Consider the following 72,089-nt stretch of genomic DNA (forward strand, 5'->3'; position numbering starts at 1 on the left):
TCAGACTGTACCATTTTAATTCTCTCAGCAGTGGACAAGGGTTCCAGTTTGTACATGTCTCACTAGACTAGTTATTCTCTAACTTTTTGATTTTAGCCATCCTAGGGTCTGTGATATCATACCTTATTATGGTTTTAATTTGCATTTCCTTGAACATGAAAGACTTCCTAACTTTTTAATTCATTTTTTTCCTCATTCTTTATCCAATGTGTCCTTTCTTTAGCTTTTAACACAATTCTTGACACAACTCAGTTCTCTCCCCTTATATGGTACCTGAGATCTGCTGCTCACCCCAGGTTCTGTTCCTGAATCTCTGGCCTCTTTTTCTCAGTCTCCTTCACTGTCTCTTACACCCACCCCATAAACTCTGCTGCCCCCCAGGACTCCATCCTCACCCATGCCCATGTCCCTCCATTGTCCGTCCACTGACCCTGTCCCTGCCTGTGCCTCCAACCATCACCCAGATGGAACTTTGGAATGTATATACTTCCCAGGTCTTAATACCAAATTTACTTTTAAAGTAGTTTTAATAAGAAACCCAATTAAAAGTTCAATCAAATATTAATAAAACGTTCATGGCTAAGATGCACAGAAAATATTATAAACTATAATTAGTGATATGATCCCTTCATCAAGCTATCAGTTGAAAATAGGTACATAGATAACATTATATATTAAAAGAAATCCCCAGATAAAAGAACATTAAGTTGTATCGTACTGTTTTCTCAGTGTCTTTGTGGTCCAAGAAGGCAATTCATGCTCTAGCCCAGGAGTCAGTAAACTTTGCTTAAAGAGCCAGATATTCGATATTTTAGGCTTTGCTGGCTATATGGTCTCTGTCATAACTTATCACTCCATCTTTGTAATACAAAAGCAGTTATACACAATATGTAAATAAATAAGCAAGGCTGATTTCCAATAAAACCTTGTTTCTAGAACAGCCAGCCAGCCCACGGGTTGTGGATTCCTGCTCTAGCAGATGTGATGACATCTGCATCACAGCCAGCAGGAGGAGGAAGGAGAATAGAAATGTATACCTTCAACATTTAGGAACATTTCTACTTACTTATCATTGCCTGAAATTTGTTCACAAGGCCTTACCAATCTGCAACAGAGTTGGCAAAATAGAGTCTTTCGTCTGACTATCAGCTGCTAAATATTGGGGAGGAGAACTATTACTGAGGAAGTAGGAAAGAGTAGATTTAGGGACTATTAGCATTCCCTGCATCAGTAAGCTATTTTTATGGGAGAAAGACACGTACTATATGATCTCACATGTAGAATGTTTAAAAAAAAACAACAGAGTTCATCGATACAGAGAACAGATTGGAGGTTGCCAGAGGTGAAGGTGGGGTGAGAGGTGTGGAGGGGGAAACACAGTGTGGGGGGAAGGCCAACATAGGTGAAGAAGTCAAAAGGCACAAACTTCCAATTATAAAATAGATAGGTCATGGAGATGTAACATACAGCATGGTGACTCTAGTTATTAATACTGTATTGCATATTTGAAAGTTGCTAAGAAAATAGATCTTAAAAGTTTTATGACACAAACACAAATGTGTAACAACATATGGTGATGGATGTTAACTAGACTTCTTGTGATCATTTTGCAATATATACAAATATCAAATCATTACATTGTGCACCTGAAACTAATATAATATTATATGTCAATTATACCTCAATAACTTAAAAAATGAATATCAGGTAAAAGGGAAAATGAACCCCTACCATCAGAACATTCCACTATAGCTCCTGAAAATTAATATAATATTACTATTCCTAGGTTCATTTTACATTGGAATAAAATGAGAACATGTATCTTTAATAAAAAAAATCATTATTCTTATGTTGATCTAATTTTTCTGAAAAGTCTCTCTGGTAAACTTTCCCCAGCTTGGGATTGGCTTAAGAAAACAGAAGTTATGGAAACATATGGTCACTGAAGACAACTAATCCCAATCTACATGGCACATGAAGACATGAACAAAAGAATCAGCATTAACAGAATTCTTGGCCAAAAGCAGCCACATTTCTTATTTAAGAAAAATAATATGAAAGTGACATAATGCAACTTCACATTAAGGATGTTAACCAAGAATGGGACCCATCCCTTCACTAGATGCAGATATGGCTCCTAATATTCTAGTTGGGAAGCCTACACCTCATTCTTGCGGTTATATTTTGCAGTTCTGTCATCTATTTTTCTCCACAAAATACTCTCTACCCTATAAGAAAGAGAACAAAAATAAGGAAAAGTGAGCTGTTGGCTCAAAAAGGTAGCTTCAACCTGATTGAGACCAAGAAGACCTAAAGTTGTCACCAGCCAGCTCAAAAGCTTCTCTCAGGAGCTTCCATTCACTGAATTCCTTAACTCCCCGTCTGAAATATCCTATCCCTAAATCTCTCAGAATGCCACCGCTTCCATAGGTACCTAAGAGCCTGAGTTCCCTGTGATTCAGCTCAAAATATGACACTACCCTCACCCTCCTTCTCAGCTGTTTAAAAAGGCAATACTTATAACAAAGCTGGGAAGGGGGAAGAGGAGCAGGGAGAAAAAAAGAATATAGATCTACCACAGCAAAAAGGATGCAAAAAAAGGCCAGTTTTCCCATCACCCTTGTAAAATATCTTCATGCATTACCATGACATATCCCTCCCCCTTCATTAAACACACACACACACACACACACACACACACACACACACACACGGAGGAGGGGGCTGTAGCGACCACCTCTTTATCGTTCCCCAAAGAATCCACCCCTGTATTAGACACATAACCAGAATTGTGTGTTAGTGAATATGTTCATGCACAAACCTATTCAATCTTCTCATGTCTAGGTAAAGATCTCCAGTGACCCATCTGCTCTTTTACATGCCTACACTCCCATGTTAAAAAGGTATTATGCCCCCAAATGGTAAACACATATCACCTTTCCCTTGAACAAGTCACCTCTGGTAACTCTCCCCAGTGTTGCCCTATTCCCAAGGTCATGTCTCAGATACAGAAAAGAACTTTTCAGATCACTTTTGATGGCCCTCAGACAGCTATCTTGTGGTGCTCCTTGGACTGATGAATTAGCCTGCAGCAATGTGAAAGGGGGTAAGACAGTGAGACAAGATTTATGAGTTCCAGGTTTCTCTAGTATGACTCAAGTAATTCCCAAGACCAAATTATAGGCTATTGTGTGATGTCTCCACCATGAAGGGCATTTGTAAATATTTAGGCTGGTTTTATACAACAAAGAATTATTAACATGAAAGCATAATAATGGCATGTAATATATACATTCTCAGATTATGTAGATAACGGAAAGGTTTTTTTCAGTTTAAATTGTGAGATATAATGCATGCACAGAAAAGAACATATTGAAAAGTAGAAGCAAGGTTTTTGAAATATTTGGGGTTTTTAAGTTGTAACAGATATGTTCATTTTAAAGCAAGGTATATTTTTTTGCCTATTGACTTGGAAAACATAAAAAATATCATCTTGTGATATAAAGTTTTTGGGGTATGTATCAGAAAGTCTTAAAAAATGTGTACACACTTCTACTGGAATTCCACTTCCAGGAAGTTATCCCAAGGAAATAATCTGACCAATGTATAATTATTTAGTTACAGGGATTATTGCTATGTTTTTAAAAAATCATATGCCCAAATTGGAAAAAAATGTATCACAGAATCAATGAAATAAGTATAAAAGCAAATGTAAGATCTGGGAATAAAAAAAAAAGAAATGTATAAGCAGGGTTGACAAACTTTTTCAGTATAGGGCTAGATAGTAACTATTTTAGTCTTTGTGGATCATTCAGCCTGTCACAGCTTTTCAACTCTGCAGTTATAGTGCAAAAGCCACTCTAGAAAATATGTAAGTGAACAAGCATGGCACTGTTCCAATAATACTTTATTTACAAAAAACAGGCTGGATTTGGCCACGCTGGCCATAGTTTGCCCATACCCAGGGTAAAGAAAACTCACAAGGCAAATACATAAGCAATCACTAAGTTCAGAGAGAGTGCATAGCCAACATTCACAAGACTTAATTATAAGAGTAGTAGAAATTCAGAGGTTGACTTCTCAACCCCAGTAAGTCTTCTATGCCGTGGTCAGGACCCTATGTGGGAAGGGGTAGGACCTGACACTTGGAATAAGGCTATCTGAGTTGATGCACTCAAGTATCTTGAATTCTTAGAATGCTCTGAGCCTTCTGGGCATGCAGAAGTAGCCTACTCTTCCCTGTAAAAGGCCAGTGCTGCCCCCCATGCTTGAAGATACTGAGACTTCTGCTTCACAAGTCAGCATGCGCCTTACTCAGGGTCCTCCCACACCTCCCCTCAGGTGACCAACAACTAACCTGGCCAGGGAAGTCCTAGGCCTGTTAAGTGAAGAAAGGGACTCTGGGAAAAATAAGCTCCAGGGCCTTGCCAACAAATACTGGTGAGAGCTGAAAGAGTATATATGGACCTGGATCCTCCAGGTACTAGATAAAGAGGCCAGGGTGAGCAGGTCGGTGAAACAGAAGCTTGGAAGAGGGAGAGTTTATCAATATGGCAGAACTCACCTGTGACACAGGATTTTAATATCCTGGCAAGGACCCTGAGAGACAAATCTAGTATGCTTCTAGAATTGCTCTTAGAAGCTTAGAAAAAGTGCCATTCACACTATGTAAAGTACAAATGCTGGAAATGCTGTGGAAAATGGTAGAGGAAGGAATCAAAAGACCCAGAAGTGGGCATGCTAGAGGGAACATATTCTATAAGACCAGAAAACTCATCAGCTGACTACGTGTTGTAGGAGGGCCTGGAGGATGCTGCATTTCCTAAAGTGATAAAAGAAGTGCTATTGAGAGGGTCACCAGCATCACCAAGAAGCTCAGTGGTGAATATCCTCCAGTGACAGCACTGCCATAGAAGAAGTTATTCAGAAATGGAGCTCAGAGCAGGAAATGGCTATGTAGTAGGTCTAGGCTTCGGTGTACACAGCCCTGCCACTTGGGCTATACAAGCTGGCTGACCTATTGGTATTAGAGGTATCTGTGGTGGGGAAAAATATGCTGAGGGGAATTTGTACTCTATTTCCCCACAACTCTATGCTCCATTGTTCCAGAGGTCTTCATTCTCAGAGGGAGAGTGCTCCCACATGGACACAGAAAGAATCCCATAAAACTTTAAGCTACGACTGCTGCCCATTCCCTTTGTGCTGCTTGTGCCAAGAGGGAAAGGAGTGAGTCAGAATACTGACCCCGACCATTAGGAGGAGGCAGGACTGCTGTTACACGATGGAGACAGGAAGAACATGTTAGACACTGAGATGATCCACTTGGTGCTCCTGGGACTCTATTTTCCAGTCTTGACAGTAAATGGACAAGTATAGCAGCAATGACCTGAGAAGGACACAGTGACTAGGGGCTCAGACCACACAGGGTTGAAGGTCTGACTTACTTCACCAGGTGAGTCACCAAGATCAGTAAAGGAGCTAGCCAAAGACGAAGAGAATCTTTCTTTTCCCCTTGGTGAAATCTCTATTTTCCTACCTGGTATGTGAACAATGTGAACATGAATCATAAAAGTCAGCTGCACTGAAACACTTCAGCCAGTTGTGGAAGAAGGAGAACATGGTTACCAGCTGTGACTTGGGAACCAGCTGTAGTGGAAGGTGCTATATATACTTCATCCCACTAGCCTACCTCTATTCCTCAGGAGAAGAGAACAACCAGAATCCTGGAAGAGTTGTTCTGGATGGAGTGGATTTATATGAAGGAGGTGGATCTGAGTAGTAGAAGAGGATAGAGTGCTACCCAGATCCCACTTCAGGACCAAGGCACTCGTTCCTCCAGCTGCTAGAAAGTCTGGGCTTTGCTGGCTTATAACTCATTCACTCTCCAGAAAATGCCTTCAGCCAAAAGAAGCTTCTTATCTGAAGTAACATGCTTTCCCTGGTGTCAGCCTACTTCTAATGGCTAGTCAATGTGTGAACATAAATATCTGGACTCAACTGGGACAACTGTGAAAGGTGACTTCAGAACTAGATTTCCTAAGAGGATCAGCTGGAGATCACCTCCACCCAACCCTGCTTCTCTTACATTTTTAGAGGTGTTATGCCCCAAAACATTCCTTAATAAACTTCTTGCCACAAATCTCAGAGTCTCAGGGTCTGTTTCCTGGGGGACCCAACGTATAGATTTCTGTTTCTGGGCTCTCTATTCTGTTCCATTGGTTTACCTACCTTTGTGCCAATACCATACTCTGTTAATGACTATAGACTTACTATAATATTAGAACATGTCCCCTACCTTATTCTTCTTCAAGTCACTTGGCTATTTGGGCCCTTTGTAGTTTCATAGATCTTTTAGAATCAGCTTGTCAGTGTACCAAAAAAGTCTCATTCTGATTTTGCTTGTGACTGCTTTGAACCTAATGGGTCAATGTTTAAAGAACTGGCAGTTTTTAAAAAAAATATTGAGTCCTTCACCCAGTGAATTTGGTATATCTTTATTTAGGTCTTTCAAAGGTATCTTAGTAAAGTTTTTATCATTTTTGCCATAGAGGTTTTATGCATATTGTGTTAAGTTTACTCTCAGCTATCTGACTTTTTAAAAATATTTACTTATTTTATTTATTTAGGCTGCGCCGGGTCTTGGTTGCGGCATGCAGGATCTTTAGTTGTGGCATTCAGACTTCTTAGTTGTGGCAGCATGCGACTCGTAGTTGCAGCATGCGGACTCAGTTGCGGCAGGCATGTGTAATCTAGTTCCCCAACCAGGGATCAAACCCGGGCCCCCTGCATTGGGAGCACGGGGTCTTACCCACTGGACCAACAGGAAGTCCCTCAGCTACCTGATTTTTTATGTTAATGAAAATGGCATCCTTCAAATTTAACTTTCCAACAATTTGTTACTTGCATATAGAAATATTTGATTTTTTTACATGATTTTACATCCATCAGACTTGTTCATAATTTATAGGTTATATTGCATTTTCTACCTATATACACTAACATCCACAATTATGATAGTTTGTTTCTTCCTTTGAAATTCATTTATTTCTTTTTCTTGCTTTGATGTGCTAGGATCTCCAGAAAAATACTGAGTAGTGTTGAAAAAAGCTTAAGGCAATGGAGAATAGCATAAGATGCAGCCAGATTTTGTAAAGCCTTATAGGTCCTAGTAATGAATTTGGATTTGTTTTTAATTAAAATTTAAAATTATTGATAGCCTTATATAGAGTAATCAGTTTAATATTTTTCAAAGATTACTAGAACTTCTGTGTGGATAATGAATTAAAGGAGAGTAGAGAGAGACCCAATTTATTTCATGGACACAGATACAAAAATCCTTTTAAAAAAAGTTTGCAAACAACAACAATGACCAAAATGTATAGATATGAGAGTTTTATCAGAAATGCAAAGGTAGCTTAAGTTAGAGAATATCTAAATATAATTTTTATATTACTATAAAAAGCATATGACCATGTCAAAAGAAGCATAAAGAGCAAATTAAATGCCTACCAAGAATGTGTGTGTGTGTTTGTAAATTAAGCAAATTAGAAATAGAAGGCAACCACCTTAATCTAGTGAAAAGTTGCTACCAAAAACCTGTTATACATATCTATCTTAATGGCAAAATCTTAGAAATACTTCCTGTAAAATCAGACAGGACAGTGTTGCCCACTATTACTGCTTCTATTTATAACTGTCTTAGACATCACAGGAACAGAAGAAAAATAAGTGGTGTAGTGGTTGGAACAGGTGAAACAAGTCCATTATTATTTGCAGATGATATGGTCTTATATATAGAAACTCTAAAAGAATCCAAAGACAGAAAATTAGACATAACAAGAGAGTTTAACAAAGTGACCAGACATAAGATTGATATTAAAAATCAATTGCTTTTCTCTACTCTAACAAATGTTAGAGCTGCATGCTCAGTATAGTAGCCCCTAGCCAATATGCTATTAGACACTTAAATTGTGACTAATCCAAATTAAGATGAGCTGTAAGGGTAAAATATATATCAGATTGCAAAGACAGTATTTTAAAAAATGTAATGTATTTTATTAATAATATTTATATAACCAAGTCAACATACAAAAACCAGTTGCATTTCTATACACTAGCAATAAACTAGCTAAAAATAATCAAATAAAACACTCCCATTTACAATAGCATCAAAAACAATAAAATATTGGGAATTCCCTGGTGGTCCAGTGGTTAGCACTCTGTGCTTTCACTGCCGAGGGTTCGAGTTCAATCCCTGGTTTGGGAGCTAAGATCCCACAAGCCACGAGGCACAGCCAAAATAAATAAATAAATAAATAAGTAAATACTTAGAAATAAATTTAACCAAGGAGGTGAAAGATCTCTACACTGAAAACTATAAGACAGTGATGAAAGAAATTGAAGAGAACACAAATAAATGTAAGAATATCCCATGTTCATGGATCAGAAGAATTAATATTGTTAAAATGTCCATACTACCTAAAGCCATATAGATTTGATGCAATTTCTATCAAAATTTCAATAGCATTTTTTCACAGAAATAGATAAAAACAATCCTAAAATTCATAGGGAACCACAAAAGACCCCAAATAGCGAAAGCAATCCTGAGAAAGAAGAACAAAGCTGGAGACATCACACTTCCTGATTTCAAACTATACTAATAAAGCTATAGTAATTATGACAGTATGGTACTGGCACAAAAACAGACACAGAGACTCATGGGAACAGAATCAAGAGCCCAGAAATAAACCCACATGTATATGATCAACTAATATTAGACAAGAGAGCCAAGAACACTCATGGGGAAAGGATAGTCTCCTCAATATAGGGTGTTGTGAAAACTGGATATTCACGTGCAAAATAATAAAATCGGACCCCCCTCTTACACTTCTCACAAAACTTAACACAGAATGAATTAGAGACTTAAGTGTAAGATCTGAAATCATAGGACTTCTAAACGAAATTACAGGAAAAATCTTCCTGGCATGGCTTGGCAATGAGTTTTTGTATTGGATACCAAAGCACCAAGCAACAGAAGCAAAAGTAAACCCATAAGACTATATCAAGCTAAAAAGCTTCTGCACCAGACACACAAAATTTAACAAAATAAAAAGGCAACCTACTGAATGGTAGAAAATGTTTGAAGCCATATATCTGATGAGGGGTTAATGTCCAAAATGCATAAGAAGTCATACAATGCAATAGCAAAAAAAACAAAAACAAATAATCCACTTTAAAAATTGGAAAAGGGCCTGAATAGACATTTTTTTTTTCCAAAGAAGATATACATGGTCAACAGGTACACGAAAAGGTACTCAACATCACTAATCATGGAAGTGCAAATCAAAACTACAATGAGATATCACCTTACACTTGTTAGAATGGTTGTTATCAAAAAAAGAGAGAGTGAGAGAGATAAGTGTTGGCAAGGATATAGAGAAAAGGGAATCCTTGTGCCCTGTTGGTGGGAATGTAAGTTGGTGCAGCCACTATGGAAAACACTATGGATGTTCCTCAAAAAATTAAACACAGAATTACCATATAATCCAGAAATCCAACTTCTGTGTATACATCTGGAGAAAATGAATTCACTGTCTCAAAGAGATATCTGCACCTCCATGTTCATTGCAGCATTATTCAAAATAGCCAAGACATAGAAACAACCTAAGTGTCCTTCAAAATTTAAATGAATAAGGAAAATTTGATATATGTACAGTGGAATATTATTTGGCTGTAATAAAGGAGAAAACCCTGCCATTTGCAACATGGATGAATCTTGAGGGCATTAACTAAGTAAAATAAGTCAGACAGAGAAAAACAAACACTATATGATCTCACTTATATGGACTGTACAAAAGCCAAATTCACAGAAAAAAAAAAGGTAGCTTGGTGGTTGCCAGGGGCTGGGAAGTAGGGGAAATGGGGAGATGTTTGTCAAATGGTACAAGCTTCTACTTATAAGGTACATAAGTTCTCTGGACCTAATGTACAGCATGGTGACTGTAGTTAACAATACCATATTGTATACATGAAAGTTGCTAAGAGAGTAGATCTTAGATGTCCTCACTGCACAAAAAATAATGGTAACTATATGAGGTGATGAAAGTGTTAACTAACCTTATTGTGGCAATCATTTCACAATATATACTTGTAGCAATCATCACACTGTACAACGTAAACTTACATGATGTTATATGTCAATTATATCTCAATAAAGCTGGAAAAACTATATAAGTTACATGTTTAAATGATAATTTGATATATTGGATTAAATAAAACAATTTAATATTAATTTTACCTGTTCTTTTTATGTTTTAACCATAAATATTAGAAAAATTTTAATTATACTCATGAAGAGTTTCCAGAAGAACAGATAGAAGACCTTGACACATCTTTTCTCCAAAAGAAGCAACTAAAAAACTGATGAATTACTAGAAACAACCATTTCAGAACTCTGGAAATTAACTAAAGGTATACAAGTTGAGAAACATTTATTCAAGAAAAACTACTGAGCCTCGGTAAGAACAATAGGGTCTGTGACATTTTAACTTGGAACTTGTTCCATCCTCACTTTCCCCGACTCAGCAACATGGTATTATAGACCTTGCTGGTGCCAGAAGGGATTGATATGATTTGGAGTTCCAAGGAAAAGCCCCATGTCCACAGCTCTGTTAAAAACAATAGTGCTTGGTAGCAAACAGTCAAAGGCCAACACGGAAGCTGCCTAAGGCTGTAATAACAATAGGGGCAAGCAAGAGACCAGCCAAAAGTTTAAAATGAAGGGAATAAGACAGTTCAAATAAGGATATGAAAACTCTGACTTTTTCCTGCTGATTTGGAACGCTGTGCACACGGGTAGGCCTACATTCACACACAGGAAACACCAGAGAGGACCCCAGTCTACTGTTCATATCTGACTGACATTTAGACCCTGTGCAAGCAAGAAGTGAAAGCCCAGGCAGACTTGTTAACTCCCTGAATTTTGAATGCATTCCCTAACGCATACATAGATCACCTTTGCACTGAATGGAAGCCTAACCAACTCAAAGTGATAGAGTAGGGTAATTAAATGGTTAATTTGAATATCCCACTGGAGGATTGAAGACAGAGAGAGAATTTTAAGGGAGTCTGCAAGACTGTTGTAAGCTAATGACCATGCAAGAAAAGAATCCAGTAACCTAGCAACAATCTACACTACTTGAAGGAAGACCAGGCACATTCAAGCACCAGGCACACTCAAGCCACAAGTCCTGATAATTAAAATGCAAGACAGTAGATATGGGTTCTGAATCTTGTTACATGAATTCAGGGAGTTAATGGTTCTTGAAGAGTAGCATTTCTGCATGTGGCCAAGGCAGGAATATAGGTGAAAGGGGAAAAAAAACTAGGTGAAAGGGGACATTATACTGAAACCTGATATGAAGTACCATATTTTAGTATAGGTTACCACCCCTCTGCTAATATACGTATGTTTAACTAGTACCATGACAGTCCCATTTAGACCATATAGGGCCAAAGGAGGAACTAATGATGTAAGCCTTGATATCCACCACAAAATGAGGAAGAAGGTGGTCTTCTCCCCTCCCCACTTTTTCTTTGATTATAAAAACATAGCCTGCTTTGTTCTTGGGGCTGCTGTGCTCCCTTGCCTGCCCATTTGTATCTCTCACAAGCATCCTATGCTAATAAGCTCACTCTTTGCCAATCACTTTGCCTCACACTGAATTCTTTCTGCATTGAGAAAAAAGAACCTGAGCTTCAATAAGTCCTGACACCAGGTGAGCAGTTTCAATTAAAAGACAGTGGGTGTGAGTCGTCTCCTAAGTCAGGGATCATGGGTTCAAGTCCCAATCTGAGTTTTGGCTGAGTTCGAGTCACATTCAAGAAGGAGTGCGGTTTCAGCAGCATTCAATCTGACTGACTACTAAACTATGCTGACCCAAGGTAATCCCTAGGAAGCCAGAAATGACAACAACCCCAGGAGGTGGTATCAGAACAATATATTATCTAAAATGTCCAGTTTTCAACAACAACAAAAATAAGACGTGCAGATAAACTGGAAAGTGTGGCTATACACAGGATAAAAAGGCAGTCAATAGAAACTGTCCCTAAGGAAGCCCAGATATTGGGTGCAATTCATAGAGACATCAAATAGGTATTAGAAATATGTTTAAAGAACTAAGTGAACTAAGTGAAACCATATTTAAAGAGTTAAATGAAAGCTTGACAAAAATTCACACACACACACACACACACAACCAAATAGAAATTCTGGAGTTGAGAAGTAAAATAACTGAAATGAAAATTTTACTAGAGGGTCTCAACAGCACAATTGAGGCTGCAGAAGAAAGGATCAGCTGAATTTGGTGTAGATCAATGTAGATTATTCAGTCTAAAGAACAGAAAGTTAAGGGATGAAAAAAAAATAATGAATGGAGTCTCAGAGACTTGTAGGATACCATTCAGCATATCAACCAACGTGTAATGAAAGTCCCAGAGGAGAAGCAAGAGAAAAAAGGGCAGAAAAAATATTTGAAGAAATAATGGTTGAAATTTCTCAATCTGATGAAAAACATGAATCTACACACCCAAGAAGTCAATGAAATTCAAATAAGATATAATCAATGTTACAACACTTTGACACATCACAGTCAGACTGCCAAAGGACAAAGAGAGAATCTTGAAAGTATGTGGAGTATCTTTTGATGTGCTTCTCAGTCATTTGTATATCTTCCTCGGAAAAAATGTCTATTCAGATCCTTCACCCATTTTTAAATTGGGTTCTTTGCCTTTTTATTATTGAGTTGTAAGAGTTCTTTACATATTCTATATACAATGCCCTTATCAGATATATGATCTACCAATATTTTCTTCCATTCTGAGATTGCCTTTTCACTTTCTTGATAGTGTCCTTTGAAGCACAAATGCTTTTAGTTTTGATGAAGCCCAATTTATTTTCTTTTATTGCTTATTCTTTTGATGTCATGTCTAAGGATATATTGCCAAATCTGAGATCCTGAAGCTATACCCCCATGTTTTCTTTTAAGAGTGTTATAGATTTAGCTCTTAGCATTTAGGTCTTTGATACATTTTGTGTTAATTTTTGTATAAGTTATGAGGTAAAGGTCCAATTTTATTCTTTTACATGTGGTAATCTAGTTGTTCCAACATCACTTATTGAAAAAATTACTCTTTCTCTATTGAATGGCCTTGATGCCCTTGTCAAAAATCAGTTGAGTATGGACCTATGAGTTTCTGAATGCTCAATTCTATTCTACTGTTTTAGATATCTACCTGTATGCCTTTACCCTTCCCCCATCTTCATTACCATTGCTTTGTAGTAAGCTTTTATATGGAGAAATATGGATCCTCCAACTTTTTTTTCAGGCTTGTTTTGACTATTCAAGGTCCCTTACAATTCTACATGAATTATAGGATCAGCCTGTCAGTTTCTACAAAGAAGCCAGCTGGGATTTTGATGCGGATTCCATTGCATCATTAGATTAATTTGGAGAGTACTGTCATCTTAACAATACTGTTCATCTTCTGATGAACATGGGATATTTTTCCATTTATTTAGACCCTCTAATTTCTTTCAATGATATTTTGTTATTTTCAGTATACAAGTCTTCCACTGTTTTTGTGAAATTTGAACCTAAGAATTTGATTCCTTTCAATGAATGTTATCATAAATTGAATTGTTTTCTTATTTTCATTGTTAGATTATTCATTTAAAGTGCATAGAAATACAATTGATTTTTATTTATTGATCTTGTATCCTATGACCTTGCTGGACTCATTTATTAGTTTTAATAATGCTTTATTGGATTCCTTGAGATTTTCTGTACATAATTTCATGTCATCTGTGAATGGATATAGTTCTACTTCTTCTTATTCAATACAGATGCCTTTTATAACTTTTCCCTGTCTAAATTGCCCTGACTAGAACATTCAGTACAATGTTGAAGGAAAATGATGTGCACAGACATCCTTGTCTTGTTCCTGACATTAGGTAGAAATCATCCAGTCACTTACCCTTCAGGATCATGTTAAACATGAATTTTCATAGGTGCTCTTTATCAGGCTGAGGATGCTTCCCTGTATTCATAGTTTCCTTCTATTTATTTATTTATTTATTTATTTATTTATTTATTTATTTATGGCTGCATTTGTTCTTCATTGCTGGTCACGGGCTTTCTCTAGTTGTGGCGAGTGGGGGCTACTCTTCATTGTGGTGTGCAGGCTTCGCATTGCGGTGGCTTCTCTTGTTGTGGAGCATGGGCTCTAGGCACATGACCTTCAATAGTTGTGGCTCACGGGCTCTAGAGCGCTGGCTCAATAGTTACGGTGCATGGGCTTAGTTGCTCCACAGCATGTGGGATCTTCCTGGACCAGGACTGGAACCCATGTCTCCTGCATTGGCAGGCAGATTTTTAACCACTGCACCACAATGGAAGCCGTATTCATAGATTCTTGAGTGCTTTTATCACATTGAATTTTGTCAAATGCCTGTGTCTACTGAAATGATTAAGTGGTTTTTATCCTTTATTCTATTGATATGATGCATACCCTTTTCTCCTCAAATAATTTTAAAAACAACTGCATAAAACAATAATTATAGTGCTCACTTCAGCAGCACGTATCCTGAAACAATTATAAAACATTGTTGGTCTCATAATGTTAAAGATATACTTTACAGTAAAATAGCAGAAAGGAGGGGGTAGGAAGAGAAACATATTTGAACAGTTTCTGTGTAATATTGGAATTAAGTTAACATTAATCTGAAATTGTTTTTTAACTTAAAATGCATATTTTATTCCTCACTTGAAAATATCTGTTTAACACAAAAGAAGAAAGTAAAAGAGGACAGAGGCACCAAAAAAGATATGAGATATATCCAAAACAAATACCAGGAACACCCCACCCCCACCCCAGTCAAAGCCTCCGCCAGGCAGCACAGGTCCTGGTGGCCTGCGTGCTGCCCCCAACAAAGCCTCCTTTGGCCATGCAGGCCCCAGTGGGCTGTGCGCCATCCCCCTCCAAAGCCTCCTTTGGCCATGCAGGTCCCAGTGGTTTGTGCCATGCCCATGGAAGCCTGCACCCCAGATGGCTTACACTAGCACACATGCTCCAGGCCAGCTTCAGGAGCAGAAGCTGGTGAGAGGAACACACGCAGAGGTGGGTCCGACAAAGCAGGTCCAGAGACCTACCTAGAGGTTTTGCAGGGCCTCCTGGGAAGTCAGGGGTTGACTGTAGCTCTCTGTGGGTGCAAGGACAATAATAGCGGAGGCACCAGGGAAATTTTTACTTTTTAAATTTTTTTATCTTTTAATTTTATTTTTTACTTTTATTTTTAAAATATATTTATTTCTAATTTTTTTGAGCATAATCATATAATGCTTTTAATAAAGGCAAATAATATAAGGCAACGGGAGAAAGGTAATTCAAAGAAACATCCAGGAACAAGCTTCCCAATGTCCTTATTTGCCTGAAGACATGATTCATCATCTCTGAATGAAACTGCTGTTATTTGTGCTGATGTACATGCGCTGAAACTTGGTTTCAGGAGAGCTCAGGCAGAAGTTTCCTGCAGAGTCTAGTCACCTAGTGAAGATAGGATATCTAACTGATTATCTCAAGTGAAAATTATCAATAAACAAATTAGTCATACGTTCGACTCAGGAATTCTTTTTTTTTTACAACTTTATTGGAGTATAATTGCTTCACAATGGTGCATTAGTTTCTGCTTTATAACAAAGTGAACCCGTTATACATATACATATGTTCCCATATCGCTTCCCTCTTGCATCTACCTCCCTCACACCCTCCCTATCCCACCCCTACAGGCGGTCACAAAGCACAGAGCTGATCTCCCTGTGCTATGTGGCTGCTTCCCACTAGCTGTCTACCTTACGTTTGGTAGTGTATATATGTCCATGCCACTCTCTCGCTTTGTCCCAGCTTACACTTCCCCCTCCCCATATCCTCAAGTCCATTCTCAAGTAGGTCTGTGTCTTTATTCCTGTCTTACCCCTAGGTTCTTCATGACATTTTTTTTCTTAAATTCCATATATATGTGTTAGCATACGGTATTTGTTTTTCTCTTTCTGACTTACTTCACTCTGTATGACAGACTCTAGGTCTATCCACCTCATTACAAATAGCTCAATTTCGTTTCTTTTTATGGCTGAGTAATATTCCATTGTATATATGTGCCACATCTTCTTTATCCATTCATTGGATGATGGACACTTAGGTTGTTTCCATCTCTGTGCTACTGTAAATAGAGCTACAATGAACATTTTGGTGCATGACTCTTTTTGAATTATGGTTTTCTCAGGGTATATGCCCAGTAGTGGGATTGCTGGGTCATATGGTAGTTCTATTTGTAGTTTTTTAAGGAACCTCCATACTGTTCTCCATAGTGGCTGTACCAATTCACATTCCCACCAGCAGTGCAAGAGTGTTCCCTCTTCTCCACACCCTCTCCAGCATTTATTGTTTCTAGATGTTTTGATGATGGCCATTCTGACTGGTGTGAGAGGATATCTCATTGTAGTTTTGATTTGCATTTCTCTAATGATTAATGATGTTGAGCATTCTTTCATGTGTTTGTTGGCAATCTGTATATCTTCTTTGGATAAATGTCTATTTAGGTCTTCTGCCCATTTTTGGATTGGGTTGTTTGTTTTTCTGTTATTGAGCTGCATGAGCTGCTTATAAATTTTGGAGATTAATCCTTTGTCGGTTGCTTCATTTGCAAATATTTTCTCCCTTTCTGAGGGTTGTCTTTTGGTCTAGTTTATGGTTTCCTTTGCTGTGCAAAAGCTTTGAAGTTCCATTAGGTCCCATTTGTTTATTTTTATTTTTATTTCCATTTCTCTAGGAGGTGGGTCAAAAAGGATCTTGCTGTGATTTATGTCTTAGAGTGTTCTGCCTATGTTTTCCTCTAAGAGTTTGATAGTTTCTGGCCTTACATTTAGATCTTTAATCCATTTTGAGCTTACTTTTGTGTATGGTGTTAGAGAGTTAAGTGTCAAGACACTTTTTAAGAGGGACCTCATTAAAATGGAAAAGAATTTCTCATTTGACGTAGGTAATTTTTATGAAATTGCCAGGACTATCTTTTGAAATGGATTTTATTACTTGAAAAACTTTATTTTTTTTTTTTACCTAGAGTTTGATGAAGAGATGCTAAGTAATACTGAAGAATGGAAAGATCGTATTATGCACTTCAACAAATCAAATTGGAAGGTCAATTCTCAGTTACCAATTTTATGCCAACACATGTTCAGTAGAGTGGGTCATAATGCTGATTATGAGAGTCTTTTTTCACTAAAGAATAGTAGTGGACAAAAGAATGAAATAAGGGACTTCCCTGGCCGTCCAGTGGTTAAGACTTCCCCTTGCAATTCAGGGGATGCAAGTTCAGTCCTTGGTTGGGGAGCTATGATCCCACATGCCTTGCAGCCAAAAAAAAAAAAAAAAACAGAAGCAGTATTGTAACAAATTCAATAAAGACTTAAAAAATAGTCCACATTAAAAAAACTTTAAAAAAATGAAAGTTTATGTACAAATTAAATAGAACACAGATTATAACTGCATTAAATGTCTAAGCAAATTCTACAAAACAAGGAACTGTTGAGATCCAAACCATCAGGGAAACATAATTAAAGAGATGTAATTTAGATATGTAGAGTTTGTTTCAGATAAATAATAAATTATTTTGTAGTAGAAGTATGTCCCATGTAATGTTTCTTTTATTTTAATATATGTAGTTGATTCTCGTTATTTGCAGGAATTAGGTTTTATAACGTTGCTGAAAACACTGAATTGGTGACTAGATACTCATCACTCCTAGGAGAAATAAGGTTGGGTTTCTGTGAGCCTCTGGTTCACAATACTTTCATCATCCAATCAGCCCATAATTTTTGAAATGTGGTTTTCTGTTTACAAATACCTCATCTAGGGCTTCCCTGGTGGCGCAGTGGCTGAGAGTCCGCCTGCCGATGCTGGGGACATGGGTTCATGCCCTGGTCCAGGAGGATCCCACATGCTGCGGAGCTGCTGGACCCGTGAGCCGTGGCCGCTGGTTCTGCGCGTCCAGAGCCTGTGCTCTGCAACGGGAGAGGCCACAACAGTGAGAGGCTGGCATACCGCAAAAAAAGAACAAAACAAACAAACCTTACCTAATAAACCTCGTTGATTCATTAACATTCACCTCATGACCAAAATCACTATTACTCATGTCTGAATGAAGCTTATCTAACATTCATATTTTCTCCATAAGGTGCATGATAAGTTTCTTGCTTTTACAAACACTACATAGAACTTCAGCACTACACTTAGGGGCCATTTTAAACAGGGAAGTCACCAAGAAAAAGCACAAAAATGTACTATTAAATAGACTGCGAAAAAGGCACTTCTTTTCAGTATGAGAACTGGAAAAGAAGGCAGAGCATTGCCTTGCTTGACTTCAGCTGGGAATGTACACATTGAGAAATTTTTTGCTGCTCTGCTCATGCCCATGAATAAGCATGAAGGCACTATGAGTATTGATTTGGGGGGTTACAAATAAATTTTAATGAGTAGCTGAATCCACCAATAATGAGGATTGGTTATATATAAGTATTAACTGGTATGGACCTATTTCCACAATACATTGAGAAGAAAAGTTACAACATGAAACTTAACTAAAACTTTAGAAGCATTCCCTTTACAAAGAGGAATAAGGCAAGGATGTCCCTTATTGTTGCTTCTAAGAGAGAAGGTGGTGAAACAGAATAAAGAACATAGCCCTTTGGGTCCAGGAAAAAACTCTCACTGGTGGTGAACTGGGATGAGGTTCAGATGGAGGTGAAACATCAGCTTATGCAATAGCTGGAGGCACTTGAATAGTATGGGGACAATTGCAGTTGTAAGAGTTATTGAGTTGTCTGCCTTTGGTCAGTTGTTTTAAAAGCTCTGAAAATGGAAACTGAGAAGATCAGGTCAGCCAGCTGTCAACTTAAGGCACACTATTGACTCAGCTGTCTCCTGTAGCCACAGGGAAGACTGTGTTGAAAATTAGACCCAGGGCAACAAAGCTACAAAGTAAACTGAGTGCATAGCCTAAATGGTCTCTAGGCTAAAGTTCAGAACTCCGAGAAGCACATCTCTAGTGTATTTAATATATTGTCTTTCCAATTCACTCTCTAACCTTTATTTAAATATATACGTATCCTCGAAAACATGTGGTGTAGTTGCAGTTTTTAAATATCTGCCTAAATGATATTGTTTTATAAATCACATTTTCTTCTTCATTCAGCATTAACTTTTTAGGTCTATTTATATTGCTATATGTCAATTTAGCATAAATTTAGCAAAATTGTTCATTGCTTTTAACTAATGTGTAGTATATATCCATTTTACTTATATCCATTCCCCTAGTTGAGTCCTAAGGAGATGAAAGCCAGTAAGAAATTATGTGTGATAAGAAATGATTGGGACCTTCAGAATTGTGAATTCTGATACAAAATTTCAGTTCTTTTTGTTTCTGTGCTGTACCCACCCTCTGGTATTCTCAAAATTTTAAGCCTATTCCTCATAAAAGGTACCTAGTCTTTGGAGAATCAAGGAGAAGTCTGTGTCAATACTTGGTACAAAATGTTCTGAAGCAAAGACAGCAACTGCAGATGAGATGGTATAAGGGAATTGAGGGATAGAGCCAGGAATGGGAATTTAGAGTGAGAGGTGACGGGAAGCCACCAGAGAAGTTAACACCTCTATAGAAATCATCAGAATACTCTGAAGGATACTGTACTTCCTACAATTACGTGAAATAGGAGCTTGATATTTATACATTAAAATAAAAGGTAGCCCCAGAAGATTTGGAGACAAATATATATTACATGTTTTCATATGCTTATGTAGGATTCTACAATATTCATAGGAAATTTAGAACTTAGGAATTTACTTAGGCAAATATATTTTCCCTTCAGTGGTTTCACTGGATGGTTGATAGTTGAGACTATTGGTAGCAGGTGTTGAGAAACTAATTGATTAACCTAGTTCCAAAGCCCTTTCATTAGAGGTAGTGAAAATTGACGAGGAGATTGGAAAGATCAGCTTATCCTATTCCCAAAAGAACCTCTGAATTAAATCACTCCTGGCACCCCTCCACTCCCCACCTTTGATACACTGCAAAGTGCACTGTGTATCAGGGAATGTTTCTGGCACTGTTTGATGATTGGATCCTGCTTCATGGTGTGCTGTATGAATCTCCTCACAACCAGTCTCAGGAAATATTGGAGAAACCTGGGATGTTATCCATCTTAGGCAGCATGGGATGCACGGGAGACCCTTTGTGACTTGCTGTTGAACAGTGAATAAGGCACCCTGGGACCTTTGATGACCTTGATGTGCTGGAGATAAACTGAGTCATTGTTTCATCATGAGGAGCCCTTGATGATATATCACCTTGAAAAGTGCTTTTTTTAAGACGAACTCCTTTGATCTTGCTGAAAGATGAACTCAGCCTGGTTTCCCTAATGACTAAGTAAAGTAAGTTGCTTTGTACTTTGCTGTATGAGTTGAAGCAGCCAGTAGAACGGGTTAAACACAAGAGCTTTGGAGCAAGTAAGTCCTGAGATTGAATCTCGGTTCTGGTACTTGATAACTTGACTGCAAGCAAGTAACCAATGATCACTTTACAGTGTTGTTTAGATTATTAAATGAGATCATGTATACAAAGTAGTTAGCACATAATGAGTATTTAATTGATAGCTAAAAACACAAAAAAAATCTAATTAAATACAGATTGGTAATTATCAGTAATAGCAACATAGAAATTATAAACTCATAAAGGTTTATAGCTTTGTAAAGATTTCTCCATATAGCTGACAATCTTCTGTTAAAACGTAATTTACACAACAATTTAGACTTTTACTCTGGAACTCTGCTTTCAGAGATGACTGTTTCCTATATCTGAAGTTAAACTTGTAGAATGTCTGTGCTAGAATATATGATAAGAATATTCCTCTGGTTGCTCTTCAAAGCTAAGATTTTCTTTATATATGGTTTAACTTAAGGATTTCTTAGACATACTTGTTCTTGTGTTGAGACAAAGTTACCAGATTGGACAGATTTTCTGGTGTTAGTAGTAGATTCTGAGAAATTAGACAGACTTTTTATTAAGTCCTCTGACACAAGGTATTCATTTTCCAGGTAACTGACTTAATAGAAAGGGTTAAGGTGCCAGGTAAGATTATTAAGCCAACTGGCCCAGGGATTCTGGGAGTAAATTTCAACCTTTGATTTAATCCAACTTAACCCAACTGAGCAAAACAACCAAAAGCAGCTTCCATAAACAACCTACAAATATGTACTGGGTTGTAGCCACTGAGATACCAAAGATAATATAAATCAGGTCCTTGTCTCCAGTCAAAGCACATAAGCCACAGAGAGTAAATAGGAGCACCATACATGTCGACCTCCTCCTGATCATGACACACTTTCAAATATTAGACCTTAATATTTAAGTGGCAGACAAACTTGAATATTCAAAATGACACTAAAATAAGATAGCAGCAACTACAAAGCAGACTCCACTACTGGGTAACGTTGTTTTGTGATGTCTATAAATCCCTCTGTAGGGGGCCTTTCCACTTGGCTGTCTTTGAACTTTCTATTGTTGTTTGAGCAAAACTGTGCACTGTCCTGACCACATTCTCTTTTAGCCTCACAAGACAAAGATCCTTCATGTGCCAGGAAAAAAGGGGAACTTTTCTTTGCTGCCAGCTTAATTTATGCCTCTATATGCCTCAAGCTGAGTCCCACTTTACCTCGCAAGATGGCCCAGTCTACTCAGATAAACATTCCAACTGATAGATGTCCCTGAAATAGTAGGTGTAATCAATTGTAGAACCAATACATTTCACACTATGGGCAAAATTGGTCATCATATTTTGGTGGTTCCAGGCACACCAGTGTGCCTTGGCCAACTGATTAAGGACCTCATCTCTAACCAGAGTAGTCAAGAGCAGGGAGATGGGTGGGAACTCATGTAGTCAGAGATAGCATGTTAGAGATAGACCTCAAAGGATGGGTAAGATTTACAATTGTAGATGCATAAATGGTGGCTATTCCAGGTGAGGAGAATAACGTCTGTTTCATTCTACAGCATAAAGAATTTTCACTTCCAATTTTCCAAGTATCTTTTCAACTTCACTTCTTCACTTCTTAACATGGGGTACAATCTCCATAACAATTCAATTTATCCAAAGTACGTGGCACACATTTTCTACACTATTAGATCATGAAATGACAGGGCCCTCCTTTCACCTAACAAGGTACAAGGTACAAACCCACATGTTATTGGATTTATGCCTGCAAGAGTCCAACCGTGCCCCCCCAAATCTGATTTCTGACTTTCTCTTTTATCCATCGAATGTTTGTCAGAACACAAAATCCCCTTGACACTTTTCAGGACCAACCCTACCTGACTCCTTCCCAGCATTTGTCACTGTCAGCCTTTCCCTCATTTAAACCCTTCTCTCACTTACTCTGACACCAAACTCTTGGTTCTCCTCTCCTTCTGATCATTCCTTCTCAGGCTCTTTTCCTCTGTCCCTGAAGTGCTCCCCAGGGCTCAGATTTTGGCCCTCTTCTCTCTTCTCACTCTACACGCTCACAACGGGAAACTGTCTGGGGATCTTTAGAACTGCGAAATACCTTATTTGAGGTAAGCAAGCCCCTTAACGGGGCTCACTAGCTCTCAGACATTACTCTGCATTGGTTAACTAAAACTGACTCACAGGAATAAATAATGGGGAAAAGTTTGTTAGGGAAACTTCCAGCTACCGAATCTGCCCAGGAGGCAGGGATCACAACAGGAAAAATTTTGTAAGGAGTCTCAACTGAAACTTATTTTTTTTGTTCTTATCAGGAACACAGGCCTTAAAAAGATAAGCACCTCTGAGCTTGTTTCCTAAGACATCTTATTTATCAGAATCCATTTTTAGACAGGACGTTCCAAGCGGGCTGGACTACACAATCGCGTTCACTGAGCTAACCCCAGCACCAGCCTGGGCCTAGCACCGAGACGGTTTGGGGTTTGTCTATTGCACGGTGGCTCTGCCTGACAGTTCAGCCGTGCTGCGGCCCACTGGGGTGGGAGAGCAGGAAACGGAGCCAAGGTTGGCTCGGCTAAGAGGTGCTGCATTCAGCATAACTCCTCGAGTAGCAGCAGACACGTGCCACAGGCTTAAGTCGTCTCCTCCTGACTTCACCCAGGTTCTCCCGCAATGAAAACAATCTAAGGAGTCGCCTCAACCACTGCACATCTCAGGGCCGGGACTGCTCTGCCCACGCAGCAGCATGGTGGAGGGCCGGGCGCGGCTCTGACGTCACACTGGGCCCCGCCCCTTAGGGGCGGGGCGGGAGCGCGGGAGCTCTGTTACGCAGGCGCCTTCGTCCTATATAAGTGGCGCTAGAGGCCGACGGTGGGGTTTTGGGGAGATGGTTTTGCTGTCATTTTGTCGGGTGTGTGTCGCAGCGACAGGGATTGAAGACGGCGGTTTGGTGACAGTTATTGGCCAAAGGGCCTTTTGCTTTTGAGGAGGTAAGGTTTCGGGTAGGGTGTTCTGGGCTGGGCGGTTTCCCAGTGTTTTAGGTCTCGAAAGCCAGGTGTCAGAAAAACGACGGGATTCGGGGCCTCGGCGACCGGGGTTTCTTCGGGACACAGCTCTGCTCGTGGCATTTGAAACCTAAAGTTGCCCCGGTGTCATGGTAGATTTAAAATCCTAGGGCGGAAAGGCCTCGGCTCTGCCGCTGACTCGTCTCAGAGAGGCCAGGCCACTCATATCACGGCTCCTTAGGCCCGTGACCCGTCCCGCCGATCAGAGTGAGACCCTGCGAGAGCCTCCTGGGGCAAGTGTTGTCCTAGATCAAGGCTTACTCTGGGTCCCTGGCCTCGGCCGTTTGTAGCATTCTGGGATTTTCCGAGGTCAGACTTCTGCCTCTGAGTGCGCCAAAGGCCCTGGCCAGGTGCCCTGGCGGAGAGGCGAGGGGTGGGGACTGGGCGTCCGAGGAACTGCTCGTTTGTGAGTCCAGGTGGTGGAATTTAGCTCGTGCTTGTGAGAGGTAAATACGGAGAGGCTCATCCTTTGTGCGAACTGTTTTTTTCCTAAAGTGGAGCATAGTATTGTTGCATCAGATGTGCATTTCTGATACTTTTGGATCACCCTGTCCTTGATTACTTAAGTAACCATGAAACGCTTATACTATTCTTAGGAAACAGCGCTCCAAACTGACCACGTCAACCACCTGGTCTTATTTTAGAGCTATCTTTGTATGATTGTGCTCCATACATACACCCACAGGCTTCTTGTTATCCATTCCATACAGTCCTCTTGGAGCCATCTAATCATAACTTTAACCTACATAGATATTTTTATATAGATAACATCAAATTGTCGGGTAATATAGGGTGTTAAAGGGCAGTAGAGAATCAGGTTTCTACGATGGATATAAACATCTGATGTTTGTTGTATCTGATGTTTTTATTGAAGGATGTCCGATGATTCTAACATGTAGGATTCTTTGTTAATAAGAAATAGTGTGATAATTCTAGCTAGTTTTTCTCTTTTTTTTGTATGCGAAGGAACCTAATCTGTATAACCTGGATCTGGGATTCTTCTCTTGGCCTCCTGAGAAAATATTTCTGAACAGTAGTGTTGGGGGGGGACGGCTTCCTATCAGCTGAATTAAATTTAGAGTAATGAACTTGGCTAGAGAAATAAAAACCTTTGGCTCTCCCAAGATGCTTATTTTAATATTTGCATATTGATAACTGTGGTTATTTAAGAATTCTGCCTTGGTGAGCTAGTTATGGCCTACTGATAGTAGAAGGAAAAAACCAAAACTGAAGCAGACACACGTGTTTTGCAAAAAATGCATTATAATAATCATAGTAATAAACCTCAGTCATCAGATGTTGTAATTTTGCTTGCTATGATTTAAGAATGCTTAACTAAACAATTTTAAAGAGTTCCTATGTGGTTAAAATATAATTTGGGTAATTGAAGGGTTAGAAGAATTCCACTAGAAATATAATTTTTTTGATGGCTTTTCTGATGGTCTTTTGGCTCAGGTTAATTTGTAATGTCATTTATTTCCGTTTCCCATATTCAAATGACTATGTAAATCAGAATGCTCACTTATCAATTTCCAGTGAGAACCCTGACTCGAGTTTTAGGATTTTTGTTGGACCTAAGAATCAACAAGAGAAGTGAGTTAAAAGATCTAAATATTTGGTGGCTTCGGTCCCTGATGGCATGATACCTACATTTTCTTAGGGAATACCTCCCAGGAGATGCCTCATTTTAAAGTCTTTTAATTCATTTGAAATCTTTTAAATTTTTTACTTGAATTTGTCTGCTTGTTACTGAGTCATTTGGGCTAACTGAAGGAGGTTAACTAAGTTGGTTTTGCTCCATTTTACCTGTTTTCAGCTCCTTGCTGAGTTGTGAACCTCACCCTCTTCAACAGTTTGGACATCACTGTTAAAAACTTAACTGCTTTGTGAAAGAATTAAGATGGGAAGAGGCAGATAGGGATGGCATTGTTAGAACACAGATCGTGATCCTGAATGGAACCTGTGAGGATGTAGATGGAGTCAAGGAATTGTCACAATTATCTGATTTCAGTGTGACCCTATTCATCCTTATAGGTTCATTTCTTTAGTCACCCCAGATCTACAACAAATATGTTTAATTTTAAGAATGGTTGCAGGATGATCTGAAAATAAACAGTCATCTCCTATATTCTATCCCTAAGTGTTTCTCTGACTTCAGTTATTTGTATCACAGTATTTCAACAAAGCTGCATGACACTTGTGATATTTGTTTTAAATTAGTTCACATTTAAAGTTAACATCAATAACTTAATAATTTGATTATATCAATAACTTAAGAGATTAGTAATAATTTGCCATAGAAAGAAGGTAATGATAAAAATAAAACCAAAAAAGTTATTAATTTCTAGCTAGATATTGTTGTCTACTGAAGGCTGTAAGCCTGAATCCTGACTCTTTTTTTAAAAATGGCAGTTAGCAAGTGTTAGTTGAAGATATGCACCAAGCTGAGCATTTATCCAGAAGAACGGAAAGAAAATGCATTAAGGTCTCACAGTGTTATCATTTAGTGCTAGGTGTGTATGCCACTTAGAATCATCTGACATACCAGTGGGACAGTGCCTCCATGCCTTGGGAACCATTACCTACGAAGATTTTAGAACCTGTAGGACCCCATGTGCTGGGGTTTTTCTATTGAATTAATAGTAATGTGAAACATTTTATTTACTAAATATAACCATCTGTAAATTCCACAACTCACTTTTCATTTCCATTAACAGATGAGTCATTCCAACAGAACTCACTGCCCTGACTGGGATAACAGAGAAAGCCTGGGACATGAAAGCTACAGTGGAAGTCACAAACGGAAAAGGTGATCCCACAGTAGTACACAAGAGAACAGATATTGTAAACCACATCACCAGCTTAAAGAATCTTATTGGTAAATTACGCTTGAACTAGTACCATTTTAACACTAATAGTTGTAATGACTTGTCATTAGCTTATATAACTTTCATCTGTCAGATTGTTTTATAAATCAGTCAACAAATACTCATTCAGAAAATATTTACTGAGTGCCTATTATATGCTAGCCACTGCTGTGAATAGAACAGAGTTCCTGCTCTCACATATCTGTGTCCATTTGGGAGCTGTAGGAGACAGTTGATGGAGTCCCAGCTGCCAGTAATATAGTTGTGGGAAATGAGACACACGACAGTTAAGTAAGTGATTAAAGGACCAGTGAGTGCCTTTAACTTGTATGTAGTAGGGAGAGCTGTACATTGGGGCACTTATTTAGGGTTCCACAAATGAGAGCTAATGAAGGGTGGGGAAGAGTTCATCCAGATGAGAAAAATAGCATGTGGTGTGTGAGAATGTTACAGTGTGTTGGGGATTAGTTGCCTATACTGTATTCTACAGGTTATATTTGTAGATAAGGCCAGTGGGTATGTTTGGGATTTTTAGAAGCTTGGCTGTTGTAAGAAGGGCCTCAATAAAAATTTCCAATGGCATGTGTCCTGTTCTGTTGTATTCTTACCCGTGTAAAATTTGGAGGTACTACGTTTATATAGAATTGAAGGAATTTTTCAAGTTCCTAAATGATTAAACAAAGCCTAGGTGAATAGAGTTTCTTTCATTCTGTCCTCCATTAATTTCCCTTTCTCATTTGTTTTTGTTGGTTCTATGTTTTCTCCTTGTTTTGTGCAGATGTTCCACTGGGACTGTTTGCCAGATTGCTTTCTAAATTAGCCAACTGGGGTTACTTTAAAAAACAGTATGCAATTTTTTTCCTTCTCCATGCCAAAACAGACTTGTTCTGTAGAACAGTGAGCTTGTTGTTAATCAGTGCAGACTAATCATTCTTCACACACTATCATATGGAGGGAAGAGGGAGAATCTATGCCAGGATTTCAATGACCTGAGCTAATTAATGTATTATACAAGAATATCTGTACCCTATATTAAGATAACTACAAAATACTCTGTAAGGCTTAACATATAGTACTAACCATTCATGGGTTTATTATGCATTGTATGTGTCGAAAGGAAGTGATATGAATGATGAACAGTTATTCATATTCATAATTAACCACAGAAAGATGATACTGAGTCAGTGCAATAACCACTAGGCCAATAGTTTCTTCTTTGATATTGGCACCAGAGATGTCTGGTGGTAATTGCTCTCCGTAATCTGGAGTAATCTAATAGTCATTTTCAAGATTCAAAACTTTATAAGAGTGTTTTTTTGTAAAATTATAGGAAAAAACTGAAAAATACAGAAGCATATAAAGAAGGTACTCTTGGTAGGATGCTAGTCCCCCATTTGGATGTAAAGTTATTTCTTCTGAAAACTATCTTTGTATACAAATCTTTGCCTCTGAATATTTCCTGAAAATAGGTTCTAAGAAGGGACAGTTTCAAGTGAAAGGGTGTGAACTCTTATAAGGCTCTTGCTACATATTCACATATTTTTCCACATATTTTTCTAGAAAGTTTGTACCAAGTTACACTCCCTACAACATGCTGTCACCAGTCTTGTCTATTTTGAAATGCCAAGAATAGTGTTTTCTTTTCATTTGAATGTTTAAATTTCTGCTGAATTTGTCCTCTGTCATGTGCTTATTGAACACTTGAATATTTTTTAATTGAAGTCTAGTTGATTGTGAACATTATTTTTGTATTCTTAGCCTATTTTTTCTATTAAAGCATATTTTTCTTATGATTTATCAGCGCTTTTATTGTAGATCAATTATCTTACCTTTTTTCCTATATATTTCAGAGTGTCTTTTCTTTCTGATTTGTAAGTAGCCTGTGAATTGCTCCCTTCCTACAAGCTTAATCAATTAATTCTACACAGGAAGACTGATGTGGCTGTGAACACTGTGAACACATTTTATATCCTTAAATGTCTTGTTGTAACATAGAGTATCAAGCCTTAAACCAGTGATTCTCAAACTTTAGTGTGAATAGAATCACTTTGGAGGTATGTTTAAAATGCATAGTACCAGATTATTCAGTGAGTCTGACCTGGGGTCCAGGGATCTTCATTTTTAACAATTCAGTATTTCGATATTGTTAATAAACAGACCACCCTTTGAGAAACACTGTTTTAAGCCCTTTAGCCTGGCATGCAAGATTTTGGATGATCTGTTCCCAGCTTATTTATTTGCCTATGTTCCCCTATGTGAAAATTGCTCTTGCTGAAATTGTCTACTTACTAGTTCCTAAGTAGCATGTAGACAAACTCATCTCTAAACCATTCTGGCTAAAAGTACTCTATAAATGTAAGATGGTAATATGCCATTTTTCTTTCCTGGCACTTCTTCTACTTCCTACTTTATCCAAATCCTGATGTCCCTATAAGATGCAACTCTTCCCTTCTTTTTCACGAAATCTTCCCTGACCATTTTAAGCATTATGAGTTTTTTCTCCTAAGCACTCATATCCAGGCTTTTGGCATTTCCTGCATTGTTGAGTTTTGTTTTATTTTTGTGTGAGTAATCTCAAATTGAACAGTTATTTGTTGGCAGGGATTTTGCCTCATATATTTTTTATCTTCCACAGGACCTGTGTGGAAATAAAAATGAATGCCCATAGCCTCATTAGTCTTGGCTGTTTTAAAGAACTACAGTGAAATATTCACTGGACATTCCGTGACTATTTTTAGAAATTCAGTCAGTCTGTTCATCCTGTTCACTCTGTCCATATAGCCTTTATAATTCTGTAGACTTTGTTTATCTAATCTCTAAGGCTCGGTTGTTGTAGGCTGAAGAGGTCCTCATAGTATTACTTCACTCCATGTTTGTTATTCTATAGATTATTTATGGATTATCAGCAGCTCTAATTTCATGCACTAGTCCAGCTAAGGATTATTAGTGTTAGAGTTTTCCGATACATTTTAGACTTTTATGGGAAGGATGCCTTACAGAATTAAACAGATGCCCTTTAGAGTATGGTAATTTCTAGTTTGACGTATTGTAGATCTCTCCCTTAACGGTTCCAAGCAACTGATCAGATCCCTGACTTAGACCCAGATTTAGACCCTAATATCCTGAGTTGTTTCTCCAATGGCTAGAACTTAAGGCTGACACTGGGGAAAGGGGGCTTCTGCATCTCCCCAGCCTAGATTTGATGCCAGCCCTGTTGAGTAGCAGTTTTAGAGATGCTTCTCCTTTATTTTTGCATAAACCAGCCTCCTGAGAAAAAAGAATGATAACATATTCTGGGAAAAAGAACGAGGTTAGTGAGGGCAGTCTAGTTAACATCTGTCACTCCATTGCTTGTCAGGATTATTTTAGCTGGTGTGTCTGACTGGGCAGGTGTCCCCTCTCTCCCTCAGTGCTCCACGTGCATCCCTCTTGAAGCTTCACACTGTTGAAAAGGATACTCATCCCAGGTAGAGAGGGGGACTGGAAACTGGGTCAGTTGGCTCTGTCTTTTTCTTTCCATCAAATCAAGGCTGCTTAACTGGAATCCATTGACTTCCTGAGGTCCATGATCTCTGAAATTCCTTGCCAAGATTTGTTTACGCATTTGTGCGTTTCTTAGGGGAGAGGGCCCATACCTCTCAATTAGATTTTCAAAGGGATCTGTAGATTCAGCAGTCAAGCACTATGGGGCTTACCTGGTGGTGCAGTGGTTGACAGTCCGCCTGCTGATGCAGGGGACACAGGTTCGTGTCCCGGTCCGGGAGGATCCCACATGCCATGGAGCGGCTAGGCCCATGAGCCATGGATGCTGGGCCTGAGCATCTGGAGCCTGTGCTCCACAATGGGAGAGGCCACAACAGTGAGAGGCCTGCGTACCGCAAAAAAAATAAAAAAATAAAAAAAGAAGGTAAGCACTATGGCACCAGATGATGCTGTTTTCCCTGAATTCTTGTTTATTTCACAAGCAGGAGTGACAGGAAATTCAAAATGCAAAGGCAAGTAGGGGGTTGGGAAATCCTAAGCAAGCAATTACAAGAACCTTTTCTCATTTGAGGGGCATATATTTTGGATATTTTTGGCACATGAAGCAGCGTTCAAAAACTGTGTTGACTATTTCTCAGAAAGATACAGGAAGCTCGAAATAGAGGAGAGGAGATGGAATAGGTGGTGTGTATAATAATACTGGCACATACAATAGGATTTAGAATGTGCTCTACAACCATGGCAAATCGTTTTCCTTCTAGGGATCTCAGTGTAGTCATCTGTAAAATGAAAGGCCTGAAATATATTTAAGATTCCTTTTAGCTCTAATACACCCTTCGTGCAAGAACTCTGTGTGCCAGAGATACCTAACTTACATTAAGAAGGAAAGGAATCCTGTTTTGCCTGCCTCATGTTGTGTGTGGCTCTGCAAAAAGGAAGAGAGCTTAGTTACAGATGCATATATCATAAGATTGATGAATTTCAGAAGAGCAGTTTTGTGAATTTTTGGTCTTAACTTTCACCAGAAGGTAAAGGGACACTTAATCAAGTAAACACTGAATATGTTGAATGATTTGACCCAAGGTTTGTTCCTTCATAGCAGTATATATTAATAGAGATATATGTACCCATTTGCTTGTTGGTTAAAGTAAAATTATTTAAGTTTTGTGAGTTAAGTATAAGTTCTAATTCATCAATTTGTATTTTTTTCTTTTATTGAGTTAGCTGTTGAAACCAGGAATTCTTGAGAGAATGTTTTATTTTAACCACGTTAAAATGTGGTTAAACGTTAAAGCGTTCTAGAATGAAGAGAGTAATTTTAAATCCTTTAATGTGTTTGCAGTCATTATTTAGAAGCAAGGTTCTTGAATGAGAGATATTATCAGGACCGGAGATACATTGCTGAATACAGAAATGACTACTGCAAAAGATATGTTCTTAACATTGATGAATACAGAAATGACTACTGCAAAAGATATGTTCCTAACATTGATGAATACAGAAATGACTACTGCAAAAGATATGTTCCTAACATTGATGAATACAGAAATGACTACTGAAAAAGATATGTTCCTAACATTGAATACAGAAATGACTACTGCAAAAGATATGTTCCTAACATTGATGAATACAGAAATGACTACTGCAAAAGATACGTTCCTAACATTGATGAATACAGAAATGACTACTGCAAAAGATACGTTCCTAACATTGATGAATACAGAAATGACTACTGCAAAAGATACGTTCCTAACATTGATGAATACAGAAATGACTACTGCAAAAGATACGTTCCTAACATTGATGAATACAGAAATGACTACTGCAAAATATACGTTCCTAACATTGATGAATACAGAAATGACTACTGCAAAATATACGTTCCTAACATTGATGAATACAGAAATGATTACTGCAAAAGATGTGTTCCTAGACGTTATCACAGAGACGTTGAAAGCAGTTATCGAATCCACTGCAGTAAATCTTCAGTCCGAAGCTGGAGAAGCAGTCCTAAAAGGAAGCGTAATAGACAATGTTCAAGTAATCAGTCACGTTCGGTATGATTGATTTTGTTTTTATTTTGGGTGGATACTTATTTGTGTGTAAAAGCTCTTACTGAGCCAATAAGTTTGAAAAAGTTTATAATACTATATGAATATAATTGTGTTTATATTACTTGAATCCTTAAAGGAAACTTCCAAATTCTTACAACTAATCTGCATTTATTAGTTAGTCCTCATTTGCCCACATTTACTCATTTTCTGCAGACCAGATCATGAGGTTCTTGATTTTAATGTTAAAAATATTTTTATCTTTTATAACATAATCATACGAAAAGATGAAGCACCCATCTTTTCTTTCATCTTAAACATTTTTTACTTTAAAAGAAACCCCTTTCCCAGTACTTGGAGACAAATGTAGAAAGTTGCGCTGGTGGATACTTACCCTGTGTATAGCACAATCTGCAATTAGTTCCATTGGAGTTCTGAAAGTGGGTGCTGAAGGGGAAATTATTGTCCAGAAAGCCTGCCTTTTTTTTTACACTCATGAATCTTCACTTGTTTGCAGTAAACTATGAATTATTATTTTCCTCCCCAAGTTTTCTTCAGTAGAACTATCATTGATTAGATCAAACATTGACATTAGCCTTTATTTTCCCCTTTTATTTTAATAAGTATGTTTAAAAATATTGCTAAGTATCAATTTGAGCCAATCTTGACGTTTTAAAACATTTTCCTGACAAACTAGACATCTCAACACACAGCATAGGCTATTTTATAACGAGATTAATAGATCATGACATTGCATTCTTTAAATTTCAGACTTCAATTAAGTCAGTATTTTAGAGACAATTGTGTTGTTTATTCTATTGCCACTTTAAGTAACTTATCTGAAAATCTTGCCATGTTTTTCTTCTGTAACATAAACTGTGTCCTGTGAATCTCTGGGGACTGAATTTGAAATTGCTCCTGCCAACTCTTCGTGGCCTGGTTCTTATCTGAATGCCTGAATATCTCCCCGCTGAATGAATTGCGTATTCTGCCCTGAATTCACTCTGCTATATTGATTGGCTGGACGATCTTGGTGCTGCCCACTTGCCGTTCCAGAAGAGCCACCAAAGGAAAAGATCAAGGAGTATAGAAGATGATGAAGAGGGTCACCTTATCTGTCAAAGTGGAGACGTTCTAAAAGCAAGATGTATAGAATATTTTTCAACACTTTTTAAACTTTGCAGACAGAATAATCTTTTTAAGAATAGTTTGTCAGCGGGGGGCTAAAGAACTCTTCATTGCTTTTTTGTTTTGATTTTTGTGGGTTTGTTTGTTGTTCTTTTGTATTTCTTCTTTTCTATAGAGTTTAAATATTTCTACTCTAAAGTTCCAAAATAATCAGTGGAATTTGAGATTAGAGCAAGAAAGATAGCTATCTACATTATTTTTGTAGCATCTGAAAATAAAATAATTTGAGGGCTGGAACGTTAATTATGCTTTAATAGAGAGCATTTGAAAAAATTCCACACTTAAGCATTCATTATTTGAATAACTGATAATTTGTACTCAGGTACTTACACTTCTTTCTCCCCCCTCACTTTAGATGAAATCGTGAACACTTTGGGAGAAGGGACCTTTGGCAGAGTTGTAGAGTGCATTGATCATGGCATGTAAGTTTGTTGTTTTTCTTTTTTGAACATTCCGATATTTTTGGTGGAGAAGGATCCATAATTTAGATGAAATGGAATTTAAGTGGTAGCTATGTGTTTTCCTGGGAGGTATAAGTATTCAGAAGTTCTTCAACTGTGTACAATTTATTTACCATAAGTATGGATTTTGACCAAGAATGCTGAAAATGTTTATCAGATGGAGTTCATGGAAATTAATGTCAGTGTTCAAGTGAAGACTTTCCCAGAACTTAGGTCCTTAGCTTTCTATAAGAGATTTGGAGTGCTTTACCCTACTTTTGAATTGCAGAGACAATAAATTAGCATATCTAATCTTCTTGGTTCAAAAACTTTTATTTCCAAAGGATAATATTTGCACGTTAGGGTTAGCTTCTCAAACTATAAAAAAATTATATTACTTGAAGCCTACAGAATAAAGTCCAGATTCTTTAATGAGTTATACTAAACTTTTTGTTATTTGACCCTCTCTGCTTCATTTTCATGTTTTCCTCTAGGATCTCTCTTCTGCGGTTGCAAATTTTTTTGTAAGTGAACGTCTTACAACAGTTTAGTGAAAACTGCACATTTCTAAATTGACATCTATACTTTTCATCATAAAATAGTTGAGGATGTAATTTCCAGCTTATCGTAAATGGTGATTTTTTAAAAAAAAACATATCTCTCTTTCTAAATATGTTTGGGGGAATCTAAATACAACAGCTTGATACCTCCTGTCATCCATGAACAAACTTTTCTTGAATACTTAGAAATGCTTTATCTTGAACTTAACTTTTACTTCACTTTTCATAAAGAATATTATCCTAAGTGTCTTTTATTATCACCCTTTCCTCTCTATGACAAAAATGTGAACATAAAGTAAAATTTTAAGATATTTTGAAATACTTTGACTTAGGAAAGTTGCTAAGAATTCCCATCTATTCTTCACCCAGATTCCACAAATGTTAACATTTTACAGTGTTTAATCATTCTCTATATTTACATGTTATATGTATTTTCAAGTTTTGCCAGCTTATCTACAACCTGATTCACATTTCACTAGTTGTCCCATTGAGGTCTTTTAAAAATTTCTTGAGGTTCCAAGACTTGAGTATTTGAGATATTCCAATGAAGAGTATTCAATTGATCAAGTACAAATCTGTTACAAATTTTGATACTTATTAGACCTAAAACATACAATGTAATTGTAAATATATCTTTTATCGAGATGGTTGGGGCCTTTAAAAAAATGAGTTCATGTGTCCATAGATAAATCTTACTGTTTTAGCATTAAGTTTCCATTTTTCTTTTTTTAAAATTGACAAGTAATATGAAAGCTTATAAGTTTAAGGTGTATAACGTTGGTTTGAACATTTATATACTGCAATATGATTACTATAGTAGCATTAGCTAACACCATTATCCATTTTTCATTTTTATAGCTATTAGCACTGTTCATTTTTATAGCTTATTAGCAGTTAGAAAACTTGTCCATATGATGAAATAGATGAGACTAGAAGAAGTTTTGTCATAGCAGTTTTATAGTAATTCTTTTAAGTCTTGAGATATATGCTATACATCATAGGGAGATAAATCATTAAAAATTTATTTTGATGATTATATATCAGCCCACAACTTCATTGGGACCTTGTCAAAAGAAATGAGTTCGGAATAGGTTTGCTATCCAGCCACTAGAAAAATTTTTGCCTCAAAGAATTTTTTTTTTCTTTTTTATAAACAGCCTGGGGCACAAACCTTGCCATATTAATTTCATGTGCATGGGGTTCTCTTTTGTAATGTGGGAAGGCCATAGTGAAAAATGCAGGGTTGACTACTGGCTTGTATTCAAGAAGATCAGGTTTAGAAAAGAGGACAGAAGGAAGCTGAAGATTTGGAAATCCTTTTCCTCAAAATCATTTACGGCTTTTTTTTTTTTTTTTGGCCGCACCACATAGCTTGCGGGATCTCAGCTCCTCGACCAGGGATTGAACCTGGGCCCACGGCAGTGAAAGCTCATGTCTTAAGCCACTGGACCACCAGGGAATTCCCTCTGTACTTTTTAGGAAGTACTACAGATGCCCCGGTCTGAAACACGCTGCCCTACATTGTTGCTATTTATACCTCTTCGCATCCGTGAATGCACTAAACATTTTTTTGGCTTGATGACTTATTGCTGGTGTGTCCTTTGCCAGGATTATCTAACAAACTGATAGTTGTCTTTCTTCTCTGAAGAAGTCTGAGCTCCCCTAACTCTGATGGTTAGGTTCTTTCTTCTCTCTATTCCTTATACCAGGCACTTCTAACCTAATGATAAGTTGTTCAAGTGTCTGTCTTTTCCATTAGACTGTGAGGTACATGGGACAAGCTCTTTTTAACAGTGATTCCAATGCAACATCTGGCACATTCGGTCTAGCCTGGCGAATGAGTGAATGTTTTCAGCAGTAGTATCTTCAAGGTTTATATTTTTATCCTTTTTTAAAAAAAAACTACTTATAAAATCTAGGTCAATTTAAACTTTTGGAAACAAACATTAACGTTCTTAAGTATTAAGAGAAATCATCACTCTGTATAATGTATATTTTGTCAAAATGTTTTGAAAAAATGTTTATAGATCTGCTATAATATACCCTGAAAGATTATTTTAGGAAAATAGCATAGAGTGATTGGTACTTAACAAGATGATGCTTTAGAGCAGGGGTCCCCAACCCCTGGGCCTTGGACTAGTAGGAACTGGGCCTAACAGCAGGAGGTGAGCAGTGGGCGAGCGAGTGAAATTTCATCTGCTGCTCACAATAGCTTGCATTACCACCTGAACCATCACACCCTCCCCTCAACCATGGAAAAATTGTCTTCCATGAAACCGGTCCCTGGTGCCAAAAAGGTTGGTGACAGCTGCTTTAGAGGATACATGTCTTCAACGCCCTTCTGTACATTTACCATTTTCATTTTGTTTTTAAGGGGTGGCATACATGTAGCAGTGAAAATCACAAAAAATGTGGGACCATATCGTGAAGCAGCTCATTCAGAAATCAAAGTATTGGAGCATTTAAATAGTACTGATCCCAATAATGTCTTGTAAGTAAGAAACTTGGAACTGTGATCCATTATGTTACATGAAATAATCAGAATTCTGTGAACTGAATTATTTGTATTCTGATCTGTTTCAGCCGATGTGTCCAGATGCTAGAATGGTTTGATCATCATGGTCATATTTGTATTGTGTTCGAACTCCTGGGACTTAGTACCTATGATTTCATTAAAGAAAATAGCTTTCTGCCATTTCAAATTGACCATATCAGGCAAATGGCATATCAGATCTGTCAGTCAGTAAATTGTAAGTATACTTGTTAAATTTTTAAATACCAGTCAATTAAAGGTTTTATTGGACAAGCAACATATCAAACCATTGTCACTAAAAATGCACGTTGCAAGTAAAGATGAAACCACTTTTGATCCCTACCTCTACTACTAATTCTCCTTTCCCCCGGTACAGATTACATTTGTAAGTGAAACTAATAATGTCTTTTTGTTCTTTTGTAGTTTTGCATCATAATAAATTAACCCATACAGATCTGAAGCCTGAAAATATTTTATTTGTGGAGTCTGACTATGTAGTCAAGTATAATTCAAAAATGGTAAGTTACACTTGTTTTAATTTTGGTAGTTGTCTTTAAAATTAATTTAGCTTGGTGATCCTTGGATGAGGAATTTTACCTTTGAGGCTTATTATATCCTGACGTTTAACCCAAAAAGGGTAATCCTTTGCCTTTCTCATGGGGTTATTTTGAAAATCAAAAAGAGAATTCATGTGCAAGCCTTTTGGATAGTGCTATAAAATATTTCATATCTTTATTGATCTTTGTGTTTACTTAACTGTATCTCTAGAAACGTGATGAACGCACACTGAAAAACACAGATATCAAAATTGTTGACTTAGGAAGTGCAACATACGATGATGAACATCATAGCACTGTGGTATCTACACGGCATTACAGAGTTCCAGAGGTCATTTTGGGTTAGTAGATACCAGACTTCCTGATATTTTAATTGAAAAAGAGATTTTTTGTTCTCTATAGCTTTTATTGGGGGGCAGGTAGTTGGGGGATAGCTGTAATTTTCTTAGCAGTGTACAGAAAATGTTTTCTGTTTTCATAAAAGCTGTCTGGACATTGCTATAAATAATTTTCCTGAGTGGGAAAAATGTGATATCATCTGTAAAGATATTCCAGGTGGTGGTTCTTTTTGAACAAGTCAGTCTTACAAGATCATAAGAGAACAAGCTGTATTGGCTAAGTCCATGACAGCAGTGTGATTTTGAAGCGATGTGGGCACCTCTTTTCGTCTCATCACAAAGCATGGTGCTGGGGAACATGCTAAAGATTTGGCTGGCAGACGTCTAGATGTAGGGTGGATGGAGGTTAAGAGGAGAAGAAAGAGGGGCTAGTCTAAGAGGAGAGCTTCTTTGATCATCTTTGACATGGGAAAGCATGGGAAGGAAAATTAGTTAAGGTGCAGGGTTTTTCAATATTAATAAAAGGGAACTCAGTGAGGGAGAGCACATCTTAGGCCTCAAAATTTAAAAGTTCGAGACCGAGTCATGTTGATAGAGCAAGGAAGTCAGGGATGGATTTGGGGGCTTGGAGACAGTGGGAAAAATTCAGATCAGGTGATATTGGGAGATAGTTAAATGGTATAAGCATATTACTTTGCCAAAAGTACGTTTCAACCGAGGTTGGCTAGTAAAACATCTTTGTGGAATCAGTCTTTTCCACTTTTTACCTTTTGTCGAAGAGGACTGGGTAGTTGAGAATATGAGTGTGAAAGCAAACTAATGATGTTTACCTAGAGTAAAGAATTAGTAAAAGGGACAGGAAATTAAGAATAGTTTGTAGTGCTGGCTAGTAGAACTTTCCATGATGATAGAAATGTTGTATATCTGCACTATCCAACATGGTAGCCATTAGTAGCCACACGTAGACTACTGTGTACTTTCAGTATAGCCAGTGTGACTGAGGAACTGAATTTTAAATTAATTAAACTTTTAGATTTAAATAACCACATGTGGCTAGTGGCTACCACATAGGATAGCACAGGTTTGGAGCTCATCTTTGAGATTGATGTTACTAGGATTTCTGCTTAGTATGGTCTGAAAGAAGCTGCTATGTTGCAGTAGTTTAGAAAGTGTATTCATGGTTGAGGACTGAAGCCTGCAATGAAGGTAAAAGAAAAGAGTGTAGGAGGAGATTGTGGACAGATAGGTATTTTCAGAGCTTAAAAAGAGATAACTTGCTGTGTTTTATCAATTTTAAGAAGAAGATTTTTCTCCACATTTTAACATGTGAGGAAACATAAGACAAAACAGCATTTTTTCTTGGTTATTGGTTCATAAAACAGTGGTGTATCTTACAGTTAGTTAATGGCCTCCTCCTAGATTGTGTAAGATACAGTGATTCTTAGTAATAATACAGTCCCATGTGTGGCCAGGCTGGGGATAGTTGATATAAATCTGAAATTGGGGTTATTGGTGTTTAGGAAAAGAAATGAACAGATGGGAAGATTAGAAGGGTTCTTTGTGTGTTTGTGAAGTGTTACTCCTGAGGATTAAGGCAGAATTAGGTTGAAGAGGAAGATGTTGTCAGGTGCCACCACTGAGGAGGGCAGTTGGTCTCATGTCTTGGGTGTTGGTAGTAAACAGAAGTTGGTCAAAGTGAATGATGTGAAATTCCAAAGAGTATGAGAGCTGAGCCATAAGAGAATGAGGTAGTTTACAGTCACTTGGGAGAAAACTGGACTGGGAGACAGGAGTGGCTGGAAAAGAAAACTTTCATCTTAGATCCAAGCTCTATCATTTGCAGATTTTGTATGTGTTACTGTAAGTAGAAACCATGCTCCATTATCCTTTTGTTCAAGTGATAAGTACCATGAGGGTTAACAAAAATGGCTAAATCATAGTCAAGTTCCTTGAATATATTGTTTCTTCCTTTGTCTTTAAATTCAGTAATGTTACTGAAAGTAATTGAAATGTCTTTTAAAGTAGGCTTTATTTGTACATTATTTTTTTATAAAAAACTTAATCTATAAAAGGTTAAAACATCTGTATGGTTTAGGTTTACTCTTTTCCTTTCTAAATAGATAGAGACTTAAGGCTAGGTGTTTTTTTCTTTTCTGAATAATGTTACTATTGAGAATTCTGAAGGAGAAAATATATGATCATGTATAGACAACCTGAAAGTACATATATAGATACCTCTCTATGTGAACTTTAAATATCTGTATAATTCTGCTTATGGGTGACACTGCTTATAATATCCATTATAATTCTTACATAATTTAGGTGACACTACTATTTCTTTTAATGGAAGAAATAAACTCAGATATCAAGCTGATGGTAATTGATAAGGGGTTAGTAATTACACTCTGAGGATAATTATTGACCTATGTTTGCACTAATAAAATGTAAAATTTCATAGAACAACCGTTAAGTGGGTATAACAGTGCTCCTCATTGCACAAGCAATTCAGAGACTATGGACTATTTGCTAACCCCTCTTACTTTCCATAAAATGCCTCCTCCCCCAGGTTAAAATACTGTAAGTTGATACAAGGATATGGAGGACTCTGAAAGCATACTGAATCATGTTTGGTATAAAACTAAAAATGTAAACCCTGAATTTACTATCATCTTCTCCTAAATGGGCTATATAAAGAGAGCACCCACATAGGAAAAGATATTGTGTATTGGCAATTAAAAATTGTTGCCTAATAAAATGTTTGGTTTTGTTTTTAAATAGCTTTAGGTTGGTCTCAGCCATGTGATGTTTGGAGCATAGGTTGCATTCTTATTGAATATTACCTTGGTTTCACAGTCTTTCAGGTATGTATTTAGTAAATGTTACTTACTGATTCATAATGAGCTTTAATGTTAAAGGCATGTTAAAGTTTTGGTTTCCATATTGGAAAGTTGCCATAGTGTCATTATTCTTAAGATGTAAACTTCCATGTGCAAAATAGTCATCCTTCTCTAAAACCACAGTTGAATGAACTACTCTCAGTGAATGGTCATAATTCATTCTGCATGTGGAGCTTTTAAACACATGGTTCATATTGACTTCATATGATCCATTTTATTGTGATGCTCCTTCATAAATTTACATTAGTGTTACTATGGTCAGTTTTAATTCAGCTCTGGTTATGTTGCACTTTTATTAAAATAATTCAGAAACAGTAAGTTGTATTAAGCATGTATGACACCCTAGGCACATTTCTAAGCACTGTGTGTATAAAAATGAAAAGACAGCATCTCTCTCCTCAAGGAAGACATACACAGGATAGACATGGGAAAACGTGCAGTACAATGTGATACTTGCTATAATGGAACAATATAGAAGGGAACCCAGAAAAGGTGAACGGTTAAGTTTCCTTCGAGAAAGCATCACTGAGGAATAGGGAGTTTAATCCAAGCTATAAGGAAGAGTAAGAGTTTGTCAGAAAACTAGAGTGTGTGATGGCCATATCAGGAAGAAATGGTATTCATAAATGCAAGAGGCATAAAGGAAGCTACTCTAGTTGAGGAAGGATGAATAGTGCTGCCAGAGTGTCTTGGATAAATAGGAAAATGGTGTCAGTAGGCAAGTACTGATTCATAGTGGACTTGTTTGCCATAGAAAGGTATTTGTTTTATCCTAGGAGTCAGTGGTTTCCAAATGTAGACCGGTCTAAAATGAAAATGATTTTGTAGGGTTGCCGTTCTGGCTTTCATTTAGAAATTATCTCTCCTGTTTTTTTTTGGTATTAAAATGTTCTTTCTATGCAATGATAATAGTTATTGGCTTACTTGGCAGAACAAAAAGGAGAAAATGTTATTTAGGTCTCTACTTGTTTTCCTCATAATTTTGCTTATGTCGGAAAACTAAAAGTCTTGAAAGCTTCAAGTGGTGTAAGCATTGGAGAACGTTAAGAGGGTTGTGATTTGATCAAGGTGTGTTGTTGGATGGGGTGAGGGTGGTTAGGAAGTTCCTGGCTAATACTGTCAAGGTTGCTTTGAGGTTATGGCAATGCAGGATGAGGAGGGAGGAAGCTGTGATGAATTATGTCACTTAGGTGGCTGTTGCAGAATATATGTGTTCGCCGCTATGGGGCACCTCACCAAACTTCTGTCTACTCCGTAGAGATCTGTTAAAAGTACTCTGAGTTTGTAGACAAGTTTGATATCTAGAACATAGCTGTCGGACATTTCTAGGGGGTGGTGTCTGGTTTTGTGGTAGTAAGCTATAGGGTCAAGGAAAAAGTTGAGCACAGTGCATGCTTTCTTCATTCTGACACATATAAAATCCTTCAGATGGTTTTATGATTGTAAATCATTCTGAGACCTTAAGCGTCGATTATTAACTTTGGTTTGAGATGTGGTTTATATTTTAATTCCACCCTCCAAAATAGTCTTCAACTAAGGAACTTTTTGAAGATAATGGAGCTTGTATTATTTATTCCTGTCATGACTTAAGAACATTTTGAAAGCAGTGTGCTAGGCACAGTAGTTAATGGATTTAAAAAGCATTGCACATAGACTCTGCTCTTCAGAGCAAGGATTGGCAAACTATATCCTATCTGATGCCTGCTTTAAAAAATGAAAAAGAATATGTGGTGGAGACCATCTGTGACCATCCAAGCCTAAAATATTTACTATCTGGTCCTTTATAGAAGAAGCTTTCCAGCCTCTGCTTAGGAGTGTACCATTTAGTTTAACAATTTATTCGACTTTAGCCAAAGCTCTGTTACTGTGTAATTTAAGAATATGAGTTTTGACTTGGGTTCACAGCTCAGGTTTCCTCATTGATGAGCTATATGAGCTTGAGCTAGTATCTTAACCTCTTTGAAAGTTATGTTCCCACATTCCTAGCTCAAGGTTGTTGTAAGAATTATTGGGACTGTATTTTTATTGTCTAGGATTAGTGTTACAAAGTTGCTATCCATTGGGTAATGGAGGTTAGTTAAGCAACCGATAAAATGAGTAGCCAGGTTATTGGTAATCTTCCCAGTCATCCCTCAGTTAAACAGTGCAAGTAATACAAATAAGGAAAACTGTTCTGTTTTACATTAAACAAATTATTCGAACATTGTAAATCAACTGTACTTCAGTAAAATATACTTAAAAAGTTGTTCTTCAATCAGCTCTACAAACCTTACCAATTCATTTCAGAAATCAGACAATCAGTGTAGCTCATTCAGTTTTATTCCATCTTTGAAATAGAGTGTAATATAAATTGTATAGCTGTCTAATCTAGTCCTTTTATGGAGACACTATTTTCTTTTTTTTTCTTAACATTTATTTATTTACTTTTTTTGGGGGGTTGCATTGGGTCTTCATTCCAGCACGTGGGCTTCTCTCTTGTTGCGGTACGTGGGTTTTCTCTCTCCACTTGTGGTGTGCGGGTTCCAGAGTGTGTGGGCTCTGTAGTTTGTGGCTCGCGGGCTCTCTTGTTGTGGTGGGCAGGCTTAGTTGCCCCGCAGCGTGTGGGATCTTAGTTCCCCGACCAGGGAGCGAACCCACGTCCCCCGCATTGGAAGGTGTATTCTCTACCACTGGACCACCAGGGAAGTCCCGGACACACTGTTTTCTTGTGTTATCCTTTTATGTGCGTGTAGGGAAATGGAAAGTGCTAAGTTTCTTTTTCCTATATTTTTTAGACTAATGATAATAAAGAACACCTGGCAATGATGGAACGTATATTAGGACCCATACCAACACACATGATTCAGAAAACAAGGTATGCTTTTTAAGATTAAAGTCCTTATTGGGTACATGCAGTGGCCTATATTCAAACCATAAAAAACCCATCTTTGTTGTTATTGCTTATTCCAAAGACTGTAGATTTTGAATTCTTTTTCATGAAGTCAAGTTTTTGAAAAGTAATGCAATATTTACTTTGTAATCCAGTAAATAAAGTGGTGTTTTTATACTCAGGTTAACCTTTGCATAAATGTTTTCCTAGGTTGATTTAAAAATAATACATAGAGTAGTAAAAAGAGCTTGATTTTGGAGTCCTATCTAAATTTGAATTCCAGACTGTTGCAAACCACATGTACGTCTTTGGACAAGAATACTATAAGTGGTTTCAAAACATAGCTTCACCGCAGAAGTCATCCAGGGAATTGTTAACGATTTCTAACCCCATTCCAGATCTAGTGAAATCAGAATTTACAGGAATGGATCTAGGAACCTCTGTTTTTGAAGCTGGCATTGTTTCACATATGGTACAACTTAGGTGGGATACTAAAACTTCAGAGGGTACAAGATTAGGAAAAATACCATATAAGGTATCCGATATAATTATTGCTGAGATTTTTAGAAATTGTATGTTTATGTATATATAGAGAGATATCTATGGTTCCATCTTTTCCCCCAATCCCCTGGTGGGGGCAGGGTAAGAATGTGGGTTTGGGGTTTCTTTTTTTCTTAAAATTTAATCCAGACTTCTCTTTCCTATAGGAAACAGATGTATTTTCATCATAATCAGCTAGATTGGGAGGAACATAGTTCTGCTGGTAGATATGTTACGGGACACTGCAAACCATTAAAGGTAAAACAAAAAAAAACAAAAAAAAACCTGTTTTAACTATTTTTTTATTGTCTTTCTTAAACAAAGTCATTTTTCCCCTCAGGAATTTATGCTCTGTCATGATGAAGAACATGAGAAACTGTTTGACCTGATTCAAAGAATGTTAGAATATGATCCAGTGAAAAGAATTACCTTGGATGAAGCATTGCAGCATCCTTTCTTTGACTTATTAAAAAAGAAATAAAATGGAAATCAGTGGTCTTACTATACTTGTCTAGAAGAGATGATTTAAGACTGTGTCAGTCAACTCTAAACATTCTAATATTTTTATAAACCTTAAATTATTTTGTACAGTTAAGTGTAAATGCTGTATGTTTTGTATCAATCGCATAATTATCTTGTTAAGCAAATATGGTCTTGATAATGAATGAAATATAAAAGCTAAAATTAATTTTCCTTTTTTGAGATTAATTACCATTTTTAAAGACCTTTGGAATATCCTTTGTGTCCAGTGATTGATCTTGCCTTTTTGTACATGGAGGTTGACTCTTGGAAGTGATTTTTGTGTTTGGTTTTTTGTTTTTTTTGAGTAAAAGGAAATCTTGACTATTTCATTCTTAAATGAATATTCTTTATTTACCTCAAACTTTCCTTAACTTTAAAAGATTTTTCTGTAATTGTTGAACAGGTAATAAGTATTATTAACTTTAGGTAGGCAGGTATTAGAAACCAAAACCCATAGGAACTGTTTGCTGTTGGAATTTCATTAAATTGTAAGTATTGTGTTCTGTTTCATTGGTTGATGTCAGTGGTGGTAAGTAGCATTCAAGGAAAGACATCCAACTTGTGCATTGTAATAGATTAATAAAACCACATACACACTTCGTTTAAGATTAAAGTCTAACTGGAAAGTTAGCTTGGAAAGTCCTGTTTTCCAATGGTTATTTATGTAGTTAGTCACAAACGTAGAAATAGGAATTCTGATGACTGAGGTTTTTGTTTTTAATGCCAAATCTTCAGGAGTCTAGAAATTGTCCAATATCTGTCTCCTTACCATATGAAGTATAAATACTTAAACCTCAGCCTATGAGACTTTATGGTTATTATTAAACAATTTGTATTTATGTTACTGTTTACTGGAAAACAAAAAAAAAGATGATTTGATCGGAGAACACTTGGGAAGAAAACGGCAGAAGTTTCCAGACCCTGATTGGTTAACATAATGAACTTTTTGTTTGTCTGTAGGTATTTTTTTCTGTTTACCTGTTTACACATGAAAAACTAAGTGGTAGGGGCTTCCCTAGTGGCACAGTGGTTGAGAGTCCGCCTGCCGATGCAGGGGACACGGGTTCGTGCACCGGTCCAGGAAGATCCCACATGCTGCGGAGCGCCTAGACCTGTGAGCCATGACCCCTGAGCCTGCGCGTCTGAAACCTGTGCTCCGCAACGGGAGAGGCCACAACAGTGAGAGGCCTGTGTACCACAAAAAAACAAAAAACAAACAAACAAACAAAACTACATGGTAAATGTTAATTTAGTAAAAAAAACCCCAAAACTATTGACCAGTCTGCCGGGTAAAAATATTTTTTGTTGTAGAATTCATGATTGCTTATCCAGATAAAGATTTTTGTTAAAAGTATTCCCATTTCTGAAGTGCATTACCAAAGATTTGAGTTTCATCTGTATTCTGAACATAAGCTGCATGTAATTTTTTGGTATGACAAATGGTGATACCAAGTGGGTTTCTCTACATGATCCGCTGGTAGCATTTGCACATATAGTAAAGCTGTGTTCCTGACGTTGACTAGGAATTTAAGAGAGCTGAAATAAGTTTTGCCATAGAATCACTGCCTAAATTATTCTTAGGCCTCTGATACAGTCCACATATAGTTCAACTATGTTATATGTTATAAGGTTTTTTTTTAAAGGAGCATTTGATGTAAAGAAAAGGTTTTTCCTTAACACAGCAATCTCGTTATAGAGATTCAGAAGTCAGCCATCCTTTAGTTTCCTCTCCATTTCCATACTGCTAGAGCCACTGCACTACCGAAGCCTCCTGACCTTTCCCTACAAGTGCTCCAGGTTCCCAAATTAATGTTTACTTTCTCCCCCATCAGAAACTCATTCCTTTGGAGTAGCTGATCTCAGGATATAGGAGGAAAGAAAACTATCCACACTCTTTCTTACTAAGAAGGTAATGATTGCTAACCCCTTTCCCTGCTGAAAAGTATTTACATTCTTCACTAAGGGTATTTGCTAGTTCCCAGGCCTAATTCATGGAAGTTTAGGAATTAAAGTGAAACTTCAGTGAATTAGGTAGGATAGAAGAAAAGTTTAGTGGTGAGGATGGTACCTCTGGTATCATATGAGTGTCTCCTGCTAACCTTCCTTCCCATCTTCTGTGAACTCTCAGGTTCCTACTCTTACTTGCCTTTTTCCTTGTACTTCTGGACTCAATTTCTGAAAGCACCAGGTTTTTATTTGACAGTGTTGGGAGCTTCAGCACTAACAGGAAAGGTTTAGAATGGCCAGTGTATAAATATGGATCGTTTGTAACTGGGTATTTTCCCTCATGATTTGATGTCTCCTAGTTTACTATTTCTAGAAATTCCATTGACGTCAAACCTAGTTTTAAAAGTGCAGCTAAATAGGTTATTTCCAGTGTTTTCTGCTACTGCTTATTTGCTCAGGTGTTCTCATCCATGCATTCATCAAAATTTTTGGAGTAGACGAATAAAATTGACTTATGCAGTTGACAGTAGAAAAATACCCAGTGGAGTTTTGTAGTTCGTACAGCTGAAAACTATTCCTCTGAATAATCTTGAAGGGCTTGATGCTAGAGAAATTAGAAATGACTCAGCCACGACTCCTAATAATTGCGGCTGAATTGTGACTTAAACTCAGGTATCCTAGATTCTAGCATTGTGCCTTCTTGTGATAATACACCTTACTGAGTTAAAAACTTCAGTTTGATTCTTGTTCATGGTTCTGTGAAATGGGATGAAATGAATGTAATGGCTAATAGTTTAATTACTTGGATTCCATTTTTCTCACGTTTTTCTTTAGTAGTTGATACATAGCTTCAACCATCAAAATGGTTAAAATGGTATGATAATTTGAAAATATACTCTGTTTTAAGTAGATAGGCAGATAACCTATATTTAAACTATCTTGACATCCTGGAATGAAGAAACACTTTGTCAGTTAGTGGCCTGGCTTTTTAACTCATTTCCAGTTTGAAATTTCTGATTCCCACAAAATTTGGTGCAAGTAAGGTATTTTAAATTTAAACATCCAGGGACTTCCAGGGTGGTGCAGTGGTTAAGAATCCACCTGCCAATGCAGATGACGCAGGTTTGAGCCCCGGTCCGCGAAGATCCCACATGGCGGAAGCACCTAACTTGGTGTGCCACAACTGCTGAGCCTGAGCTCTAGAGCCCGAGAGCCACAACTACTGAGCCCATGTGCTGCAAGTACTGAAGACCGCATGCCTAGAGCCTGTGCTCCTCAAGAGAAGCCACCGCAATGAGAAGCCTGCGCACCGCAACGAAGAGTAGCCCCCACTCACTGCAACTAGAGCAAGCCCACACACAGCAATGAAGACCCAACACAGACAAAAAGAAATAAGTTTTAAAAAATTTGTAAATTTGAACATCTAGTACTTCGTTTAACAAGCTGCATTTTCTGGGAATTCCCTAGTGGTCCAGTGGTTAGGACTCTGCTTCCACTGCAGGGGGCACTGGTTCAATCACTGGTCAGGGAACTAAGATCCCACATGCCAAGCAGCCAACAACAAAAAAAGGCAACCTTTTCAAATAGAACAGAAGAATTCATGAGTCATTAACAGTATTAATAGCGTCAGTAATTGTTGGCTTAGTAGATTGCACGTTTGCAAATAAATAGGTAGAAACAATTTTAATTCTTAAAAGAGTTGATCCAATTAGTTGGTTAATTAGTTTTATTTTTTCCATATTTTCATAGAGGGAAGGTAAAGTTTTAAGTCAGGTTGGCTTTACAACTCCTTGGCCAGTCTAGCCTTTGCGGACAGTTTTATGTTAGTGATTTTTTAAAATAACATGCAAAAGTTGAATAATGAACCTCTAAATATATATAGCCCAGCTTAAAAAATCAAAAGCATTTTGCAAATTTTGTTTCATCAGTTCCCCAACTTATTTTCCTGTTGCATTTAAGTACAAATGTCAGATACCATTTCATCCATATTTCTGTACTGTATATCTTTTACCATGAGTTTCTAATGCGAGTATCACACCTAACAAAATAATTCCTTATCTGGTAGGGTCTATAAAGTTTCATGATTGTCTAAAGAGTTATTTTAAGTTAGTTTGAATCAGTACCGAGTCAGGGTCCACACATAGCTAATTTGTCTCAGATCTCTTAATCACTATGTGCCTTTTTCTCCTCTTTTTATGTCTTTGCTAATTGAAACTTGGTCATTTGTCTTTAGAGAGTTTCCCATATTCAATATTTCATTGGAGTGGTGTCCTTTCCTCTAGTCCCCACTTATCCTGTAAACTGATAGTTAGTGAAGTTTTTTTTATAGTATTCCTTCTGATAAATACAGAAGGGATGTTAGAAATACACTGTGTTGCTACTCTTTATGAAATACTATATTTGGGCACCAATCATCAGTGGATGCTAAAACCATGAGGGGAAAACTGATGGAGAACTTTAAAATGAAGGGATCAGGCTGAACCTCAGGTTGGCAACCAGATAGATGTGTTGATATGCATCTGAGGTGATGCAATAGGAAATACACAGCACCTGTGGGGTATCACTGCCTTTAAAACAAAAACATTGAATTTGGATCTAGTCAAGCCTGTAGATTGAAATTGAAATATAAAGAAGCATCCCGACCCTTTTTGTTCATTTCTTACCTGTCTGTTAATTCTTTGGGGTAGCAGTTCAATGAATTAAAAGAGCTCAGACTTCTTACTAGCATGGTTTCCACTTTAGTCCTAGGTCTTCTCTGTGTTTGGAGGAGTAAGTTACTTTAAAGTAACTGTACTTCCTTACTTGGAATTACTGAGGGATAATATCTGTTATCTAATAGCCAATGCAGGGGACACAGTTTCAATCCCTGGTCCGGGAATATCCCACATGCCACGGAGCAACTAAGCCCGTGCGCCACAACTACTAAGCCCACACACTGCAAATACTGAAGCCCATGCACCTAGAGCCCGTGCTCTGCAACAAGAGAAGCCACAACAGTGAGAAGACCGTGCACCACAACTAGAGAAAGCCCGCACTCAGCAACAAAGACCCAACACAGCCAAAAATTTATTTTTTTTTAATCTAGCAGATTACCTGGCTTTTAGTTGACCCACTAGTAAATAGCAGTTATGTACTTTGTTTTCTATAAATGCTTTAACCCCTAGTAAATAGCAGTTACTTTGCTTTCTATAAATGCTTTAACCCAGGTGACTTCATGTTTTTTAAATTTTCCCAGTAATGTTGGTTGTTCCTCTTTAGGGCACCAGGAATTACAAAACTATCAAGAATTCTACATTTTTTTTTTTTTTTTTTTTTTTTTTTGCGGTACGTGGGACTCTCACTGTTGTGGCCTTTCCCGTTGCAGAGCACAGGCTCCGGACGCACAGGCTCAGTGGCCATGGCTCACGGGACTAGCTGCTCCACGGCATGTGGCATCTTCCCGGAGTGGGGCACAAACCCGCGTCCCGTGCATCGACAGGCAGACTCTCAACTACTGCACCACCAGGGAAGCCCAAGAATTCTAGTTTTGACTCCCTATCATAGCAGTTTTTATTGTGACATTTCACTGAAACTGGAAGGGGGAATAGAATTTTCAAAGAATTTTCAAAGAATTTTTCCTTTTTTAACCAATCAAGAATGGTCAACTATTCAGATATATTTTCTTATATTCACTCCTTTCCTGGTTTTAGTTTGTTTTTAAACGTTGCAATTTTGGGGAGAAGTTATATATAATTAAAAGACTTTAGCATAGATTTAATTGTAAAGGGACAATTTGTGGTCCCTTTGGGATATTTAATCCTAAATCCTAAATATCCCAAAGGAGCAGACACCTCATAGGTCTAGTTCTTTAGATACTATCAACAGCAGTTACATGTAATGAGATTAAAGATTAATTGTAGATTTGGAGGAGTTCCCATGCACCCCCTCCTCCCAGTGACTTAAAATGTTTCCCATTACAAATATAAATGAAAATTAAGGTTTTTTTAACTTAAAAAAAAAAACAGTGCTCCTTTTTTTTATCATGAGCTTTGAATTTTATTTTTATTGAAGTATTAGTTTCAGGTATACAGCAAAGTGATTCAGTAATATATATATACATATATATGTGTGTATATATATATATATATTCCTTTTCAGATTCTTTTCCATTATAGGTTACTACAAGATATTGAATATAGTTCGCAGTGCTATACAGTAGGTCTTTGTCATTTATTTTATATATAGTAGTGTGTATCTGTTAATCCCAAACTCCTAATTTATCCCTACCCCACTTCCCCTTTGGTAACCATTTATTTTCTATGTCTGTGAGTCTATTTCTGTTTTGTACATAAGTTCATTTGTATCATCTTTTTAGATTCCACATATAAGTGATATCAAGATATTTTTCTTTGACTTATTCACTGAGTATGATAACCTCTAGGTCCATCCATGTTGCTGCAAATGCCATTTTTCATTCCTTTTTCATGGCTGAGTAATATTCTAGTGTGTGTGTGTGTGTGTGTGTGTGTGTGTGTGTGTGTGTGTGTATCCATTCATCTGTCGATGGACACTTTGGTTGCTTCCATGTCTTGGCTATTGTAAATAGTGATGCTATGAACATTGGGGTGCATGTATCCTTTCAAATTAGAATTCCTTTTCATCTTTTCTGGGTATATGCCCAGGAGTGGGATTGCTGGATCATATGGTAGTTCTAGTTTAGTTTTTTGAGAAACCTCCATGCTGATTTCCATAGTGGTTGCACCAAATTATGTTCCCACCAACAGTGTAGAAGGGTTCCCTTTTCTCCACACCCTCTCCAGCATTTATTTTTTGTAAACTTTTTGATGATGGCAATTCTGACTGGTGGAGGTGATACCTCAGTAGTTTTGATTTGCGTTTCTCTAATAATTAGCAATGCTGAGCATCTTTTTGTGTGCCTCTTGGCCATCTGGATGTCTTCTTTGGAGAAATGTCTATGTAGGTCCATTTTTTGATTGGGTAGTTGGGTTTTTTGTTATTGAGTTGTACGAGCTGTTTGTATATTTTGAAAATTAAGCCCTTGTTGGTCACATCATTTGCAAATATTTTCTCCTAGTCCATAGGTTGTAGTTTTGTTTTGTTTATGGTTTCCTTTGCTGTGCAAAAGCTTATAAGTTTGATTAGGTCCCATTTGTTTATTTTTGCTTTTATTTCTTTTGCCTTGGGAGGCTGTCCTAAGAAAACATTGCTATGATTTATGTCAGAGAATGTTTTGCCTATGTTCTCTTGTAGGAGTTTTATGGTGTCATGTCTTATATTTAAGTCTTTAAGCTATTTTGAGTTTATTTTTTTGTATAGTGTGAGGGAGTGTTCTAACTTCATTGATTTACATGCAGCTGACTGTCTAGCTTTCCCAACACCACTTGCTGAAGAGACTGCCTTTTCTCCATTGTATATTCTTGCCTCCTTTGTCGAAGATTAATTGACCATAAGTGGGTGGGTTTATTTCTGGGCTCTGTATTCTGTTCCATTGATCCATGTCTTTTTTTGTGCCCATACCACACTGTTTGGATTACTGTAGCTTTTGTAGTATTGTCTGAATTCTGGGAGGGTTATGCCTCCAGCTTTGTTCTTTTTCCTCAGGATTGCTTTGGCAAATCTGGGTCTTTTGTGGTTCTGTATAAATTGTAGGATTATTTATTCTAATTCTGTGAAAAATGTCATGGGTAATTTGACAGGGCTCGCATTAAATCTGTAGATTGGTTTGGGTAGTATGGACATTTGAACAATATTAATTCTTCCACTTTGAGAACATGGGATATCTTTCCATTTCGTTGAGTCATCTTCAGTTTCTTTTATCAATGTTTCACAGTTCTCAGCAAATACGTTTTTCACCTCCTTGGTCAGGTTTATTCCTAGGTTTTTTGTTTTTTGTTTTTGATGTGATTATAAAATGAATTGGTTTTTTACTTACTCTTTCTGATATGTCATTATTACTGTAAAGAAGTGCAACAGGTTTCTGTATGTTAATCTTCTATCCTGCTACCTTGCTGAATTCATTTATCAGTTCTAATAGCATTTGTGTGGAGTCTTTATGGTTTTCTATATAGAGTATCATTGTCATCTGCATATAATGACAGTTTTCCCTCTTCCCTTCCAATTTAGATACCTTTTTAAAAAGAACCCAGTGCTTTTAAACACTGCTGGATTTACTCTTAACTAAAGGCAACATGGGTAGGTACAGTTTTGAGAATGATTGATAATAACCAGCCTAAATGATTAGAGCATGTCATTAATAGAGGAGTTTAATTTTTAAAGATCTTGCTATTATTTTTTTAATATTTTCCCCATTATTTTTAGGAACATTTAAGTTATGTTGTGTGTCCTCACAATAATTGCACACGTGAGAACAATATGACTTGTGTGACAATGCTTGCCTGCAGAGTCAGATTGAATTTAGACCCTGGGATTCCCTGTATAGGTAGACAAATTAGGTATTCTCTGTAGTCTCATCTATGAGTTGAAATACTAATACTTAACTTCCCAAGAGTGGTTGTGAGGATTAAATAAGGGAATTTATATAAAGTAGCTGTTATTTTCACCATTTCTTGATGTATACCCTATATTCTTGATTTATACAGTATTCTATAGTCTATAAATGATTTTCCTATCCTTTTGGTTTTAGTCCTGTAGGAACCATATGAAATGAGCACAAATAGATACTATTTCCATTTGTATGTTACCATGGTACATCTTTTTTCCATCCATTTATTTATTTATTTATCTATGAAGTGTTTTATGTAGGAAGTATATATTTGGGTCTTGCATTTTTATCTAATCTGACAATCTTTTTTTAAAAACATCTTTATTGGAGTATAATTGCTTTACAATGGTGTGTTAGTTTCTGCTGTATAACAAAGTGAATCAGTTATACATATACATACATCCCCATATCTCTTCCCTCTTGCGTCTCCCTCCCTCCCATCCTCCCTATCCCAGCCCTCTAGGTGGTCACAAAGCACTGATCTGATCTCCCTGTGCTATGTGGCTGCTTCCCACTAGCTATCTATTTTACATTTTGTAGTGTATATATGTCCATGCCACTCTCTCACTCTGTCCCAGCTTACCCTTCCCCCTCCCCATATCCTCAAGTTCATTCTCTAGTAGGTCTGCATCTTTATTCCCATCTTGCCCATAGGTTCTTCATGACCATTTTTTATTTTTTTTTAGATTCCATATATATGTGTTAGCATATGGTATTTGTTTTCTCCTTCTGACTTACTTCACTCTGTATGACAGACTCTAGGTCCATCCACCTCACTACAAATAACTCAATGTCATTTCTTTTTATGGCTAAGTAATATTCCATTGTATATATGTGCCACAATCTTTGCCTGTTAGTTGTGTTTAGACCATTTATATTTAATGGGATTTTTGATATTTGGGGGTTTAGATTACCATCTTCCTATTTTTTTTATTTTTCCCATTTCTTCCCATTTTCCTTTTTCTGCTTTATTTTGAACTGAGTATTTTTCATAATTCTACTTTATTAGCTGGTTTATTAGCTAAACCGTGTGTATGTGTTTGTGTATGTGTGTGTGTGTGTGTGTGTGTGTGTGTGTGTTTAGCATGTGCTTTAGAGTTTGTAGTATACATCCTTATCACAGTATGCTTGTAATTGACATTATACTATGTCACATACAGTAAAAGAATCTTGTAACAGTACACTACCATTTTCCCCTCCTGGGCTTTATACCATTTTGCCATACAGTTTACTTAGCCATATGTTAAAACCCTGCAATACATTGTTATTTTTGCCTTAAGCCATCTATTATCTTTTAAAGAGATAATACATGTTCTTTTTTTTCTTTTTTTTCAAGCTTTTTCCTTCTGTTTCATTTTAGATAGTTTCTACTGCTATATTTTCCTTTTCTAAAATATATATATTTATTTATTTGGCAGTGTTGGATCTCCATTGCTGTGCACGGGCTTTCTCCATTTGCCATGAGCGGGGGTTACTCTTCGTTGCAGTGTGCGGGCTTCTCATTGCGGTGGCTTCTCTTGTTGCAGAGCATGGGCTCTAGGTGCACGGGCTTCAGTAGTTGTGGCTCATGGGCTCTAGAGTGCAGGCTCAGGAGTTGTGATGCACGGGTTTAGTTGCTCCATGGCATGTGGGATCTTCCCGGACTAGGGCTTGAACCTGTGTCCCCCGCATTGGCAGGTGGATTCTTAGTCACTGAGCCACCAGGGTAGTCCCATCTACTGCAACTATGTTAATCTCCTGCCGTGTCTAACCTACCTTTAATCCCATAGAGTTTAATTTTCATCTCAACATTGTCATTTTAGCCTCTAGATTAGACTTTTTTTTTTTTTTTTTTTTTCCCGTATGCGGGCCTCTCACTGTTGTGGCCTCTCCCGTTGCGGAGCACAGGCTCCGGACGCACAGGCCCAGCGGCCATGGCTCACGGGCCCAGCCGCTCCGCGGCATATGGGATCCTCCCAGACCGGGGCACGAACCCACATCCCCTGCATCGGCAGGCGGACTCTCAACCACTGCGCCACCAGGGAGGCCCTAGATTAGACTTTTAACAAAAATCTTTTGTCTCTACTTAACATGTTCAGTCTCTCCTCTTAGTTCCTTGAACATATAGAATACAGGTATAACCTTTAATATCCTTATCTGCTAATGCTATCATCTGTTTCATTTCTGAGGTGGTTTTGATTGATTGCTTTTTCTCCTATCATGGGTCATATTTTCTTGCTGTTTTGTGTGCCTGGTAATTTTGGCTTTTTGTTTTACCTTGTTGGTTATTGGGTATTTTTATATTCACTTGAGCTTTATTATGGAACATGATTAAATTACTTGAATCATTTTGATCTTTTCAGGTTTGGGGTTTAAGCTTTATTAGGCAGGACGAGAGCAGCATTTAGTCTAGGGCTAGTTTATGCCCACTGTTGATGCAAAATCTTTTGAGTACTCTACCCAACGCCCTCTGAATTAGAAGGTTTTCCATGCTGGCTGGTGGGAAGAAGAGCTCTCCCTGGCCTGTGGGCTGTGGGGATTGCTTCCTCTCTAATTAGAGTCTCATCCTTTTGAGTGGTTCTGTCCTGGCCCCAGTAGTTTCCTCACAAATGTGATGATCTCAGGCGGAGAGTTCTCTTTCTGTGTGCAGCTCTGCTCTCCAGTCCTCTACCCTGCAAATTCTAACTGCCTCAGCTTCTTTGGACTTGCAGCTCCTTCACCTTAGGGTGGCTCTGCCTGGGTCCCCCTTCCTGCACTGTGGCCTGAAAACATCTCTCCATAGAGTAAGGTGGGACAATCCTTGGGCTCACTTCATTTTTCCACCATCTCCCAAGGGTCACTGTCCCTCATTGCCTGATGTCCAGTATCTTGAAAACTGCCGTTTCATAGAGTTTGTTTAGTTTTCTAGTTTCAGATTGAGTAAGTCTAGTCCCTGTTGGTATATCCATTTTGCAAACTAGAAAACTGGGGGTCTGAAATAGTAAGTAGCTGTGAGCTATTAGTGGAACCACAACTGGAATCTAGGCATTATACATCAATACCTGATGCTTTTTCCACAATATCATACTGCCTTTTCTAAGTAACAATTTCCTCATGGAATTGAAACTTATCCTTTTAAGACTTAAAGCTTAATTTGAACCATTTTTGTTGGAAATTTTTAAAAAATGTTTAAGTACCCCTGCCTTCTTAAACAGAGCATTTTGAATATATCTGAACCTCTTCTTTATCAACATTATTTATAATCTTATACAGTGGTTATCAACCCTATCTGACCCAAGTAATCCCTTTTTAATAAAATATTTTATAATGCCCTTTTATTCTGAAGAGTCTGAGTCCTTGACAATCCTCAGGCTGGGTTGCTGCACTTGCTATTTACAGTTAGGATGGGCAAAGGAGTGCCAGAAGGTGCCTGGCATATTCCTCCCTGTCCCCACTGTATAAAAGCAGCCTCCTCTCCCTACTGTGGAGGGTCAGGTACTCCTGCCAAAATGGTGACTCTTAGACTTCAGGTCCCTGGACACAGAGTTCAAAGTGCCCTGGGGGGCAGCCATAGCTTGTAGTTGAACGGACCCTTGCTGTGTGCCCTTGCAAGTGTAACACTCTTGAGAAGTAGGACCTCCAATCCTGCAAGGCTCAGCTTTGTGAGGACAGCAAGCACAAAATCCCCCAGTGAGTCACGGGACGTGATGGTGAGTGGAGCTACTCTTGCTTCTACCCCGTGGTTCCTGGACCCATGCATTATTGGAAAAAAGTGTCATGTAGAGGTCCCTCTTTTTTTTTTTCTTTCTTTTTTTTGCGGTACGCGGGCCTCTCACTGCTTTGGCCTCTCCCATTGCAGAGCACAGGCTCCGGACGCGCAGGCTCAGCAGCCATTGCTCAGGGGCCCAGCCACTCTGCGGCATGTGGGATCTTCCCAGAGCGGGGCACAAACCCATGTCCCCTGCATCGGCAGGCAGACTCTCAACCACTGCACCACGAGGGAAGCCCGAGGTCCCTCATTTAATGCATATTCCACATCCTGAAAGATGGCACTGCAGTCTTTTAGCATATTGTCTCTGAATACTCTGAGTTGGTGCTTCACCTGTGCCTTCAAAAGGCAGTTCCAGTGTTCTGTGAGGCTGGCTGCTTCTGGCTGGTGCAGGATGTAATACAACCAGTGGATTCCATGGTCATGGGCTCACTCCCCCTCTTCCTCTGCTGTAAAGTGGGTTCCCTGGTCAGATGCTCTGTTATATAGGACTCCACACCTGTAGAATGGGGAATCTGTATGGATAGTGGTGCTGCCTGAGGCTCTGCAAACAGGGAAGACAAGCCCATACCTAGTATAGCTATCCACCCCTGTGAGGGACAAAGTGCCGGCCCTTCTGGGATGAAGGGAGTCCAAAGTAGTTGATTTGCCACCAAGTAGCCAGTTGGTCTCCCTGAGGACTAGTGCCTATCACTGACAGGTTAGCCATTTCAGAGGCAGCAGTAGCTAGATTGACCTTGGTAATCTGTATACATGTTAGGGAATGCAGTGGATTCCTGCCCACCTCCCAGATCTTCTCTCCACCACTCTGACTCAGCTCTCTGCCCTTAGGAGGCTGACCTCTTTGCATTGCATCATCTGGGCTCCCTTGCCCTGTAGGTTTGGTCGGTGGGAGGCCCAGCAGTTCAGAGAGTAAGAGGAGAGAGAGATTATCCCCCAGCTCCTTACCTTCCAAGCCATGGTTTTGCAGAGGTGGTATCCCTTGACCAAAGGCCACAGCTCCTGTTGAGCTGACCTTTGTTGAGCTCCGAGCATTCACAGGGTTCCCAAACAGTTCCTTCTTCTCCCCCCTGTAGCTAGAGATGATAGTGGCCTCCCACTGTTTATACTCCAGAGTGCTTCTTCAACATCCCCTGTTGACTTCCCTTTATCTGCCCCAGCATGTAGACAGTCTCTACAATCAGACTGTCTTCAGTCTGAGGATGCCATCTGTTCCTTCCAGGACCCCAGCTTACAAAATAGAGTATTTTCTGCCTTGTCTTTTAAATTAAGCTGTAGACAGTAAACATATTTTCGCCTTTCCTTAATTCACTTGACAAATATTTGCCAGATCCTGTACTGCTCTTTGAGAAAACAGGGGTGAACAAGACAAATGGATAACTTTGTCTTGTTAATAAAAAGGTAACTTCAAACAGTGATAAATGATCTTCCTGAGTAATCCTTCTGAGGACTGCGAGTGAAGCCTCCTTAGATTGGACAGTCTGGGTAGGTCTTTTGGAGATAGTGAGGTTTAAGGACCTGAGGACCTTGACCTGAAGGAGGATCTTGCTCAGAGATCTGAGAGCAGGATATTCCAGATAGTGAGGCTGTAGGCAAGGGCAGAGGCCAAAGAGACCAAGGAGCTTGGCTTGTTTAATACACAGAAGCTTCTGGAATATGGTGAACAATACTTTACAGGTGATGGGCAATTTGCCTATGTGTTTGTAGCAAGAATGATGTGCCCACTTGTAACATGGTGTTGGCCTCTTTTCAAAGAAGACAATCCAGTTTGCTGAGCAAGTACTTTTCAGACAATTTATTGGGCATACGCTAGATCTTAGCAAGACCTATCTCTGTATAACCACTTAACTGTGACCCCAAGTTACCTAAGGTCACAGCTACAAAGTTGCAGAGGTGAGATGCCAACCATTTGTTTTATTCCAATCCTGGAGGTAACTTTCCCCTCCAAATTCAGGAGTTAAGGAGGAATATGTCAGCTGAAGGTCCTCAACCGCGTTCAGAGATAAGTAATCTATCCAAAGACGCTAATAAATCCAAAGATACCCAGAGAGTGGGAAGATATAACAGGTCTTGTTTTCAAAAACGGCTGTGGATTTGCCCAAATTACAAAGGTCCAAGCAAGTCTGTTGTTTTTATTTGATTATTACTGGAGTTAGTGGGAGAGTTATGTGGGACCCATTTTAGGATACAATATGCCTGGTAGGAATCTGAGCCAGCAGAGAATGTGCTTGACTTCCAGCCTTGCCCCCCTTTCTTGAAAAAGACTGTTCGGCCATTTGATTCTCATTCAGGCTTTCCTACTTTACCCCTGGGGTGTACATTTGCATCAGAATCGCAGTATAGGTTAAATGTGGTGCATACTAGATGATTATTTTTGGCCAAGTTGTGTTTCCACTACAGAATTAAGCCATCCGCTCATCAAAAGTTGGAGTTCTTTTCCCCTATCTTTTGCATTTGTTAAAGCCTACATTTTCTCAAATGAAAGACGTCTCTAGGTCAGGAACAAGGTCTTTCAATTTGTTTCCAGCACCGCATGTCTGGCACATAATAAATGGTGAGAGTATTAAATATTCTAAGAGGCATCCTTCCACTGGGCTCAATCCCGACCCTGACTGCGTCTGTAAGGATGAATGCACAAGAGGTCACTTTCCACCACCAAGCGGCGCTAGGGCACCATCTAGAAAGGATTCACTAAGTTTTCCACAGGGTTTGAAGTTTCGTACTTCAAAACTTGTGACACTTCAAAGTGTCAGGTTAATTCACAAGTCGAGGGGAATTTTCCCAACAAATGAATGATGCCGCAGCCAGGGGTAGGCTGCAGAAGGCGCTCTGAGTCTCTGGGTGCACCACAGACCTCTTGGGATCGCAGCTGGAACTCGGGCTGCGGAGTCGCAGAGGTGCATGCGCGGGAGTGGGTGCAGCCCGGCGTCCAGGTGAGGGCGGAGGTGCGTGCTGCGCGCGGGGTCAGCCAGGTACGCGCTGTGGGGCTCCGAGGAGCCAGCTCCGTTTCCGCCCCCGCCCCCTCGCCACGCAGTTCTGGCCTGGCCGCTCCTCGCCTGGGTGGGTCCCGGCCCCTCTTCTGGCAGGGTCTATTTGCATAGAGGAAACTGCCCAAAGTGGCCGCTGTGGAGGAGCTGGCGGCAGGGAAGGGGGCGTGCGCCGCGGTCCGCTGCTGCCTGGAGGCCAAGCCCCGTGCCGGGCCGACCTCGTTCCTCGGGCTCTCCAGCACGCTCAGCCAGCGACCCCGGCTCTGTGCACCGTCCTCTCTGAGAGTCCACCCGCGATGAGCTCACCATGAGTCCAGGCCAGGGCGCCGGCGGCGACGCGCGGAAGGGCTGCCGGACGGGCGGCGGCGGTGCGCAGCTCCCCGCGACAGCAGCCGGGGCCTGGGCGGTGAGCGCGTTGTGCTTGCCGCTCTCCGCCGGCTCAGCGGTCGCCTGCCTGCTGCTGGGCGTCCAGGCCGCCACGCTGCAGGGCCGGGTGGCGGCGCTCGAGGAAGAGCGGGAGCTGCTGTGGCGCGTGGGGTCGCCGGACACCATGGTCGCCTGGGCCGAGCCGCAACTGGAGCACCTGCTGCGCGAGGTAAGTCGCTGAGCGCGGGGCTGGGATTGTCCGTGCACCGGGAGCCGTCGCGGTGCGGAGCGGCCGCCGGCCAGCCGTGAGCGCCTGAGTCCGTCCGAGCAGCCTGCGCGGGGTCGGGGGTGGGGTGGGGTGGGGAGGGAGGCTGGGGTGCTGGCGGCCGAGGGGTCCTGCTGTCCCTGCTCCAGCCTCAGGGTCGGCCTACGTGAAAAACAACCTAGAAGGGCTGTTTCGGGGACGAGCAGGGGGAGGAAGAGGAAAGACTGCGGGCTTTGAAATAACAGATCTGGGGGCGAGTCTCCACAGGTGTGTGCACTCGGACCGGTGGCTTCCCGCCAGCATTAAGGGCCTGCCTTCCTACCTGTGCCGGGATAATGAAGAAGCTCTTGCGGGAAGTGTGTGGTGACTTCTGTCACTGGTAGCAGCTATAGTTCCCAACGCTGATATACCTGCAGAGGTGTGGGGTCCCCAGCAGACCGGAGGTTTCCTGGTGGCAGGAAACCTCAGTCAGAACCTGGCCGGGGCCCTTGGAGGCACATGGTCAATCCAACCTGCCCTGTCCAGCCTACGGCCCCTCAGGAAATTGTTTCAGAACAGCTCCATCTTGGAGATGCTGTGCTGTGCTTGGGGTTGCTTGGGCTCAGCGCTCACCCAGGGCAACCCAGACCTGAGGGGGTGCCAACATCAGCTTGGCAGGGTGAGGGGAATCAAAAACAGTCCGGGCCAAAAAATACAGACTCTGGATTCGGTCGACGCCACCTAGGCGATGCCACCTGGGCATTGTGGACCCAGCAGATGCTGAGTTTCCTTGCTGGAAGCATCATATGAGACTCTCGGACACTTCTGTTAAGGTTGCTGCTATGTGTCTTCAAAGCAGGAGCCACATTTGGGACTTCAAATCTCTCACCCATCATGCTGATCAAAACCTCCAGCAGGGCACCTCCCCATAGAACAGTGGTGGTAGACTGGCCAGAGTGCCCCTGTTTGTGCTGGCCTCCCTTGCCTGAGCCATCCTCTTCTTCCTAGGAAAGGCAGCTACCCCAAGGTGGCAAGCATACTCCCCAAAGGCGCATCCTCAACTGTAGTATGAATAGCACCACAGTGTTTCAAGGTAGAGGAGAGGATGGGCAGGGCTGTTACTACCATTTCCCCTGAGCTGTGCCCAGCTGTGATCTTTATTACTGTAGCTGTGTATCCATTTTTGAGTTAATTTGGATTCTTTAAGGTGAATGGGAGAAGACTGTACCATGCCTTTGTGTTCACCATACCTATTTCTTAGTCACTTTAATTGAAGCCAGTATCACATCTCTTCTAATTTGGTTTTGGGCAAAATTGCTGCTTCATGAAATGATTTCCTATGTTCCTCTTGAAAGTGCCTGCAGACTTTAGAAATCTCTCTGGAGCCCTGCTGGCAACTCCTGGTGATGTTTTCATAATTGCAGCCCATTACCTTTAGGCAAGTCCTTAGAGACAAGGATGTTGAATTGATTTATGGAGGGCCAGTAAATTTTCTCCCTGTTAGTGATATAACTGAGGCTGTTCTTTCGAATGCGGGGCCCCTTTTACTTAATAAAAAATAAACTGCAAGCTTTGATTGAGTAAATCAGAAATCCCAGTAAAACCTTTTAGAAGGAACTTGCAAATTGTGTCCATTAATAGGGAGGGGAGTCCTGGGAAAGCAGCCACTGCTGAGATTTTCAAGTCCTGAACTATGCAGATCATAGGAGGCTTCATCCTGCTTCCAAGGAGTTATTGGGCAGAGTATTGCCCCTCTCCCTCTCTGTTTCTCTCTCTCTCTCTCTCTCTCTCTCTCTCCAAACCACTCTCCCCCCGCGCCCCCCACACTTCTTTCCTCTTCATTAGTAAGGGGAAGGGAAAATTTGAAATCCTGGGATTTCCACTTGAAATTCGCTATACCATTCTGCAGGCTGTACCATTAGCATAGGACACATCTTAACACTTCGTGCTACTAGCTAACCAAAGTTGGTGTTGAGGAGTCTCTACTTGGAGCATCTGAGATGCCACACTATGAATGCAGTTGGGGTTCAGCTTCTGGCTGTTTGAGTGTCCCTCTGAAAAGGCATCTCTTTCCCAGGGCACCAGTCTGTTCCTGCTCCTAGCCATTCTTCTTACAAATGTCACTGGATGGGAAATGTGCATGGCCTGGCCAGTGATCCTGAGAGTCCCTGGCTGAGATGAGGGGACTCATGGGAGGTGCATAGTGGGAGTTGGTAATTGGGTTTAAATAGATGTGGAGATAATTTAGGAAAACTCTTCGATATGAAGGACAAATAAATAATGAACTGAAAATCTCTTAAAGAAAGAACCTTTGTACTTGAACATGTTTTTCAGTTCTAATTTGTTCTCAGTGAAGCATCCTTTCAGCCTGTGCTGAAGTAGTTGTGTATGTGAGGATGCCTGCAGCTTGTCCTTTTACCAACAAGCTTGTTTTCAGAGAATAGAAATCCTTACCAACCATACACAACTTTAATGTCAGAAAAAAATAAGGAAACAATAAGCCAACAGAAGCCACTGTTACTATGGGACCCACTGTCTTTGTTCCCTTGGGAACAGAACTGTGAAATAACTTCTTTGGGACTGGCTGATGTGCCTGATAATGTAGATATAGAAGCTACAAAAAAGGGATATTCATGATAACTCATCATTATTAAAGACCCTTCCCATGGTACAAAATAAAGAAATGGTTTTCAGAAAATAAAAGCAAGATTTTTGAGCAAGAGTCATTAACAATAGTATCTTCAGTACGACCCAAAAATATAAATGCAAAACAAGCATATGATATTATGCTTTTAAAGTGCTTTAAAGAGCTTGCCTCGGTAATCAACCCCCCCCCCATTAGTTATACCTATAGTTACAGTATTACAAAAGCTTAAATTTTAGAGTATATAAAATAGCTGCTATACTACAGCAAAAATTTTAATGCAAGAATTAAAGAAATATTTAGTTGTATTCAGAGGAAACTATTTTCAGCTTATGAGTGATTTATTGTTGGCTGTTGGTCTTCCATTCTCCAGACCAATCAGTTTGAAAACAAGAAAAACCCAGAGACTCAGGGTAAAATTCAAGTCCTTTCCTTCCCTACCATCAACTATATATATTGGTTAAGTTACCATAAAACCCAGAATCAAATGTAGCGTTTTTTGGCCTCTGTGGCAGCTTTTCACTTATCAGGACTGCTCTAAGGTGTATGCTTTAATAAAAATGCCAATTTTTGAATCCCATGGCACAACTGGAGATGGAGTATAAATCAGAGCTACATTTGTTTCCTTGACATTTCCTGGCTCCCAAACCAAAGAAGTTTATAGTTACTTCCTGGCATGCTCACTTTATCTCTCCACTCTTTTTTTTTCTTGTTTTATTTTGCAGAAGTTTAGGAGAGCTTTATAATAATAGCAGCATGTTTCGAATGAGCCAACTGTTGGGACATTCCTTTCACAGATATATTTTGGAATTGTTGAATTGGACTTTTACACATTAGCTTTGAAGATTTGCAACATCGCTCCTGAAGTTCGGGGATCTGAAAGCTGAATGAATTTATACCAGCAGGCAGAGAGGGGTAGATGATAAATGGGGTTTCAGTCCCACTATTTACTAGTCCTGGCATCTAACCTCTTCAACTTCCTGAGCTCCTGCTTCCTCTTCCCTAATACGATGGTCACAACTACCTGTGTACTGATGAGCAAATAAGATAATGTAGAGGAAAGTGGTGGTCAGTAAGTCTTTGAAGGTCAGTACCAAAATCCCCAAGTGTGATTCCTTAAACAGTACAGTCATTGAATTATCTTGTATAACCTGAGAATCCTGGAAGTCAGCCTGCAGATGCTGGGTTAGTTCAATGACTTGGCCATAACTGGGTGCCAGGTCATTCTCTGCCATTCTCTTTTTTTTTTTTTTTTTTTGGTTTTGTTTTGTTTACCCTGTCACTTTATTTTTATTTTTTTTTTGTTTTTTTTTCCTCTCACAACTTTACATTTATTTTCTTTTTTCTTAACATCTTTATTGGAGTATAATTGCTTTACAGTGGTGCGCTAGCTTCTGCTTTATAACAAAGTGAATCAGTTATACATATACATATGTTCCCATATCTCCTCCCTCTTGCATCTCCCTCCCGATCCCACCCATCCAGGTGGTCACAAAGCACCGAGCTGATCTCTCTGTGCCATGCAGCTGCTTCCCACTAGCTATCTATTTTACATTTGGTAGTGCATATATGTCCATGCCACTCTCTCATTTTGTTACAGCTTACCCTTCCCCCTCCCCATATCCTCAAGTCCATTCTCTAGTAGGTCTGTGTCTTTATTCCCCTCTTACCCCTAGGTACTTCATGACATGTTTTTTCTTATATTCCATTATATATGTGTTAGCATATGGTATTTGTCTTTCTCTTTCTGACTGACTTCACTCTGTATGACAGACTCTAGGTCCATCCACCTCACAACAAATAACTCAATTTCACTTCTTTTTATGGCTGAGTAATATTCCATTGTATATATGTGCCACATCTTCTTTATCCATTCATCCGATGATGGACACTTAGGTTGCTTCCATCTCCGGGCTATTGTAAATAGAGCTTCAGTGAACATTTTGGTACATGACTCTTGTTGAATTATGGTTTTCTCAGGGTATATGCCCAGTAGTGGGATTGCTGGGTCATATGGTAGTTCTATTTGTAGTTTTTAAAGGAAACTCCATACTGTTCTCCATAGTGGCTGTACCAAATTACATTCCCACCAGCTGTGCAAGAGTGTTCCCTTTTCTGCACACCCTCTCCAGCATTTATTGTTTCTAGATGTTTTGATGATGGCCATTCTGACTGGTGTGAGATGATATCTCATTGTAGTTTTGATTGGCATTTCTCTAATGATTAATGATGTTGAGCATTCTTTCATGTGTTTGTTGGCAGTCTGTATATCTTCTTTGGAGAAATGTCTATTTAGGTCTTCTGCCCATTTTTGGATTGTGTTGCATGAGCTGCTTGTAAATTTTGGAGATTAATCCCTTGTCAGTTGCTTCATTTGCAAATATTTTCTCCCATTCTGAGGGTTGTGTGTTGGTCTTGTTTATGGTTTCCTTTGCTGTGCAAAAGCTTTGAAGTTTCATTAGGTCCCATTTGTTTATTTTTGGTTTTATTTCCATTTCTCTAGGAGGTGGGTCCAAAAGGATCTTGCTGTGATTTATGTCATAGAGTGTTCTGCCTATGTTTTCCTCTAAGAGTTTGATAGTTTCTGGCCTTACATTTAGGTCTTTAATCCATTTTGAGCTTATTTTTGTGTATGGTGTTAGGCAGTGATCTAATCTCATACTTTGACATGTACCTGTCCAGTTTTCCCAGCACCAATTATTGAAGAGGCTGTCCTTTCTCCACTGTACATTCCTGCCTCCTTTATCAAAGATAAGGTGACCATATGTGCGTGGGGTTATCTCTGGGCTTTCTATCCTGTTTCATTGATCTAGATTTCTGTTTTTGTGCCAGTACCATACTGTCTTGGTTACTGTAGCTTTGTAGTATAGTCTGAAGTCAGGGAGCCTTATTCCTCCAGTTCCTTTTTCTTTCTCAAGATTGCTTTGGCTATTCGGGGTCTTTTGTGTTTCCATACAAATTGTGAAATTTTTTGTTCTAGTTCTGTGAAAAATGCCAGTGGTAGTTTGATAGGGATTGCATTGAATCTGTAGATTGCTTTGGGTGGAAGAGTCATTTTCACAATGTTGATTCTTCCAATCCGACAACATGGTATATCTCTCCATCTATTTGTATCATCTTTAATTTCTTTCATCAGTGTCTTATAATTTTCCGCTTACAGGTCTTTTGTCTCCTTAGGTAGGTTTATTCCTAGATATTTTATTCTTTTTGTTGTAGTGGTAAATGGGAGTGTTTTCTTGATTTCACTTTCAGATTTTTCATCATTAGTGTACAGGAATGCCAGAGATTTCTGTGCATTAATTTTGTATCCTGCTACTTTACCAAATTGATTGATTAGCTCTAGTCGTTTTCTGGTAGCATCTTTAGGATTCTCTATGTATAGTATCATGTCATCTGCAAACAGTGACAGCTTTACTTCTTCTTTTCTGATTTGGATTCCTTTTATTTCCTTTTCTTCTCTGATTGCTGTGGCTAAAACTTCCAAAACTATGTTGAATAAGAGCGGTGAGTGTGGGCAACCTCGTCTTGTTCTTGATCTTAGTAGAAATGCTTTCAGTTTTTCACCATTGACGACGATGTTGGCTGTGGATTTGTCATATATGCCCTTTATTATATTGAGGAAAGTTCCCTCTATGCCTACTTTCTGCAGGGTTTTTATCATAAATAGGTGTTGAGTTTTGTCGAATGTTTTCTCTGCATCTATTGAGATGATCATATGGTTTTTCTCCTTCAATTTGTAAATATGGTTTATCATGTTGATTGATTTGCATATATTGAAGAATCCTTGCATTCCTGGAATAAACCCCACTTGATCATGGTGTATGATCCTTTTAATGTGCTGTTGGATTCTGTTTGCTAGTATTTTGTTGAGGATTTTTGCATCTCTGTTCATCAGTGATATTGGCCTATAGTTTTCTTTCTTTGTGACATCCTTGTCTGGTTTTGGTATCAGGGTGATTGTGGCCTCATAGAATGAGTTTGGGAGTGTTCCTCCCTCTTCTATATTTTGAAAGAGTTTGAGAAGGATCATTGTTAGCTCTTCTCTAAATGTTTGATAGAATTCGCCTGTGAAGCCATCTGGTCCTGGGGTTTTGTTTGTTGGAAGATTTTAATGACAGTTTGAATTTCTGTGCTTGTGATTCGTCTGTTCATATTTTCTATTTCTTCCTGATTCAGTCTTGGCAGGTTGTGCATTTCTAAGAACTTGTTATTTCTTCCAGGTTGTCCATTTTATTAGCATAGAGTTGCTTGTAGTAATCTCTCATGATCTTTTGTATTTCTGCACTGTCAGTCCTTACTTCTCCTTTTCATTTCTAATTCTATTGATTTGAGTCCTCTCCCTTTTTTTTCTTCATGAGTCTGGCTAATGCTTTATCAATTTTGTTTATCTTCTCAAAGAACCAGCTTTTAGTTTTATTGATCTTTGCTCTCGTTTCCTTCATTTCTTTTTCATTTATTTCTGATCTGATTTTTATGATTTCTTTCCTTCTGCTAACTTTGGGGTTTTTTGTTCTTCTTTCTCTAATTGCTTTAGGTGCAAGTTTCGGTTGTTTATTTGAGATATTTCCTGTTTCTTAAGGTAGGATTGTGTTGCTATAAACTTCCCTCTTAGAGCTGCTTTTGCTGCATCCCATAGGTTTTGGCTCGTCGTGTCTCCATTGTCAGTTGTTTCTAGGTATTTTTTGATTTCCTCTTTGACTTCTTCAGTGATCACTTCGTTATTAAGTAGTGTATTGTTTAGCCTCCATGTGTTTGTATTTTTTTTATTTTTTATTTTTTGCGGTACGGGGGCCTCTCACTGTTGTGTCCTCTCCCATTGCGGAGCACAGGCTCCGGACACAAAGGCTCAGTGGCCATGACTCACGGGCCCAGCTGCTCCGCGGCATGTGGGATCTTCCCAGACCGGGGAAGGAACCCGTATCCCCTGCATCGGCAGGCGGACTCTCAACCACTGCACCACCAGGGAAGCCCAGTGTGTGTTTGTATTTTTTACAGAGCTTTTCCTTTAATTGATATTTAGTCTTATAGCATTGTGGTCAGAAAAGATACTTGATACAATTTCAATTTTCTTAAATTTACCAAGGCTTGATTTGTGACCCAAGATATGATCTATCCTGGAGAATGTTCCATGAGCACTTGAGAAAAATGTATATTCTGTTGTTTTTGGATGGAATGTCCTATAAATATCAATTAAGTCCATCTTGTTTAATGTATCATTTAAAGCTTGTGTTTCCTTATTTATTTTCATTTTGGATGATCTGTCCATTGGTGAAAGTGTGGTGTTAAAGTCCCCTACTATGAATGTGTTACTGTTGACTTCCCCTTTTATGGCTGTTAGTATTTGCCTTATGTATTGAGGTGCTTCTATGTTGGGTGCATAAATATTTACAATTCTTATATCTTCTTCTTAGATTGATCCCTTGATCATTATGTAGTGTCCTTCTTCGTCTCTTCTAATAGTCTTTATTTTAAAGTCTATTGTGTCTGATATGAGAAATGCTACTCCAGCTTTCTTTTGGTTTCCATTTGCATGGAATATCTTTTGTCCATTCTCTCACTTTCAGTCTGTATGTGTCTCTGGGTCTGAAGTGGGTCTCTTGTAGACAGCATATATATGGGTCTTGTTTTTGTATCCATTCAGCCAGTCTGTGTCTTTTGGTGGGAGCATTTAATCCATTTACATTTAAGGTAATTATCGATATGTATGTTCCTATTCCCATTTTCTTAATTGTTTTGGATTTGTTATTATAGGTCTTTTCCTTCTCTTGTGTTTCTTGCCTAGAGAAGATCCTTTAGCATTTGTTGTGAAGCTGGTTTGGTGGTGCTGAACTCTCTCAGGTTTTGCTTGTCTGTAAAGGTTTTAATTTCTCCATCAAATCTGAATGAGATCCTTGCTGGGTAGAGTAATCTTGGTTGCACTTTTTTCTCCTTCATCACTTTAAATATGTCCTGCCAGTCCCTTCTGGCTTGCAGAGTTTCTGCTGAAAGATCAGCTGTTAACTTAATGGGGATTCCCTTGTGTGTTATTTGTTGTTCCCTTGCTGCTTTTAATATGTTTTCTTTGTATGTAATTTTTGACAGTTTGATTAATATATGTCTCGGCAGGTTTCTCCTTGGATTTATCCTGTATGGGACTCTCTGTGCTTCCTGGACTTGATTAACTATTTCCTTCCCCATATTAGGGAAGTTTTCAACTATAATCTCTTCAAATATTTTCTCAGTCCCTTTCTTTTTCTCTTCTTCTTCTGGAACCCCTAAAATTCGGATGTTGGTGCCTTTAATGTTGTCCCAGAGGTCTCTGACACTGTCCTCAGTTCTTTTCATTGTGTTTTTCTTTATTCTGCTCTGAAGTAGTTATTTCCACTCTTTTATCTTCCAGCTCACTTATCCGTTCTTCTGTCTCAGTTATTCTGCTATTGATCCCATCTAGAGTATTTTTCATTTCATTTATTTTGTTGTTCATCATTGCTTGTTTCATCTTTAGTTCTTCTAGGTCCTTGTTAAATGCTTCTTGCATTTTCTCTATTCTGTTACCAAGATTTGGGATCTTATATACTATCATTATTCTGAATTCTTTTTCAGGTAGACTGCCTATTTCCTCTTCATTTGTTAGGTCTGGTGGGTTTTTATCTTGCTCCTTCATCTGCTGTGGTTTTTCTGTCTTCTCATTTTGCTTATCTTACTGTGTTTGGGGTCTCCTTTTTGCAGGCTGCAGGTTCGTATTTCCCGTTGGTTTTGGGTTCTGTCCCCAGTGGCTAAAGTTGGTTCAGCAGGTTGTGTAAGCTTCCTGGTGGAGGGGACTAGTGCCTGTGTTCTGGTGGATGAAGCTGGATCTTGTCTTTGTGGTGTTCAGGTCCAGTCTGGTGGTGTGTTTTGGGGTGTCTGTGGACTTATTATGATTTTAGCCAGCCTGTCTGCTAATGGGGGGTTGTGTTCCTGTCTTTCTAGTTGTTTGGCATTGGGTGTCCAGCACTGTAGTTTGCTGGTCGTTGAGTGAAGCTGGGTGCTGGTGTTGAGATGGAGATCTCTGCGAGATTTTCGCCATTTGATATTATGTGGAGCTGGGAGGTCTCTTGTGGACCAGTGTTGTAAAGTTGGCTCTACCACCTCAGAGGCACAGCACTGACTCCTGGATGCAGCACCAAGAGCCTTTCATCCACATTGCTCAGAATAAAAGGGAGAAAATGTAGAAGGAAAGAAAGAAAGAAAGGAAGGAAGGAAGGAAGAAAGGAAGAAAGAAAGAAATAATAGAGGAAGGAAGAAAGAAAGAAAGAAAGAAAGATGATAAAATAAAATAAGATAAAATAAAATAGAGTTATTAAAATAAAAATAATTATTAAGAAAAAGAAAATTTTTAAGTAAAAAAAAAGGACGGATAGAAACCTGGGACAAATGGTGAAAGCAAAGCTATACAGACAAAATCTCGCACAGAAGCATGCACTTACACACTCACAAAAAGAGGAAAATGGGAAAAAATAATAAATCTTGCTCTCAAAGTCCACCTCCTCAATTTGGGATGATTCGTTGTCTATTCATGTATTCCACAGATGCAGGGTACATCAAGTTGATTGTGGAGTTTTAATCCGCTTCTCCTGAGGCTGCTGGGAGAGATTTCCCTTTGTCTTCTTTGTTCTCACAGCTCCCAGGGCTCAGCTTTGGATTTGGCCCCGCCTCTGTGTGTAGGTCGCCAGAGGGCGTCTGTTCTTGGATCAGACAGGATGGGGTTAAAGGAGCAGCTGCTTGCAGGGCTCTGGCTCACTCAGGCCGGGGGAGGGAGGGGTGTGGATGCGGAGCGAGCCTGCGGTGGCAGAGGCCAGCGGGACGTTGCACCAGCCTGAGGCACGCCGTGCGTTCTCCCGGGTAAGTTGTCCCTGGATCCCGGGACCCAGGCAGTGGCAGGCTGCCTAGGCTCCCAGGAGTGGAGGTGTGGATAGTGCCCTGTGCTCGCTCACAGGCTTCTTGGTGGCGGCAGCAGCAGCCTTAGCATCTCATGCCCATCTCTGTGGTCCACGCTGTTAGCTGTGACACACGCCCGTCTCTGGAGCTCCTTTAAGCAGCACTTTTCATCCCATCTCCTCGTGCACCAGGAAACAAATAGGGAAGAAAAAGTCTCTTGCCTCTTCGGCAGGTCCAGACTTTTCCCCGGACTCCCTCCCGGCTTGCCGTGGTGCACTAATCCCCTGCAGGCTGTGTTCACGCCACCAACCCCAGTCCTCTCCCTGTGCTCCGACCAAAGGCAGAGCCTCAGCTCCCAGCCCCGCCCACCCCGGCGGGTGAGCAGACAAGCCTCTCGGGCTGGTGAGTGCTGGTCGGCACCCATCTTCTGTGCGGGAATCTCTCCGCTTTGCCCTCCGCACCCCTGTTGCTGTGCTCTCCTCCGCGGCCCCGAAGCTTCCCCCCTCCGCCACATGCAGTCTCCACCCATGAAGGGGATTCCTAGTGTGTGGAAACTTTTCCTTCTTCACAACTCCCCCCCACTGGTGCGGGTCCCATCCCTATTCTTTTGTCTCTGTTTATTCTTTTTTCTTTTGCCTACCCAGGTACGTGGGGAGTTTCTTGCCTTTTGGGAGGTCTGAGGTCTTCTGCCAGCGTTCAGTAGGTGTTCTGTAGGAGTTGTTCCACGTGTAGATGTATTTCTGGTGTATCGTGAGCCCCGGGAGTGGCTTGGGGGTGCTGGGCGATCAAGGGGAAGTGACTCTGGGTCTCAGGCTGGCCGAAGGGTGCCGCACATGGATCTAGGTCCTCCTGACGCCTCGACACAGACAAAATGCTGCCATTCACTTGGTCTTTCCTCATGGTCACAAGATGGCTGCTGCAGCTCCAAGCACATGTCTTCACACAAGAATAGCCAAGGTAGAAGGGAAGAGGGCAGGAAAAAGCTATCTTCTCGAGAGGCTTTCTTTTTTATTTGAGTTAGGGAACTTTCCTTTATAGCCACCAGCCAGAACCAGGGCCAGTGATCACCATCATCCTGTCAAGGGTGATGGGGTTGCCACAGGAGACTTTGGCCAAGCTTGGTGAATCCTCTGAGTCTGGGCATGTTGCCAGTGGAACAAAATGGTAGCTTTGTGAGGAAGGGAGCTTAGGAATGGCTATTGGGGAGCAACCAACAGTGTCACATAGGTGCCCTAGAATGTTACCCTAGAGGAGGAC

At 39.2% G+C, this 72,089-nt stretch overlaps 1 protein-coding gene across 2 annotated transcripts; it reads left to right on the forward strand.

Annotated features, from left to right (window-relative positions):
- Positions 1-26,395: 26,395 nt before the first annotated feature.
- LOC309803856 (dual specificity protein kinase CLK4-like) lies at positions 26,396-44,487 on the forward strand. Of its 2 annotated transcripts, none has more exons than XM_082620697.1 (14): positions 26,396-26,552; positions 27,320-27,386; positions 31,367-31,457; positions 31,950-32,081; positions 33,132-33,222; positions 33,619-33,685; positions 36,638-36,754; positions 36,847-37,013; positions 37,220-37,314; positions 37,565-37,694; positions 40,470-40,552; positions 43,363-43,442; positions 44,165-44,255; positions 44,338-44,487. In XM_082620697.1, the coding sequence occupies exons 1-14, from the start codon at positions 26,450-26,452 to the stop codon at positions 44,476-44,478; spliced, it is 1,455 nt and encodes a 484-aa protein (XP_082476823.1). In that variant the 5' UTR covers positions 26,396-26,449; the 3' UTR covers positions 44,479-44,487. The 2 variants fall into 2 exon arrangements, with proteins under 2 accessions (XP_082476823.1, XP_082476822.1); XM_082620696.1 differs by having other exon boundaries at positions 31,367-31,453; positions 31,946-32,081.
- The last annotated feature ends 27,602 nt before the right edge of the window (positions 44,488-72,089 follow it).

The sequence above is a fragment of the Mesoplodon mirus genome (assembly GCF_964341445.2).
Source record: "Mesoplodon mirus genome assembly, chromosome: 5".
NCBI lineage: Eukaryota > Metazoa > Chordata > Mammalia > Artiodactyla > Ziphiidae > Mesoplodon > Mesoplodon mirus.

What these genes read in the sequence shown, in the direction of transcription:
- LOC309803856 (XM_082620697.1), top strand. Translation starts at nt 26,450, where the DNA reads ATGAAAGCTACAGTGGAAGTCACAAACGGAAAAGGTGATCCCACAGTA. An exon ending in TCAAGTATAATTCAAAAATG is followed by an intron (nt 37,315 to 37,564) that starts GTAAGTTACACT and finishes CTGTATCTCTAG; the next exon opens with AAACGTGATGAACGCACACT. An exon ending in AGTTCCAGAGGTCATTTTGG is followed by an intron (nt 37,695 to 40,469) that starts GTTAGTAGATAC and finishes GTTTTTAAATAG; the next exon opens with CTTTAGGTTGGTCTCAGCCA.